The following is a 59,561-nucleotide window of genomic DNA, read 5'->3' on the forward strand; positions in this document are numbered from 1 at the left end:
TCCCTATGGATGAAGCCTGGGAGAGACAGAAAGGCTTGGATGGCCACATCCCCGCCCCCCCAGGCCTGAGGTTCCCCACGCTTGGCCTAGTCTTTTGACAGTGCTCTATTCCTCAGTCAGCTCAGATAGTGTCTGGACCGGCTCAGGTTCCACCTCCAATCTAATTGCCTCCCAAACCAATTCATTTGACTGTGTTCTTTCCCAAACCAGTGGGCTCAGGATCTTATTTCTGATATAAAAACATTTAGCAAATGTACTTAATTCATTGAAGCTAGAAGAAAAGATAAGGAAGGGTCCCTGCCAGGCTTCAGGTCAGATGGTGTCAGTGGATTACTGGTGAATTTCACTTCCTTTAATTCATCTCAAAAAAGAAGATTTTTGCCTCTTGGCTTGTGGGTGAGCATTTGTTCCATTCCCAGCCCTGCTTCAGTTTAATATCAAAAACGCATTCTCCATCTTGCAAGGTAGCATAATATCCTGTGGAAGAGATAAAAGGCAAACGCCAGGAAATTGAAGAGAGAGGGAGAGAAAAACAGCAACATCAGATTAGTGGGAGAAACAAAGTAATGAAATGTTCATTGTTAATAGTATTAATTGAAGTTTTGCAACTCTCCTCACCCATCCCTCTTACAAATACAGGCAAAACGCAAGTGTATTATACCCAGATGTATGCTGAATAAAAAGTTTAACTTTGACCAAAAGGATTTTGGCTCTTAACTAATCATGTGTGCTTTGAGGTCTGTGGCTGGGAAAGGGATGGTTAAGAGCACTCTTGGCTTTTAACCATCTTTCCAACTTTTATAGTGCAGGTCTCATTGCAGGTTTGATTACTGATAGGCACAGCGGTGGTTGATGCCTATTGAAACTTTTAGGGCGGAAGGCCGACAGTAGATGGAGCCTTTGCTCAGGTGGAGGTGTCAACTGATTCTAGTTTTGTCCCCCTCCTCCTCCCTGCTGAGTTCGACAAGGGCAACACTGAGAAAAGGAGGAAGCTGGCAGGCAGATCCACGCCCCCAGTAGGCGGGCAGGAAGGTGGAGGCATGGAAAGGAGGGCAGACTAATGTTGGTGGGGCAGTGGCCCATTCTGTGTAATGGATCAGATGCCATATCATACATCCAATGTAAAACAGCAGTTGAAACTCTGTTACAAGGTATATAATATAATATAATATAATATAATATAATATAATAATAATATTTTGAGTCAACATATTTTTGCAATTTCAACTGAACACAGCAGGAAACTGATAACACCTCAGTATCCCTTACTGGGTTTTTTAGCTTTTAAAAAAAGGTCACAAAATGTTCTTCCTTGGCTTTCCTAGTGACTGAGTCGTACAATGATCAGAACTAGGGCAATTACTGCTGTCATACGCTGCTTGAATTAAAACATTCTGTGTGACTAGCAAAACAAAACAATTTTTTAGCTCATCCTGCTAGTGTTTCAATTGGACCTGCCTAGCTGGTTTCATTTCGTCATTATTCTTTCAGTAAAAGAAACATCTGCAGGACTGTCTCAATTTAAATGTGTGTGGCTGGTCCACATATGAAGGATCATCACACAATGCCTGTAACATCGTGATAAATTCCACACATGGACATTCTCACTTAAGCTCCAATTGCTCTACACATTTAAAGCAGTATGGTACCACTCTAAACAGTCATGGCTTCTCCCAAAGAATCCTGGGAACTGTAGTTTGTTAAGGGTGCTGAGAGTTGTTAGGAGACCACAATTCACCCATTCACAGAGCTAAAATTTTCAGAATGCCCAGCAATGAAGGATTGATTGTTAAATCACTCTGGGAATTGTAGCTCTGTGAGGGGAAACAGGGGTATCCTAACAACTCATAGTTGGACCTTAAGCCTTTTCTCTGCCTGTTCTGCTTTGCAATCTGATTTCTTAAGCCTAACCATCAAGTGGGTAGCGAAATAAGGGACATTCTATCATCTCTGGACCCCTTTCCAGATTAGTTTACGCCTCTGCTGTTGGTATCACTATTTTTGGCCAAGGGCAGAAGGGTGGTCATTAAAGAGGGGTTTAAATCTCTCAAACGTTGCACTGTTCTTCTAAAGTCATTACCTAGGGAGACTGTTAATTTGGCTTTGTTGTGGAGGGGGGAAATGCCAGGATGAGTCATTATAGTGTTATTAATCTCTGAACCTCCAAGGCAGGCTCTTTCATTCTCATTTCCTAGCTCAAATGCTACTTTTTCTTTTCTCAAAAGTGGATTGGTGGTTTTATAAGAAGTATTGCATATGGGTACCTTCAGAGCCAGCCCTACCATTAGGGAGAGTGAGACACTGCCTTGGGCGGCAAATGCTGGAAGGCAGCAGCTATTGTCCTTGGATGCAGTATTGAAATAAGATGTAATGGCTAGACTAGTCACCCTCTGCACTGTAAAAAACAGAGAAGTGCAAGGTTTGAAGGATGGCTGTGTTTTACTTCACATATTATTTCAGAAAGGGCCAGTCGGGTAAGTTCATGTTTAAATGCACACTGAACAGAATTTCTCCATCACCTTTAATGGAGAATTACATGAGCAAGTTGGCACTGCACTCCTAATACCCTGGGCTGATCCAGCAAACAAGAATGCACATGCATAGCCTTTTAAAGGAAGCTAGAATCCTGCTGGGATCAGGGTGCTCTTTGATTCTTTTTCTCCCTGAACTATGAATCTAGAAGCAGACATTCTATGAGGCTACAATCAAAGGAGAGAAGGGAATCGGAATTCTTTCTGTCAACACATTTGATTGCAAAGCTCCATTTAGCTGCTTCACATCCTGAACTGCTTTCATTCAAGTGGACAGTAAAACAACTTAGTAACTTTAAGAGTGGGTGCCTGGATTTGCTTGTTTTCTTCTTCGGAACATAGGGAACTAACTGCCTGATACTGAGTCAAACCCTTGGGTTCATCTAGCTCAGAATTGTCTACAATGACTGACAGTGGCCAGTGTGGTGTAGTGGTTAAGAGCGGTAGACTCGTAATCTGGTGAACCAGGTTTGCGTCTCCGCTCCTCCACATGCAGCTGCTGGGTGACCTTGGGCCAGTCACACTTCTTTGAAGTCTCTCAGCCCCACTCACCTCACAGAGTGTTTGTTGTGGGGGAGGAAGGGAAAGGAGAATGTTAGCTGCTTTGAGACTCCTTCGGGTAGTGATAAAGTGGGATATCAAATTCAAACTCTTCTCTTCTTCTCTAGGTCAGGGGGCATTCCCATACCGACATGGAGGTACCAGATATTGAATCTGGAACCCTTCGCATGCAAAGCAAATGCTCTAACACAGGAGTTATGATCATAGAACTGGAAGGGACCCAATGGTCATCTAGTCCAACCCCTGCAATGCAGGAATCTCCTTGCAGTCTCTTCCTCCCTTTTTTATTTTTTTGGCCGTAACATTTAGATTGCATGTCTACAGGCAGGGACCATCTTGTTGGGAGGCTGCTTACGTATGCACCTCTGCAAAAGAGGAAATGCTCCACCAAAAAAGAAGATAGAAGCGTCTCCACCATCGTTCTGCCCAGACACTGATGTCCAGCGCCAAGGGCCTTCTGGAAGTTCCCTCACTGCGAGAAGCCAAGTTACAGGGAACCAGGCAGAGGGCCTTCTCGGTAGTGGCGCCCACCCTGTGGAACGCCCTCCCATCAGATGTCAAAGAGAGAAACAACTACCTGACATTTAGAAGACATCTGAAGGCAGCCCTGTTTAAGGAAGTTTTTAATGTGTAACATTTTAATGTATTTTTAATCTTTGTTGGAAGCCACCCAGAGTGGTTGGGGAGACCCAGCCAGATGGGTGGGGTACAAATAATAAATAATAGTATTATTACTACTACTATAATTTAAACAGAAATACACCCCATCCCACCAAAGACGGAAGACTGTGACCTGGTGTGTCTGTTAGCTAGCTGCTGGTGGGCAACTTCAGGACCCTTCCTGATTTCCCTTCTTTTGGTTCTTTATCTTTAAGACAGATTTGGGGTAGACAGTCCTTCAACTACAGGATGCAGGTCATGCTTGCGGGCATCCCATAGGCAACTGGTTGGCTGCTCTGAGAACAGGATACTGGACTGGGCCTTTGGCCAGATCCAGCTGCAGGCCTCGTCTTATGTTCCTTTGTAAAGTAGGACGACTATGCTGCCTGGTTTGTTCTTGATCTTATCTAAGCCACTCTGGAAGCCTTTTCAGCTGAAAAGAGGGATAAAAATACTTTATAAACAAACAAAAACTTCAGGAAGGCTTGCCTGGAACCTACGTCATCATCCTTTGGGCACCAAAGTCTCCATGTCTGTTAAGGACTTTTAATCCGAAAAAAATGGGTTTTACTGCTGTTTTTACCTGTCACTTTAACGAAGAAAATGCTATTGCTGTTGTCACGGAACTGCCATCAGCTCAGAGGCGAGAAGTGGAAGGGCAGTTGTGTTATAGGGAACCTCCGAAAATCTTGAGAAGCAGTTTCTCCTCTGGCGAGGAGGGAAGCCCCACCTCCAGTGAAGTGGTGGGAGCAGGAGATGCCAGGGAGAGCCTCAACACTGCGCCTAAACAAACCAGAGGGGAGGGAAGTACCCCTTTGCCAGCACCCATGCTGCACAGTAGGTTTAGGCACAGGTAAGGGAGGAGAAGGTTGGGGGTCACGCGACTGTTATGCTGGATGGAGGAGGTATAAGGATCACCCACTTCCAGATTCTGCTAGCGAGTGAGCCAGACATGAACTTGCGACGCTCTTCACTGTAAATAATTTGCACTAATAATAAAGCCTGGAAAAGACAGGTCAGAGTCTTGCCTGTTTGCTCTCGAGCAACCACACCACCACCTGACAGCTGTATTGTTCTTCTGCACAGCCCCCTGTGCAGACCTTTACAAGCCGCAAGGTTGATCTGATTCTCAGGGGTTGCATAGGCTCACCTATTGTCACAGCTATTCGGTAAGAGAAATATAAAGATGGCTCTTTTTAAACTCCCATTGACAATGAATGGTTCTTTGCAGTTAATTTAGCCTGGGTTGTGTCCGTGGAAATTACACAATTTCCATGGATGAGGAGCAGGAATGTACCCTCAGGAATGCAGTTTAAACAGCAGCATCACCAAGATGTCCATTCAGGGTTAAAAGGGGTGGCAGTGCATATAGGCAAGAACCACATCCATTGCTGTGCTTACTTATGTCTTGGTCCCACTATCCACTGGCATGTGGCCCCTGAAAGCTTCATTAAACAGAAGCTCTGGAAATTCCTGCTAATAGGGATAGCTCTGTTGGTAGAACATGAGACTCAGGGTCGTGGGTTTGAGCCCCACGTTGGGCAAAAGATTCCTGAAGTGCAGGGGGTTGGACTAGATGACCCTCATGGTCCCTTCCAGCTCCACAACACTATTATTCTATTCAGTATTGTTTAATTTTACCCAGTTTACACCATCACGATGGGAAATGTTTCTGACACTTAACTAGGAACCATAGTTCTAGAGAGCCGTTGCGGTGCAGTTGTGGGACTAGAACTGGCGAGACCCGGGTTCAAATCCCTACCCAGTCATGAAACTCACTTGGTGACCTTGCTCCAGTGGCTTTTTCTCAGCCCAACCTACCTCACAGGGTTACTGTGAGAATAAAATGGGCCTGAAGAAGAGCACATGTAAACTACCTTGAGTTCCTTGGAAGGAAGATGTGGCATGAATGTAGTAACTGGTTAAATAGATGGAACTTGCATTTGCATTTATAATTTGTGACGATGCGCTTTCTTTTCCCCTCACCCCTTTATAATCAGGAGTCTTGAAGGCAAGAACGGGAAGCCTCATCGTGTGGGGAATATGCTCAACGTCTTCTGGGCTCCCAAGCCTGGCAGAAATCAAATTGGGGAGGAGCGTAGTGTCTCTTTCTCTTTAACGGACTGTAGATAATCAGCGAGGTGCTCGCAAGAGACCACACTCTGGAGAAAATCCAACCTGTCCCCAATTAGAGCATTTCACTGAGACTATTATTTTCTGAAATTATGCACTGGGACTCAATCCTCCAAGGATCCAGAAAAAAAAAATAGTAGCTCTGCAGCAGCCACTGCTTCTCCAGACGAACTATTACTGGTGGTTAGGGATGAGGGACAGATTCAGTGGAGTTCACATATAAAAGCCAATCTAACTACTTCACACTTTCTGAAACAGTACAGGAACTGAAACACAGCCATCCTTTAAATTCAGGTCTCTGAATTTTGCAATGCAGTTCAAGGCATGTTGTTAGGGTAAAATGTACATAGAAGTGCAAATATTAGTGCAATGAACAAAATACATATATTAGGGGTCATTGGTTTGGGGGGGGAGTGTATCAGGCAAAATTGCATGCAAATGTGTATATTAGGAGAAATTAACATCAGAATGCTGATGGATTTCCATGAGGACTTACTTTTTTAAAAAAACTGATGAGGAAATGAGATTGGAAAAATGAGAAACCAAGAGAAACTGCAATTGACAGATTTCCTCATCCCTACCGATGGTGAAAGTGGATCTTATAGTCTAGAGCTGGTGAACACGAAGATAGACTAAGGCTGTATTATCTTGTGGGCAGCCATGTGCTTTTAGGAAAGCCACAAGCATGACAGGGAATCAACAGCCCTCTGCCACGTCAATCACTATCAACCATCCCTAACTTGAATTTTGTCTATGTCACTTTTAAGGTCATCTAAGCGTGTGGCCAACACATTTTATGGCTATGAATTAATTGGACATTGTGTGAAGAAGTGATTTCTTTGATATGTGCAGAAGATGCTGTTAATAATTTTCATTTCAATAATACACCTAGTATTATGGGAGAAAAGGAACAAATTATCTCTATCCACTCTCTCAACACCATGTATGTGGATGTTCCTCCTTTATGACAGCAGACTAGTTTAGATGGCTCTACCATCCTCATCAGTTTTCATGATTCTGTGCTTTTACGAGTTTTCCCATTTTAGAATTGAGCCCTCTGTCTTTTGTTGTCAGACTGTGCAGAAGCTGAGACATTTGTAGGTGCAGGTAGAATTTCAGTCATCCTCCTTAAGGCCACTTCCCACTTTGCATATACTAACCTACCAACAGCATCAGGGGAAGCGATCTTTTCAGGGGGGGAATTAACCCCTGTTAAGTGACAAAGCTAATTGGCAATAGAAACTCTACACTCCTGCCAAATTCATCTGTTGAAATCAGATCATTGCGTTGTCCACAACAATATAGGTTTTGGATTTTGAACAAGGAACAAACATAGAGTGCATACATGTTTTTGAACCTTCTCCTAATGAGGCTTCTGTGCTTATAACAGTCGCATGACAGATATACATTTTACTGGTGAAACTTTTTCTTATTTGAACCCCAACCACAACAATAACATTTTCAGAGCTTGTTACACCATCTGTTTGACCCAGGAATAATGAGGTGATTTCTACACTGTTAACCCAGCAGCAAACGCAAGAGCAAATTTGGAAGGTTAAGGCTCAAGTCAGCTATTCTTATTGCTGATTTTCCAATTTCTATTCTAAAGTGTCTTTGGACCTGCACAGGGAACCCAGGATTTTGTTTTAAACCTTGGATTACAAATTTAAAAGCAAGACCAGAAACTGGAGACAGAAATATATATTTATGATAATTTAATCAATTGTTGTTAGCTGATGGAGAATCTTTGCTGGAAAATGTGGACAACACATTGTGTTACATTGTCAATAATGTGTTACAATGCATTGTCCCCCTGAAGATGCATTGTCATTGACTATATGCTGGTCCATTGCGACATTGTAAATCTGATAGTGGACTTTAGAATTGAGACGCACACTGAAAGTGATAACCAACCACTGGTGATGTCTGTAAATTTAAACTTTGATTTAGAAAAAACTAATTGTAACAACACAAATTGTTGTCAACATGAGCAAATGACCCAATTAAAATGCTCCCAGAAAATGAGTGTAGCAGTCGGGCAAAAACTTACAGTTGATTTTGCAAACCAGGTAATCTTTAATCTAAAGAACATCAATTCTTGTAGTGACATTATGGAAGAATACAGTCATACCTCGGGTTAAATTCGCTTCAGGTTGAACGTTTTCAGGTTGCGTCCCATGGCGACCCGGAAGTAACGGAATGGGTTACTTCCGGGTTTCGCTGCTCGCGCATGCTCAGAAGACACTCAGAATGACATCACGTGCATGCGCAGACACGGCGAATTGAGACCCATGCACACACAGACACAGGTTGCGTTCTGCTCATGATGCGAACGGGGCTCCGGAACGGATCCCGTTCGCATCCAGAGGTACCACTGTATAGTGAAATCTTCAAAACATTTGAAGAGCTTAACACTCCACCAAACGTCAGGTCACTTAAAAACAGAACTAGTCCCTGGTTCGATGATGAATGTCTTCAACTTAAAAGAAAATTGCACCAAATTTTCAAAAATAACCGTACCAAACTAGAACCTTTCTTCTTCAATGAAAAAAGAAAACATCACCTTGTTCTGGCCGAAAAGAAATAAAATATGCCACCCCAAAATGGTCCCAATTACCTGACTCCATCCAAAACAAAAATAACAAATCATTTTGGTTGATAGTATATGGAGGTCTGGAAGCTGGCAACCAATCAGCTGTCCCATTGCGGATGTTTTTTTAATGTGCCGGACACAGTAGAACATATAATTTTCTACTGTCCATTCCACAACCAGCTGCGCAGATGCATGCTATCCCATTTTCTGGGTAGTCTAACATCATGGCACAATGAAAATATCAGATTCTATCTGTCTGACATTAACCCAGAAGTAACTCAGGGTGGCTGAGTTTTTATCAATAGTATTTCTTAGAGTGGTGAATGGCAATACTTAACGGGAAGAAACTCCAATGAAAATCCTTGTTATTACATATTTTTACATGGCTGTTTATTTGCATATATTTTAAAATTTTATATATAGATGTTCTATGATGGTCTATATTTGTAATGCCTAATAAAGGTTTGGCGAAGTACGTACAATGCATTGTAACAGTTGTCACAAAGTTCTTCCTAAGGTTTAGCTGGAATCTCCTTTCTTGTAATTTGAATCCACTGTTTTGGGTCCTACCCTCTGGAGGCGAAAACAAGCTTGCTCCATCTTTCATGTGATAGATATTTGAAGATGGCTATCATATATCCTCTCAGCCTCCTCTTTTCCCAATTCCTTCAACTGTTCCACATAAAGTTTTGTTTCCAGACCCTTTATCATCTTGTCAATATCCTTCTCAAAATGAGATGCCCCAAACCAGTAGTCCAGGAGTGGTCTGACCAAGGCAGAATAAAATTGTATTATTACTATTACTTCCTTTGATCCGAACTCTATACTTTCATTTAACAGAATGTCTCTGTTTTGTCTGGCTCCTAAGCAGGTGAATCTTAAATTCTGAAGGAGTCTATTTCATTCAGTATTTTCTACATACACTTACTGGCAGTGAGTCTCCAGAGTTTCAGATGGGAATCTTCCACAGCTCTACTCAGAGATGGTACTTGGGACCTTTTGCAGGCAAAGTGTTTGCTCTACCACTGAGCCAATGATCCTCGGTCCAATATTTTATGTTTTTCTTCACGAGGAATGCAGTGAATCAAGGGAAAGGGACCAGCTGTTTATATCAATAGGTGCACTTCACCTCATTACTTTACTGGACTGGACAAGGCTACGCACAAGCTGAATCCTACATAAGTAGCTCACATAAAAGGAGTATTATGTAGCATATCTATAAATATCCATTTTATTTTTAATTCATAACTCTGCCAGCTACTGGCTGCTGGCCCAGGAATGACGAACTCAATACCAGGCTCCCTCGCAACAATGTGAAGTGTGCCAACCACTGCTTCTTTGTAAATAAATACAATATGCAAACCAGTCTTGCATGCATCTATGTATGTGTATGTGTGTACACACACACACAGAGAGAGAGAGAGAGAGAGAGAGAGAGAGAGAGAGAGAGAGAGAGACTTAGAATCATAGAACTATAGAGTTGGAAGGATTTGAGGGTCATTTAGTCCAACCCATTGCAAGGCAAGGAGTAGATCATACAGGACAGATGACCATCCAACCTCTACTTAAAATCTTACGAGAAAGGAGAGTCCACCACCTCTCGGAGGAGTCTTTTCCAATGTTGAACAGCTCTTGCTGTCAGAACCAAAGACATTAGTCAGTTTGCTTGCCTGAAAGCCTGTCCATCTGAAAACCTATCCTTATGTGTCACACATACACATCAGCAAGCAAGTTGGTCTCTCCTACCCAATACACAAGCTTTATAAAGGATATGGGCACACTTCAGGCAAGGAACTTTACAAGTTGAAACTGTCAGGTGCAGTTACTATACCACATTAAACTCTTGCACATTTAAAGTATCTTCTAAGGACAACTTTGCCTGTTTGGGGTTTATTTTTTATCTCCACATAATACTCCTTACATTCATCTATTTATAAAAGTATTTATATACCACAATATCAAAAATGATCAGGGCAGTTCACAACAACATTATATAAACAATAAAACACACTTAAAACAGCACAAAATATTCATTAAAAAAAGGTTCCAAGATGTGTAAGGCTTCACTGACAGGGAAACATGACTTTGCAGACAATTGATTGTGCCCTCCAGATGTTGTTGGACTACAAATCCTAACATCCCTGACCTTGGCCATGCTGGCTGGGGGTGATGGGAGTTGTAGTCCATCAAGATCTGGAGGGCATCCCATTAGCTACCCAGATTTATTCCAAAAGAGTTGTCTGTAACTCCACATCACACAAACACATACAGTCCTCACAGTGCCCTATTATAAGACATTTCATTTTATTGCCGTGGATTCCCATTTCAGATACAATCATGAGCTGCAGCATCTCCAAATTATAACCTCACATGATGGCAGTATAGCGCGCCATAAATGCCAATATCTTGATTTAATGTGGTGATCCAGGGAGCATGATATTGCAAGCACCATAACGTAGCACAGCTCATGTATAAAACACCTTTACGATGGGATTTTATTAGCGTTGACATTAGAATTAGAAGCGAGAAACTGACGATGGGAAAAGAGCCTGCGAAAACTTAAGATTGCAAATGGGTTGAGAAAAAGGCAGCAGCCCCAAACCATGAAGTTTAAGGAGAAGAGCTGCAGCTCAGTGGTACAGCATCTGCTTTTCTGGCAGAAGGTCCCAGGTTGAATGCCCAGCACGTCCGGGTCAGGCTGAGAAAGCCTCCTGCCTAAAAACCCTGGAAAGCTGCTGAAAGCCAGTGTGGACAATAGTGAGCTGGCTGGACCAACAGTCCAATTTAGTTTAACGTAGGTTTTCTATGTTGCAAAGTATGAATATGTTCTAAGTGTGAAGAACTCAGAGCTAGATTATAAGAAATCAACAAAAGACAAGAGCTTTCTTTGCAAAAGATTATAGGCTTTTTCATATTATCCAGTTTATAAATATATAGACCAAGCAGGTAGATATAGATATAGATTCATAGAGTTGGAAGGGACCCTGAGGATCATCTAGTCCAAGCCCCTGCAATGCAGGGATATGCAGCTGTCCCTTACGGGAATCAAACCTGCAACCTTGGTATTATCAGCACCACGCTCTAGCCAACTGAGCTGGGTAGCAACCAACCAACCAACCAAGGGCAATAAGTAAGCAAGGTCAAGCAGTTATCAGTCTAGCACTCTAAGGCTGTTTATAAGTCAAAACTGTTTCTTGCAGGCAGATGAAATTACAGTGGAACCCTAACCCCGGGTGGTATTCAACTAAGTTTTAGTCAGAGCAGCCCTTTTGAAATTAATTACAAAGTTAGGTCCGTTAATTCCAGTGGGTCTACTCTGAGCGAAATGGGCCGTGCTGTGTTAATATATGTCCATTCAGCCTTTTCTTTTCTATTTAACTTTTTATCTTGTGGATAAACTAAGCATTATTAAAAAGTGTGTGACTTCAGAGCCCATCAAATACTTTTTTGCTGGTCATCCACCGCCCCCAATCCAGTATCATCAGAGTTAAGTTCTTTTCCCACCAAACACAGGAGCATTAATGCACTCAGCTGTTTGTTTGCACCTCCTGCTGGGGTTGCACACATGACGTTTCAGGGTTGTGTTTTGACAGGTGTGCTGAGCAAATAGGATGGTTCTTTATGCCTCTGACCATCTGACTTGATATTTTTTGAAAGCAACTTGCAGATAACCAGGCATTTATCTAAGAGCTTTTATTTCCAAAAGGAAATGGAGTGAGATCTGAAGCTCCTAACATATCAGTTAAAACCAAGGCCATGTGTATACTCCAGTAAAGAAATGCACTATGATGTAGTGGCTGCAATATTCAACTTCCCTAGTCTCTGCTTTCTTGCTTTCTTTTTCAAAGCAGCCTCCAAAAGTCTCAGGGAAAAGCTCTTCCCAGCCTTGCTCCCAAGAGATCCTTTTAATATGAGATACCAGGGACTGAACCTGGGACCTTCCACAGGCAAATCATGCACTCACCCACTGAGCTATCATTCCTCTCCGCAGAAAAACTCAAGAAGCAATTATACTCCACCAAGGCTATCAATGGCTTCTAGTGAGGATGGCCATATGCTACCCTCAAGGTTCAAAGTAGCATGTCACCTAGTGTTGGGGAGAATGAGTAGGACAGATTTATTGTCTTGGCATCCTATTTGTGGGTTTCCTACAGACATCTGGTTGGCCACTGCAGGACAGAGGATGATGGAATAAATAGCTTGATCTAGCAGGGCTCTTTAAAAAATGTTAAGTCTCAACCAAATAATTAAAGTGCACTGAACAGTTGCCAACATCGCAGCCATTTTTATTGCAAATGTTTTGGATTTAAATAGTTTTCTTTATTTAGGTACCCAGAAGACATGAGACAACACACTCCTTTGGCCATCCATATGTTGCCCAGTCCTCAGTTCTATCTATGGTTCTGAAGTTCTCATTTTTCGTCTTATCTCTTCTGCATGTGCTTGGCTCCTGGCTCTGTTTTCTTGATACTGGCAGGAAAAACAAGGCGATAAATGAATAATAGATAAGTCATGTCACTACATTAAAAATGCAGCATGGGTTTATCACTCGAAAAGGAAATACATGGGTTTTTTGTAGAACACAAATTACATTTGCATTGGTTGGGGCGGGGACCACCACCAAAGCAGCCCACTAAGGTTATTATTTAATTTGCATCTTTAGCTACTCCATTTGTTTTAGGCTGAACAGAGTTTTCAAAAGTGAACAGCAACAACACAGCTCTTTCCACAGCTCCATATGCTTTCTGAGACTTCAAGGGAACACTCTGTGTACATTTTTAAACCATGAGGGCTAACTAACCTTGCCAAAGGATCTGAACAATGATTGCCCAGTATCCATTTTTGGAGGAAGGTGTGTGAGCAGGTTGTGGCAATGCAGGTTCTGTGGGATGGGTGTGGGTGGGTTAAACAAATTGTCTAGATCCTCTCCAGCCTGGATTTTGACACTGAATCATCCCAGGTGGATGATTTCTGATGGGAGACAGCTTAGGGGAATATGAGTTCAAATGCTTTTGTAAAATTCCAGCAGGACCCCTAGACTCAAGAGCAGGGGTTCCCAAACTTTTTCAGGCCATGCTTGGTTTCATAAACTCATCCCCAATGCCCCCTACCTGGCCCTACAAAAAGCATCATTCAGAAGAGCTGTTTGCATGACTTAGTAAATATAACAACACCATAAAATTCAAAACAGTAATAACTAATTGCACATTTATTCAAAACCAAATTAATACTATTTAGTTCAATTAATTCAATGAAACTGTGGAAATTGATCCAGTGATACCAACATTTCAAAGTCTGTTAGTCATTTACACCTCCAGCCATCCCCTTGCCTCTTAGTATCCCCATAGATAATCCCACTGCCCTTCCTGGGATTGGTACAGCCCACCTTGGGAACCACTTAGGAAGGCACAAATAGGAATAGGAAGGCACACAACTGAAAGGGGTATTTGGGAATATTTCAGTGGTCCGGCCTCACTGTCTGTGGCTTACCTCTTTCTTTAAGCATTGCCTCATTTCTTTGTCAAAATCATTGCAACGACCAAAATATCTCATGATGGAGTGCTGAGAAACAGGACCACAGTAATAATAAATTATACAAATAAATACACCAAGTCTTCTCATGTCATTTGTATATCACAAAAAATAGCATAATAGTTTTGAAGTAGTATCTACAAGATATGATTCATTATTAGCGGTCAATGTACAAGTTATTTGTTTGTGAATTGGTTTAAACAAAAGCAAAAGTGAAGGGGAAAGAGGATAGAACAGGATTAACAGATAACATTTAATATTGCACACCTAAACAGGAGTCCTTGTGGTTGTGCTTAGATTATGTATGAGTAAAAGTCATTTTGGGAGTGCGAGTGACGCTGTGGGTAAAACCTCAGCGCCTAGGACTTGCCGATCGCATGGTCGGTGGTTCGAATCCCCGCGGCAGGGTGAGCTCCCGTCGTTCGGTCCCAGCTCCTGCCCACCTAGCAGTTCGAAAGCACCCTTAAGTGCAAGTAGATAAAAGGTACCGCTTTATAGCGGGAAGGTAAACGGCGTTTCCGTGTGCTGCTCTGGTGCTTGTTCGCCAGAGCAGCTCCGTCACGCTAGCCACGTGACCCGGAAGTGTCTCCGGACAGCGCTGGCCCCCAGCCTCTTAAGTGAGATGGGCGCACAACCCTAGAGTCTGTCAAGACTGGCCCGTACGGGCAGGGGTACCTTTACCTTTTTAAAAGTCATTTTCCCTCTTATGTTGCCAATGAAATAATACAAAGTGTTGATGGACGTGGGAAGGGGGTTCAAAGTGAAGATGATAATTTATGTTGAAATTTATGGTAATCCATAATCAGTCATGCGGGATTGCCTTTCCAACTCCCCCTCCCCCCAAAAAATCTGTAAAATGGAGGTTGTGGCACTTCTGACAACATGGGTCAAACCAAGACAAAGGCATTTGTTTCATGACGGTGTATGTTAATTAGCTGACCAAGGCTACGACGCCAGTGTTTTGTTTTTTATTCATTGCATACATACCGGTACCTTTCTGCCAAGATAGTTTACAATTTAAAATATGAAAACAAACCCACAGTACAAAATATTCTCCAGCCGACTTCAGGACCTTCACTCCCTAACCCAGGCTTACTCACTTCTTGCTTCCCTCAGAGCACCCAGGTCTTAATTTGCTGAAAGAAAGGTGGGGCATAAGAGGGTGGGGCTGCCACCTCACTCCTATCAGGTCCTTGCTGGTTCCTTCAGGAGCTGGTGGTTAACCCTGGGCCTGGCTTCCTAACTTCCTGTTGTTGTCATCACCAACAGCTGTATGACACCATGCTTGTGTTTTTATACTTGTAAACCGCTTAGAAGCCTATTTTTGTATTAAGTGGGATATAAGAGAATACTAATAGTAACAGCTACTTATTTTCTTTTCACCTCGTGATTGACACTCCCCCTGCCAACCACCGGAAAGGGAAAGGGCAGGAAGTGGGTGGGGGTGGAGTGTAGGCATTGTTCCTGGACACACATCCCAAGAGAGGCCTTGAGTAGTTGAACCAGCAGTTGATAGATTTTCCCCAACCCAAATCTAAAGACTCTCATCCATAGTTGCTGCACCCGTAGAATACATAGGAAGCTGTCTGGTTCACATGTCAAACCACAGTATAGTGTGGAAGCGCAACATGCAGGCTCAAAGAGAGCATATTGCAGTCACTTTGCTCTTTGTTGGTCATTTGGCTGATGCACTAAGCTTAATGGGCTTGTGGTTTAGCTCTCTCAGACAAACCATGCATAGGACAAACCATGGTTATGCTGCATAAACTATTAAATTTAGTTACCTCATGTCACAGAGCCAGAGCAATGCTTCCTGCCCCCCTCTAAACAGGCTAATGTCATTTTTACGTGTGCACACATACGTATTCACTGGATTGTTTGTTTGTTTGTTTGTTTGTTTGTTTGTTTGTTTGTTTGTTTGTTTGAACCACTTGCCCCTCCAATTTGGCTCAATCCTAACCACAACCAGTTCAATGCTTACTACAGCAGTAAGTCACAAAAGCCTTTTGGAGCCTAGGCACCAGTTCAGTACAGGACTGTATAACTGTTTCAAAATTATTGGCAGCTGCATTGAATTTGTATGCTGGTTTCCACCCCACTTCCTATACTTCCCTTGTATTAATCTCAATAAAAGCATGTTTCCAAAGTCCTAACATGAAACAATCAATGGACCATATAAGTTAACTAAGAAACAGAGGGAAGTTCTTTTGTAAGTAGTATTTAGAAAATAAAGAAATTTATTTTCGGGACCTGGACCACAAATGCAGATATTCTACTTCCTTCTGCAGGAAACTATTTTCAGCTAATTAACTCTTTATTGTTGCTTCTACATGCACAGCTAGTGAACAGCTAGCAATTTTTAACGTGTCAGATGCATCATCTGCATCTTCATACTGAGAGTAAAAGATCCTTCCTTCCTTCCTTGGCTGTGCTTCCATTTCTCTTCTTCCAGCAATCAAATATAGGTTTCAAGTAGGACCGATCATAAACCACATCTTGTTAACCTATAATTATATGTAACATTTCACCTAGCCTTTCTAAAACATGAAAGGATTAGAGCTGTTCATGAATATTAATTCCGAAAAAAGGCTCCCTTGCAGCCATGGCCAGGCAGGAATGTTACCGCAGATGAATTCTACCGAGCAACAAAAGGCAGCTCTTAATTACCCACCATGGCGTAATTAGGTGGTAGCAGCAGCAGCAAAGTTCTCATTGCTTGAAGAGAACAACTGCAGCCAAGGAGTCGGATGGGCGATACAAGGCCCATGGCTACAGGACACCCTTGCAATCTGACTTCTCCATCTTATTTGAGAGTCGTAAGCACCTAGCAACTCCCTCCCACCCAAAACCTAACCCAGCAACTGCCTTACAGGCAAATTCTCTCAGCATTAATTTTGAAAAGGCTTGTGTGGCAAGCCCAGCACTTTGATTGCTCTTAATGCACCAGCTGATAAACCCGTCTGTACGTACCTGCAGTAATATGGATGCTTCTGGATGTTACATTATATTGAGAAAGAAAAGGGTAAACAAAATTGTCTCTTGTGAAAATGGACAAACCTGCACAAGTGCTGAATCAGTTTAACCTGCTGAACTGTGTGTGCCGCTGAGCCAAGGAGAGAGAGACAGAGAAAGAAAGAAGAGTGAGTGAGAGCTGCTCTTTAGGATGTATTTAGCTATTTCATGGTCATACTGCCCAAAGGCCGTCTCCTCTATCTGTAGAGTTCTGGGATAATCCCTTTCTATCAGGATACATTTCAGTGTGCTTTGAGTTTAGGCAGAAGTCCTACCTCTTTGTGGCACTCCTTGAGCAGACGGATAATAAGGTTGCATTCTTCGCTGTGCAGATGAGGAGACAGATCTGGGTGCATCGCAAATTAAGGAGAGCTCATGAGCAAAATCTGAAGTCTTCCACCTGTCAATATTGTGATACATTTTTATACCCAAGGGAATGCCAGATAGGGCATCTTGCCCTATGTATATTTCTTAGCGAAAGATCAGAACCAAAGCATGATTATACAGTAAAGTACTATTTGCATTTGGCTCCTAATCTTTTGTAAAATCAGAGAATCTATAGTGAGCGATTAATTAATCAGTTTAATAACGATAATATTTTTCATTTATTAACTGCTTCCTACAAGACAGTTAGGGAAGCAGGTGGTGCTGTGGTCTAAACCACTGAGCCTAGGGCTTGCTGATCGGAAGGTCGGCAGTTCAAATCCCTGCAACGGAGTGAGCTCCCGTGCTCGGTCCCTGCCCCTGCCAACCTAGCTGTTTGAAAGCACGTCAAAGTGCAAGTAAATAAATAGGTACCGCTCAGGTGGGAAGGTAAACAGCGTTTCTGTGCGCTGCTCTGGTTTCGCCAGAAGTGGCTTAGTCATGCTGGCCACACGACCCAGAAAAACTGCCTTCGGACAACGTTGGCTCCCTCGGCCAGTAGAGCGAGATAAGCGCCACAACCCCAGAGTCGTTCGCGACTGGACTTAACGGTCAGGGGTCCTTTACTTTTACAAGACAGTTTCTTTAAGCAACTTACATTATATAAAATACACAACTGCCTGTGTATAATTTAAACCCAAATACATAGAATAAAACATAATAGAACAGAGATGTATTGAGGAGTTTATCCAACAACAAAAGTAAAACCTGACCCTACTTGTAGATGTACAATACGGATAGGCAATGAATCATACCACAGTACAATGACGATGACAACAACAACACAACAACCAGAACAACATAATTTAGTTCATGTTCTACAATGGGTTGGTGATTTTAGTTCAGCTCATCAACTGAGAGCAATTCCTCTTTTTCCTTTTTGCCCAATTAAAGGTTCTACATAGTGGAAAAACCTTATATACTCGCTTATCAACAGATAAAATAGGCCAGGAGCCAACAAATTAGGAAACTGGTTCTGTGAGCTCAAAGAGCAGCAAATTGGTTTTGAAACCATAGGGAGTTTCATATAGTTTATGATGCATCCCAGACACATAGGGAATGGGGAGAGCATCAGCTGCCCAAGTAAATCAGTCCCATTGGGCTAGTTTAAGCCCCTTGTATGAACCCACAGCTGCAATCCTAATAGGCACATTTGAGCTTAAGTCCCACTGAACTGAGGGTAACTCATTCCCGAATACTTGTGCAAAAGTCTGCGCTGCAGGACTGGCTCTTTGGATTCTAGCCATAAATCACTGCAAATTTAGTTTTAAATAGAACTGGATCCTCTGAGCCCCACATACATAATGATGAAGAGAATCAGTAGATTAGGCAAGGACTCCTTTTGAAGAAAGACTTAAAAAAAAAAATGGCAGAGAACACAGTTGTCTGATAAAGCACAATTTGTTCAAAATATGTTGAAATTCATACGTCGGGTATCAATACATTTATCCCCAGTATCTGTTGGGCTTCTCTGTGTGTCCCTTGCCCGCCCCCAATGTAGCTTCTTTGGGGTGACCTTTTGCTACTAGTTTCTGCTCTGCCACACCTCAGCCTCCATTAATCATTTTTTCAAAGCTGAATCTCTATTTCCACCTCATCCCTGTTAACTATACAAGAATAGAGCAGCAGTAAATGTCTCAGCTTCTGGCTGCCTGGGTATGTGCACCACTAACCGTGCTTTCAACACGTATCTCTAGGCATCAAGGTGCGCAAGTGCTTCAAAAAGTAATCAAGAAGTAAATCTTCCTGCAAGGCTTTCAAGGTTGACCTCAAGGGTCTAGCCATAAGCCCAGGGTATCAGAAATACCAAGCCTGAACAACCAACTTTAATAAACCTGATCTATCGGGTGTTTTTGTGATTGTATAGTATATAGAGAAGGGAGCATGACCTTGGGATAATTTTCCTGTACCCATCTTGAAAGCTATTCAGCTTTGGCAAGTTAGAGGCAACCTTCAAAATGAGATAAGGAAGGGCTGTCACACCCCTCTGAGCTTTTAGGGTGAGCGAGAAATCGGAAGCTAGCCAGCCAAGAAGACATATACCAAAGTGGTAAATGGAACAGATAAGAATGTAAAAACCTGAGAAGGTAAGAACAAAGGCCTGTTTAGGTTTCGCATCTTGCTTCTCACCCATGCCAGCGAGAAGGCCAAAAGCAAGGCACAAGCACAATGTGTGGGCCTCTACTTTGGACAAAGCCCCTTTTGGAGAGATTTTGAACAGACGTGAAGAACGGCTCCTATAAAGTAGCCCAAAGATCATTTGGTAGCTCCCGAAACTACAGAACAAATTCAGAAGGTACAAGAACATAAGAAGAACCCTGCAGGATCAGGCCAGTGGCCTATCTAGTCCAGCATCCTCTTCTCACAGCAGCCAACCAGGGGCCTATGAGAAGCTCCCAAGCAGGACCCGAACACAAGAGCACTCTCCCCTCCTGAGGTTTCCAGCATCTGGTATTCAGAAGCATGCTGTTTCTGAGCAGGGACAGAGCACAGCCATCAGGGTTAGTAGCCTTTGGAGCAGTTAATAGCCAAAGAGTGTCTTATGTTTGAGGATGGGAAAGGAAAAAAATATAGATAAACTGGAAATATAGATAATATAGATAAACTGGAAATATAGATAATATAGATAAAACTATATAGATAATATAGATAAAACCATATAGATAATATAGATAAAAATATAGATAAATCTATCACAGATAGAGTATCTATCACAAAGCATTGCCTTGTACTCATTTCTCTCCAGGGAGGGAGGGGGAAGAACCAAAGAGAACAAGAAAGAAAATAAGAGCCTGGCTAGGTCAGAGCGTAAAAAGAAACCTCCTGGGTCAGACCAAAAGGCCTGATCTAGCCCAGTTTCCTGTGTCCCACAGTGACCAATCAGAAGCAATAGCACTCTTCTCTTGTGAAGCCTAAGAACTGCTATTCAGACAAATGCTTCCTCCTGATACTGGAAGTGCATATAACCAGCGTGACTATGACCATAGCCATGTTTTTTATATTATTATTTAAAAGGAGATTTTAAACAACGCCTTCAAGCTTAACACAGTTTAAGAACTGGTATTAGTAACGTAGTTCCAACGCCTGCAATTTATCAAATACAACCATCAAACTTGTTAAATTTACACGCAGAAAATAAAATGCACTGGACTTGGATGCATAGAATAAAGAAGATAAACATTTGTAGTGGACAATGCAACATAACATAAGGGACTTCCAGGTCAAAACATATAAAGCTACAACAACGGGATTTTGGCTCTGTTCCAATAGCTAGCAAACTTTTTTTAAAAAGTAGTTTGTTTAAGAAAGAAAAACTTCAGTTCATTTTCTTCTTTGGCAGGGAAAAATGGCTGAAGCACTTTTTACGTTGACAAAACAAAATATAAGGTTTGCACGTGATACATAAATACAAACCCCTGCTCACCTGTGAAGCTTATAGCATAGCCTTGGGCAAATCACTGTCTCCCAGGACAACTTACTTCATAGCATTGTTGTGAGGATATGTAAGTAATTTAAACATTGGAGAGCTGCTGCCAGTCAGTGTAGGGAAGAGCTTTCCTAACTGTTTGTTGTGACACACTAGTATGTCGGCTGCAGTGTGTAGGTGTGTTGCGGGAACACTCCCCATGCTTCTCCCAGGGCTAGAAAGGGGTTAGTTTAGCCTCCATTTTGCTAGTAAAATTGAATTACTGAGTTGCAAAATTATGCATGTCTAAAAAGTGTGTCACCAACACAAAAAAGGTCTGGTGTAGGGAATACTGAGCTAAGTGGATCAAATGTCTGCCTCCGTATAAGGCAGCTATTTCTAACCTTTGAAAGCCTGGAACAATATAAAAATTAGTACTTACCTGGGAAATCTGACTTGTGCGCCTGCTGTTATCCGTCAATTCACAACTGTGGGGAGGAACATGAATGGCATTTAAAAAAAATCAAAATCAAAATTCTGTCTGCTCAACTTTTTTTTTTTAAGTTACTGCAGTTTGTGATTGTGTATATATGCTTACTATTGCAAGGACAGGAAGTCAGAATTCAATTAAAAACCTACAAAATCAGAATGTTTACAGAAAACTTGGACCTTGATAAAAACAGGTCCCACTTTATAGAACTTGGACTTTGGTAAAACTATGTAAGTTTAAAATCAGATGGATATTTTCAGGAAACGCACAAGGCTTGAAGCCAGTAAAGGAAGGAAAGAAGGAATGTTTGTTTGTTTGTGTACACATGCAAGCGCGTATGTATGTGTGAGAAAATTATTTGGTACTCCAACAACTGCATAATTTTTTATATATAATAGTTTTTGCAACACAATATTGGATACATCAAGTTAACATTCCAGCATAGGTTTCTACATTCCCTGGGTGTCATCTTTCTGAAACTATTATTACTTGGAAAGATGCAATGGCGATTGGTGAAATTTTTATTGCTATTATTTATTAAATTTGTATACTGCCCTTCATCTGAAGATCACAGGGGAGTGAAAAGCAAGAAAGGTTTACTGTACTGTGTTATACTACTATACTGCACTCACTGACAGGATAAAGGTGCAAAAGGCACACAGAGATGCAGTTATTGACCATAACATTGTTAATTTGTTATAATATAAAGAGAGGCCATAGCTCACTGGTAGAGCACAAGCATTGCATGCAAAAGATCCCACACAACTTTGATATCTGTCCCGGGCCAAGGTCCTAGTAGACAGTGTCAGGTGGTGCTGTGGTCTAAACCACTGAGCCTAGGGCTTGTCGATTGGAAAGTCAGCGGTATGAATCCCCGCAACGGGGTGAGCTCCCATTGCTCAGTCCCTGCTTCTGCCAACCTAGCAGTTCGAAAGTGCAAGTAAATGAATAGGTACCACTCCGGCAGGAAGGTAAACGGCGTTTCTGTGCGCTGCTCTGGTTTCGCCAGAAGCGGCTTAGTCATGCTGGCCACATGACCCGGAAAAACTGCCTGCGGACAAACGTTAGCTCCCTTGGCCAGTTAAGCAAGATGAGCGCCACAACCCCAGAGTCGTTTGCGACTGGACTTAACTGTCAGGGGTCCTTTACCTTTTTAAGACTCGGGAGACCCAGTTTCAAATCCTCTCTTGGCCATAGAGTTAATTGGGTGACCCTGGGCCAGTTCTCTCTCGCAGCCAAACATACTTCTCAGGATTGCTGTGAGGATAAAATTAAGCTGGAGACTCTGCGTATTGTCCTGAGCTGCTCAAGAGAAAGGCAAAATAAAACAGAAATGAAATAAATTTGGAAAGGGGCCATAGCTCAGTGGTAGCATGTCTGCTTTGGATGAAAAACGTCTCAGGTTCAATCCCTGGCATCTTCAGGTAGGGCTGGGAGAAACTCCACATGGAACCCTAGACAGCCACTGCCAGTCAGTGTAGACAATACAGGTCTAGATGAATGAACAAGTTGATATGATATAAGGCAGCTTTCTGTCTGAGACCCCTGAGATCAACTTCTGGGGCAGAACAGACAATACTGAGCTAGCAGATTTTTAGCCTTTGACAAGTGAAGGGTTGTAATTCAGTGGTAGGGCATCTGCTTTGCATGCAGACGTTTGCAGGTTCAGTCCCTGGCATCTCCTGGTAAAACTGGGAATGTGTCGTGTTTGAAACCCTCGAGAGCCACTGCCCAGTACTCTGAGCCACATGGGCCATTCACCTGACTCAGTATAAGGCAGCTTCCTATATTCAGATAATTAGTGGTGTATCAGAGCAAGTATTATTCGCATTGCATCTACACATGTGCAGTGGCTGCATCGCCCTCTCCTCATCATACAAAGCAAAGGGGGAGGGACAACAACTGCATATACACACATACACACACAGCTTCATCCCCAGATGTCTGTTTGCACTCTGCTACTGAGTTATTATGCCAGTGCCTTGCTCCAACCATTCTCTCTTTCCACAGTCAAATCATTCTGCACCACTGAGTTCGCAGAAGAAAATGAGGAAGACTGTTCTGTCAAACTTCAAGAGATGATTTATTTATATTGATCACAAAGCAGCATTATCTCGGCTCAATACACTTAACCTCAGGATATTAAGGAGCCCCCACAGAAATGGCATTTCTCTTCTTCCTCAGGAGGGAGCGCTGTTCAATAAATAGTAGGCTGCCAGGATTTTTTTTACTCTCTTACAGAATGAATGGAACAGCTTCATGTCCCCTAAGGAGACCTAACCGTCTACTCTCAGTATATAGGTTTGACAAAATGGGCTAATAGTGAACTCCTTCTCCGAATCAGATTCTTTAAGTGGCTTAAGTGACACCACAAAGACACACACACATACAAAGGAAGTATCAGGCACCTTGGAGGAACCTCGGAGTTTGCAGAAATACAGAAACCCCTCAGACTTATACAACTCAAAAATTATTTTTAAAAACTGCATGCCTCAGACGGTGATATAGGTATTACAGAAAATTTTATTGATAATTTTTCAGTCTGTATCAGAACATTTTCTGTTGTCCTACAGGGTGATCTAATTTAGCATGCTTATTTTATTTGTATTTGGCAAACGAAGCTAAACACTTTGAACTGCCAAGATTGCCTTGTATATATTCACAGTTGCCATGCATTAATCATTATTAACGAAATTATGAAATGGAAAAACTTCCACAGGAAAAGGAAGTACTGAAAGAATTTGTACTCCATGTCACTGGTGTCAGACTTACATAGTACTGTATTGTGATATTTCACTGTGCAGCACAATAGTTACTTAGCCAGCAGTGTTACAGCTGCAGCCAGGCTTTGCTCCTTTCACCACAGAAACAAGAAAGGCAGATTAAAAATGAATAGTTAGACGTGAAAAATCTACACTTTAAAGATGGGAAGTGTGAAAAAAGCCTCTGAGGGATTGCAGAAAGCCTGACATGGCTGTGGGTGAACAGGTTTACATAGCAACTGTTTGCTAACTAGCAAGAGTTTTCATCATCTTTTTAAGGAAGATGGGATCATTTCTCACTGAAAATGGCATAAATGTAGGAAAGCTTCCGCCAAGCCTGATTTAACTTCCAGTCCTGGTGTGATTAATATGCACCATTATATTTCTCTCTCTAAAAGCAGGCTGTGAGTTGGTTTCTATTTAAATGCACATAGAAGCTATATACAACCCACAGGACAACAACAAAGTGTATATAAGAATGACCACAAGGTGGTGCCATGGCCAAGAAAAGCAAGCATAACTATTAAGATGCTTTTCTAGTAACCACCACTATAAAATTCATTCATTCAAACAGTGCTTCTATTCCATTTGTAGAATTCTGCTGCCGGAAAGCTCGGAGTGACCCAAATTTATACATAGGCTAGTTTTTGTTCAATATACAAGGTTTAGCCACACCATAAGCTACTTTAAGATCCCAACCTTTTCCACCAAAATTACAGTTTCAGAAGCCAGTCATACTGCAGAATGTGGTGCACAAAGTGTTGTTGTTGTTGATTTGATTTCTTAGCCATCCTTCACAATAAGGTCCCAGGGTGGATTATAGCAATATTACAAACAAATTACAGTCAAGAGAACTGGGTGGGTCCTAAAAATACATAGCTCAGGTGCTAAAGGCGAGGGTAAAGTGATGTATCTTCAACATACAATCGAAACTATATAGTATAAGTGCCAGACACACCTCTGTGGTGAGCTAATTCCACAACTAAGGGGCTGGCACAGAGAATGCCCTCTCCCACCAAAGCCTGCTTATAGTATATAAAATCATAGTCAATAAAAGAATAATAGAAGGTAAAAGTACAAATCCAGCATAGCTACTCATTTCCCAACACAATATGGCAAGGGAGGGGAGAGCTTTATTAGGACAACAGGTGGCGCTGTGGGTTAAAGCCTCAGCGCCTAGGACTTGCCGATCGAAAGGTCGGCGGTTCGAATCCCTGTGGCGGGGTGCGCTCCCGCTGCTCGGTCCCAGCGCCTGCCAACCTAGCAGTTCCAAAGCACCTCCGGGTGCAAGTAGATAAATAGGGACCGCTTACCAGCGGGAAGGTAAACGGCGTTTCCGTGTGCGGCTCTGGCTCGCCAGAGCAGCGATGTCACGCTGGCCACGTGACCCGGAAGTGTCTCCGGACAGCGCTGGCCCCTGGCCTCTTGAGTGAGATGGGCGCACAACCCCAGAGTCTGTCAAGACTGGCCCGTACGGGCAGGGGTACCTTTACCTTTACCTTTACAATGCAGTGAGGGACACGGGTGGCACTGTGGGTAAAACCTCAGCGCCTAGGACTTGCCGATCGCATGGTCAGCGGTTCAAATCCCCGCGGTGGGGTGTGCTCCTGTCGTTCGGTCCCAGCGCCTGCCAACCTAGCAGTTTGAAAGCACCCCCGGGTGCAAGTAGATAAATAGGGACCGCTTACCAGCGGGAAGGTAAACGGCGTTCCGTGTGCTGCGCTGGCTCGCCAGATGCAGCTTGTCACACTGGCCACGTGACCCGGAAGTGTCTGCGGACAGCGCTGGCTCCTGGCCTCTAGAGTGAGATGAGCGCACAACCCTAGAGTCTGGCAAGACTGGCCCGTACGGGCAGGGGTACCTTTACCTTTACCATGCAGTGAGCAAGCCTAGTTTGAGATTTTTTGCTGTTCCTAATATTGTTTTTAATCACAGTTTTCGTGAGAACATACTAGCATACGGACACATCATAAATCTAATCCATTTTCAAAGTGTACAGAAAAATACATAAATGTAAGAACAAAAGGACTGAAAGTACATCTTCGCACAGCATACAGTACTGTATTGTTTTTTAAGACTGGGTTTTATAAAAGCACAGCACACAGTTAAAACTATGGAACTATAAAACTATACCATCAACATGGGTAGCAAATTCATGTTGAATTACGCTACCTACGGCTGGGTTCCATCTCCACTGTCAAAGGATCTCCATTCAGATCCTGCTTTCAGGCTTCCCACAGGTTTGCCACTGAGAGAAAATGATGTTATGCTATATACAGGCCATTGGTCTGATCCAGCAGGCTCTTCTTATTCTCTTAAACAGCAATCAATCAAACAATCAATCAATAAAATCCTGATTTGCTATAACAACTAAAGAACTGAAATTCCAGAAATATTAGTACTCCCCATTCCTCTTGGCTGGAGGAGATATGAATGGCATAAATGTGTCCCTCCACTCCATTAATTTCAATGGATCTGCGCTGAATATGATTTGGTCAGATACAAATCAACTTATATTACATATATACATTACATAATTTCCCCATGATATAATACAATAGATATAACCGAGCAGTCAACAGAATTCAACATCCTTGCCATTCTTATTCTTCCTCCTCTCTCACATTTTCGCTCAAAGTCACACAAACACCCGCTTACTGAAGACCCCGCTTCACACCTACCTACCTAAGTTCTGCAAAACTCCCTGCACGCCTGGAACAGACGGAAATTCAAAGAAAGGGCAAAACCCGGATGTAAGCTTCGTTCAGACCCGGAAGTTATTGTTTCTTGACCACTTCCGTCACACGGAAACCCCGCCTCTTCTCCTGCTGCAGCTGATAGCACACTATACTAACGCTGGCACAATCGGAACAAGAGACGAGGAACGCTAGGGGGCTTCTGTTGACTATCGCGATTCGAGCTCTGCGCAGCCGCCAACGCGGCGCGTGGCACCGCTAGGGCGATGATTGGCTTTGGCGGACGAGAAGGCGGCAGCTGATTGGCTGGTTCAAAGCTGAGGGGACGGTTTGGCGGCCGCGGCAGTCGTGAGGGGCTGGGAAGCCGAAAAAGAAGATGGCAAAGAGGCGGCGGCTGAACGCCAGTGATGGGAAGGACGGGGCCGAGTAAGTTCGACTTGAGGGTGGGGGAGCGCCGCTGAGGTAACAGGGGCTGCCCTTTTCCCTCAGAAGAAAGCGAGCCGGGGAAACGGTACGTTGTAAATCAGTCAGTTTATTTTTATCCGGCTCTTCCTCCGAGGAGCTCAGGGCGGCCGTTAACATAGTGGGATCCCCATTTCGTCCTGGCGACAACCCTGTGAGGTAGGATAGGGCCGGGAGAGGAAGTCGCAGCCAGGGAGAGCTTCGTGGCCCGAGAGGGTTTGAACCCGAGTCATGGCCTGGGGTGCCGGATGTCGAGCCCTCCTGGTGTTTGAGACTGCAACTCCCATCAGCCCCAGCCAGCAGGAATAAAGGGCATAGGAGCTCCGCAAAGTAATATCAGTAAATGGGTTGGAGTGGGGAGAATGCTGCTGCTCATTGATGAGGATATTTTCCAAATTGTTATAGATCTGGGGGGTCCCCCCCCCAAACTCTAGGAATAAATATTAGGAGTTTGATTAAATGGGATGTAGATTAAGACACCAACTTCACAGCTGTGCCAGGCAGGGAATTCCTGGGCTGGCTTATGCAAACCAACCTGGCGGAGCTATGGCTGTCAAGGGTACAATAGAGGCAGTTAACAAGACAACAAAACTTCTCTCTTGCCCCCAGGTGTGAACTGAGACTGGGATTTGGGAGGTTGCCCGGGTAACAGCTCTGGGGGAGGGCTGGGCGAAGAAGGATAAAAGAGCTGAGATCCATCATTTGGAGTGTGCTGGCTGCAGGCTACTTATTCTGCTACCTTTTGGAATGACTATGGTGTAAAATCTGGACTTCCTCCATTCAGATTGAAGGTGTAAATAGGTGAATAAACCATATTTCTTAAAGCATGACATTCTCCGCCATGTCTTCTATTCCCCAAAGGGACACAGACCCCATGTGTGTGCCTAGGACCCCATGGGCTCTTGCTACCAAGATGCTCGGAGATGCTCTGTTATTTTGCATACTTCAAGCATTTTTATATTCAATAACATTTATAGACCACTCGATTGTAAAAACAAAATACGCTCTTAAGTGGCTTACAAAAATATATCTTCCAACAACTCTCAGAAGAAAATAGGGTCCAGTGTACACTTATGTTGCACTGTTCTCACAAGAGTAAAAGCCAGTATAAAGCGGCACTTACAGTGTTGGACTAAAAGCAGGTATCTGATAGTCCCAGATTCACATCCTCATTCATCCACAGAGCTCACGGAGAGTAACCATGCACCAGTCACTTCCTTTCTCAGCCTGGTCTACCTCACAGAGGTTGTGAGGATAAAATGAGGGGAACATGTATTTGGAGGAATGGCAAGATAAAAATAGAATGTACATGTAATTGAACTACAGCTTGCATCATTCCTGACTATTGGCGGTGCTGACTAGGGTTGATGAGAGATGGAGTCCAATAGGATCTGGAAGGTACCACACTGATTACCCCTGTTGTAATAGTGTGTCTTGAACTGGCTTCTGAAGCAGGCTGATGTAGCCAAAACCCAGGAGAAAATAAGTATTTAATATCTACTTGTTGTGGATAGGATGATTGATTCACAGTAGGTTCTACTTTATAGTACTCTTTGACTAGACCTTAAAATCTCAAGTGATGAAGATCTAAATTTGTTGTGATTATCCTGAATTTTGGGAATATGTAGCTATACCACTGAGAGGTTTCTCACCTATACTTTTGCCAACATAATTTTGTAAATATTACTATCCTACCCTCTTAATTATATTTTCAAAACTCCTAAGCTTCTAAAACTTTAACTCATCTCTTGTTTGGAAGGTGTTTCAAACCTGTAATTATTTTAGGGTTGTGGCTGGGGTTTTTGAAGCTTCGTGATACCATTTTAAGATGAAGACAGACTTGTAACAGGATTCCAGATGTGGCTGCAGCAAATACTTATAGTAGCATTTCAATTCTTGGCATTTATTTTCAATCCCTTTCCTACTAATTCTTAATACTGTATTGGATTTACCTTTTTCACAGCTGCTGCATGCTTTCTATCTTCAGTGTGTAATGCAGGCATCCCCAACCTTTGGCCCTCCAGATGTTTTGGCCTACAACTCCCATGATCCCTGGCTAACAGGACCAGTGGTCAGGGATGATGGGAATTGTAGTCCAAAACATCTGGAGGGCCAAAGGTTGGGGATGCCTGGTGTAATGTATCTGAATATTTAATCTCTATTTTATTTTGAAGGGTCTTCATTATGGATGAGAGAGTAGCTGAATACATTAGAAGAACTGTGCTGCGAATCCCACGTTCTGAAATGGGGAAAATGCTGGCCACATGGGGGTTTCTGTCTGAAACTCAGCTTCAGTCTTTAAACATCCATCAGCTAAAGGAAAATGTGTCCCAAGAAGTAGTTCGGCTATGCGAGGTGAGAACAGTATTGGAAGGATCATTGTGAAATTTGTACAGATGTCAGTGTTTTTTCTGCATAAAATAAAACACATGCTTACTGGGAAACATAGTACCGTACTATTTAAGTACTATGACTGTACTATTGGTGGTCTGTGTTTTAAAATTACTTTTAATAGGAGTTGGTCTCTTAATACTGAAATCTTTCTCAAGTGCCTTTAATAGAGGACCCACCAGACCTTTGGTGATGTCTTCACCCAAATAAGAGGATGAGGCAGTGATGTGAGCACATGGGAGCATGTGTGAAAAGTAGTGGTCTTTGCAGTGAGAGAATTTTGAATGCACATTTGGGGGGGGCACATTATTCTCACATTTATACCCCATCTTTTTTCTGTCACTATTATTCCTTGCATGGGCAATGATGTAGAACAGGCTTCCTCAAACTCAGCCCTACAGTTTTTTTTTTGGCCTATAACTCCCATGATCCCTAGCTAGCAGAACCGGTGGACAGGGATGATGGGAATTGTAGTCTCAAAACATCTGAGGCACCGAGTTTAAGGAAGACTGATGTAGAAAATAGCACTGGCTTTGGCCTTTGGGGTGCATATCTTCTTGTTCCAGTTCTGAGAACTGGAGCATACTGTATCTTCTTGCTCCAGTGCTGGAGTATACCAGGACAATGTGATGGAGCTCCTTTTAGCACCTAATCCAGAAATCTGAGCACTGTGTAACTGGAACCCTGGAGACAGGGTCACAAACCCCTCCCACTGACAGTCTGTTACAAATTGTACATGTTGTATGGGAAATGTGAGCTTGAAGCAATTGCAGTGAGGCTCAGGGATACTTTGGCTGTAGATACATTTTTATTTGTATAATGATTCTGCAGAATTTTAACAAAATCTATGATTGTTGTAGCCCTTGTTCATCTGTGATGGAGTGCCCCCAGTTTCTTGTCAATGAAGCAACTAATGAATAACTAATAGATTTTACAGGTTCAGAGCTTAATAATGAAACAATATTATTTTAATACAAATGCAGTTTTTAACCAGATCTGGACATAAGAGTAAGCCATGAACCATGTTTTACTGTGAATGAGTAGCATGCTGGTGCACACAGCTCTTTCACATCCACCCCCTCCTCCATGCTTGGAGAAAACAAATCAGGGCATAGACTTGGTTTTATGTGGGAACGAATGCTCACACATTTGCTTACCTGTTTAGAGAAAACAAACCACTAATGCTGGTTCGCAAGTAATACAAGGTCACTGTTCTACTTTGTTTTCTCCTAACATAACATGGAGGGGAGGGGGCTGGTGTGAAGCATGCACCAGTACATTTGGAAAAAACTGTGGCTTGCCATTGTATGCAATTTGGGCCTATATAATATCGTCTAACTTTTTTGATTAGTTGTTCTTATTGTCTTGAAGGAAAACCATGCAACTATCCAGCATGCAGCAGATCTAGACATAATTTGTAAGTGAAGTGTTTTCTTATATTTTGTTGTTGTTGTGATTAGTTTCTGTTTTGGTATAAACCAGTTAGATTTTGGTTAAGCACTCAGCACTTCCTTTTGATTAGATTAATATTTGTCTTGTCGAAAAAATAAATCAAGCTTGAATTACATTTAGAGCCTGATAAGGAAATAGGATGCTCTTTTCAACTTAATCCTCTGTTTATTTACAAGTGTCACTGTTTAATTTGGCTTACTGCCACAAGTGTTTATAGGATTACAGTACTATTAAATGGTATTTGCATAACTCAGTAAATACAAGCTTGAATATTTGTCAGAATCTGAAGGGTTGAATTCCATTGTGATCTGAAATCAGTAGTATTTGGTAAACATTTACACTGCAGCTATTTATAGTTTACATTGTGAAATATTAAAATGTAACTACAGTACCCCAGATCATGCATTGATTTCTAGTTTGCTTCGATTTTTGAAAAGTAAATGGAGGTTGAAAGAATCTATATCCAATATCAAGTTAAGGAACCATAATTTCTCCTCCTCTCATAATTTGGAATAAATGTTTGGGTAAATATTTGATCTTTATTGTATTCACATTTCTTGTAAGCTGCTTTATGGTAGAAATAACAATAAGAAGAAATAACTCAACTAGTCACTTGCAGGTTGGATTTGGCTCCTGAAGAAATTTTGGGCACAAATGGCCCTATGCAAATATAATCAGAATGATATTAAAATTTGCTGACAATTATACTTGTTAGGGAAGTACATTTTGGCTGCATGAAGGGATGAGGAAAGTGGGAGTATCTGTGTACAGTATTGTTTAGTAAGCCAAAATGTATGACTTCGAGTTATCTGCAAATGTGGCCAATGAGAATAGTATGTATCTGCACTATTTGGAAATCTGTTTATATCTTACCATTTGAAAACACATGTCCTATTTCTGTGAATACCTTAATTGTTGGGTGGAACCAGTTTTATTATATGGAAACTGATCATCCATGAAAAGGGTTGGGTTGGATTGTTCTAATCTCCAGAATGTGTAATAGATATCGGTTCCCAAGCATACAGAACTTAGCCATCCTTTCTGTAACAAAGAGCAAAACTGTTGACTAATCAGCAAAATGAAATATGAAATTCCTGTATTGTGTAGGGAGGAGTTGCTAGCTTATAACAATTATGGATTCTTGTGTTAATAAGCAATGCTGTTTATTGTCAAATATTTTTCCTCAGACAACTACACATACAGGGACAAAAAGCTTTGGACTGTTTATCAAATGACAAAAGAAGGTGGTAAGTGTTTATAATTATCAAAAGCATTATATAAATAAGTGAAGTGCCCAGTTACCTGTTATAGTCTTGTTTTGCTTATCCTCACTTTAAAGTGGATTATGTCAGCTATCTTATAAAACTTGCTGGAAACCTCTAAAATTTTGCTGTTTTTCTTGCAGACCTTTGACTGTTTAGCAGAGCTCAAAGGGTTGGGTTTTTCTTAATGCTACTTAAAGGCCAAGATATACTTCTTCCTTCCATAATAAAATATTTCCCCCAGGAAATGAACAGAGCAATCAAACTGGGATGTGTGTATGTATGGATCCACCACCATATCCTAAGCCTCACCAACTCATGCCAGCCAGGGTGGCAGATTAGTTTTCATTACACCAGCTCTAGACTTGCTTTGAGGAAAGAGCAACTTTATTGTGCCCTTTCCAGAACTATTGTCTACAGCAGCCATTCCATCCTATAGGAGAAGGTACTGCAGGATCTTTCCATAAACTCTGCTGGAAGATCAGAAACTTTGGCCCCTTCTCTCCTTGAATTCCTGTAATTCCAGGTGATCGTTATAAGAACTAAGAAACAGTGACTAAATTTTATTTCTCTCCCAGCCCTTTTTCGTTTTGTATTTCATATTTTTGATTGCATTCCTGAGGGCAGGGATATGAGACCGTCTCAGAAAAGTTTTTTAACTAAAGAGCAGGATTTTAAAATTATTAATAATAAATAAATAATTTGGTATTTTGCATGATTGAACTAAAATAATGCAAGTTATGTTTGGAATGAAGCTTATTTTAAAATGTTTTATTTTATTGGCAGGTGATGAATATGACATTTTTGACTTGGCAGATTTTAAAAAGAAATTTAAAAGAAGTCTTCAGTCAGCTTTGAAAAATGTGAGCATAAACAATGCTAATATTTTGGGTTCTCTTAAATGTTTTGTTATCCTGTTGTATAAAAATAATGTAAATTTATAGTAATTTGAAACTAAATGGAGAAATGTCTACCATCTATCCAATTTAGCAGTGATCCTTGGGTTTGTTTGTTTTTTAAAAAAAAATGCAGTATTTAGTATCATATTGGAAGGTTATTAGGTGTGCTTCATATCTCATAACTTCTTTGTATACATTGTAGAAACCATTGTGTTAAAGTAGTTCATGATGTGTTTGCTGCCTCTTGTAACACACATATAAGAAACAAGGATGTCTATACTTCCTGGCCTTTAAATATGGGGTTCTCAGTACTTTGAGTGCCCACTTCTGCCAGCTAGACTGCAATATATATTTTTCCTTTATCTTTACTTCAGGTAACTATCAGCTTTAAAGAGTTTGAAGACAATGCAATTTGGATTCGCATTGCATGGGGAACACAGTATACAAAGCCCAACCAATACAAGCCATCCTATGTAGCTTACATTTCACAGACTCCTTATGTGTTCATATCCAGCTCTAGAAATAAGAACTGCAAACCGTTACTTTTGCAGGTAAATACATTATGTCTGGTAAAGATTTGTTTTTCTGTCATCTTCAAGGTAATTTCTAAACTTAGATTTAGTAAGAGTGAATGAACAAGCAACTGGAAATTACTGCTCAGCTGCATGATATCCTACAGAGGTATATACTCTGAAATTCAATATCAAATTCCAATTCTAAAACAGAAATAATGGAACAACTCTTTCAACTTCAACTAAACTAGCACCTTCATTTTTAATTAAAGGCCCTGCTGATAGCTGCCAGTTACAATGACATCCATGAAATGGACCTCCGAAGCCGTTATTTAGACTCGCTTAAAGATATTTTACTTAAGCGATGTAGCCAGGTGAGTTATTTAAGTATACTATTCTAAGTCAAATCTTGGGTTGTTTTTTTAAATCTTAGGCCTGGTTCTAAAATTCCCAGGAGGTAAGGAAATTTTCTCCTTCAAAGAGATTGCTTATAGTACTACAGAGCTGTACAGTCTTACAATCAGGAAGAGATAATAAGGGCCAGAATTAGTTTCCCTCCTGCTTTTAGAGCCATTATTGAGGTTTTTATCATTTCTGTCTGTTATCACTTAATCTCCAAATATGCCATTGAACTGCTTTGCATTACATGCTAAGCTGAACCTTGCTAAGTCACTTTGCTCCTCTCCTGTCCTTTTTGCTATTGTGCTGAGCCAAGGTTTGGCTTGATGTGCTGTCTGAACTGCGGCTTGTGGTTAAGATCTCTGTTCACTAACCATGAGCTGTAGCCAAGGTTTGTTCTTGGCTACATTTCATAGTTATTGAAGAGAGAATTGAGCCAAGGGTCCTTCACTGAGCACTGGCAAGAAGGAAAAATACTTGGTTTAGTCTAATGTTCAAAGCAGAGGTTGTGGTTTGCTTTCCTCTAAACAAACCACAACAAGAAGTCAGCATTTTTAATATAAATCAGATTGCAGTTTTGTGATGCTAAGCCAGTGATTTGGTTTGTTTCTTCATAAACTAGAAGGAGGAGCAAAACAGCCCTGATGGAGTCATTAGGCATAATATATAGTTAACAGTTTCTCATGGCAAGCAAACTGGGTCTTAAGTCAATGAACTTGGAATATTGGTTGTATACAAAGTCCTACTTGGAGTAGACCCATTGAAATTGATGGACCTAATTTAGTCATGCCCATTCACTTCAGTGGGTCTTCTCTAAGTAGGACAAGCATTGAATGCTATGCAGTTTCATACAATCACTCATTAGAGGCAAAAATACACTAACAATGTTCTATCACTATTCTATCTCTCCATGGACCCCCTCCTCCAGAAATTTCAAACACATCACCCACAACCTCTACAAGAACGAAATTGCATTCTGCAAAGAGGTACCCATAATATCTTGGTTTAAAACTCTATATAGCAAAACAGTTTATTTAAATATTAAGAAGTCTGGCCATTGTAAGGAGGCCCATGTTTACCACATGACTATCGGTTTTGGGGTGCCCATATCCCCTGTGTGTGCACAGGAAGTGGTTCAGCAAGTTGTGCACTAGTTGGAGAGGTTTATCAATCTTCTAGAATGTTTAAATAAATATTCAGAAACTTCAAATAGTGGCTAATATTTATCTTGCATGCATTAAACTCACAGCTGGAAGTTCATAGCTTTCTCTGGTGTTGATCTGTTCACTTTTAGTATGTTTGTTATAGAGTAAATGAATGGGGGGGGGGGCGCTGCAGCACAATTCATAGAGTACTTCAAGCACCCAACAGTGAACTGCATGTGTATGTCTTACTCTGTTGCATCATGACCTTACCACTTTGGAATTCTGTTCAGTTCTGAATGCTACTTTGAAAAGGATGACATTTTACATGAGATTTTATATGGTTCTGTACTTTCAGTGGATCCAAATATAGTAAAGGAAGATAAACTTAAAAAGGAAAGAATTGAAAGAGTTAATGAGGAAGCCTTTGGTGATGGTCCTCAGCCAAAACTGGAGTTTGCACAATACAAGGTAAAATTATATTTAATGCATATTATATAAATTTAATGCACAAATATACATTTATTATGTATATGTATTCTATAGAATTTATTTTTGCACAAAACAATACTTAGGGCTCAAGTGTCAGTTATCTACTTAGATTAATTGAATAAGACTATTTGATCAACTGAAAAAGTGCTATTAATCAGATTTAAAAGAAATACATGAAACTATATGGTAGGCACCATCTCAGGGGAGGTACTCCCCTGTGTAAGATGCACAAACAAGTTCAGTTTTTATTCTTTTTATTACTACTTTAATCCCATTTGTTTACTCAGAAGTAAGTTCCTATGTTCAGTTAGAGTTGTTTGTGGCCTAAAATTCATATAATTGACTAACTTTTCTATTTCTGCAGCAGCCCTGCAATTTTTTTAAGATAGGCCAACTGTTAGCGTGCAGATTTCATTGTACTAACTGAAAGAGTATTGATTTGTTCCTCCGTGTTGCATGAGTCCAATATAATACTGTATAGACTGATTGAAATACAGTCTAAAACCCTGGGCTTAAATGGCTTACTTTTCTTAAATGAACTATTTTACATGCACACAGGATTTCCAGCCGTGCATACAGATCATTACCCTGTATACAGAATGGTGATATTCCTTTGATGTTGTAATTGATACATCATGGTCTTGAAATGTTAAAGTACTTTTCTCACTTCACAACAGCCCCAGAGGGTAGTGTACTGAGACTGAAGTAATTCTTATGCTTTTTAATTGAGCCAATACTGTAGCAATACTGAGACAGTAAATTAGAATATGTAGCTTAGTGCAGTGATAAAAATGCAATCAAAATTGCTGCATGTGTTTTGGGTTCTTTAAAACTATGAATGAGGCTGTTTTAGGCATTGTTGCCTATTTGCCACAGGGGGGCACTCTTTGGGTTTTTTAAAATGCACATCTATTGAACCTGTTTTATTTAATGTCTTTGTGACAGAAGGCCCAAGTAACGCTTGTTTCGTGGTACAAGACAGGTAGAATTCCACCAGAGTGATATAGTTCTCCATATGTTGAGCTCAATCTTCACTGATTGGCTCTGTGTATGTGCATACACACAAATACTTAAGAAAACATAAGTACTTTGAAAAATCAGATTGTGAAATCTGAAAAAGTTGCTGTTCCTGTTTGTCGATTTCTTAAAGAAAATGCATAAAGCTCTTTTAAAATGAGGTGCAGGAAAGGATAACTGTTGAATTCTGAGTGGATCCTGAGTGTAATAATCTGTTGGCTGAAAACAAAGTGTAGTTTTAGCACTTTGAACTGTAATTATTGGCTTATTATAAGCTACAAAGAGCGCTTTTTAATAAACCCATTTATTGATTTGACTTACAGCTTGAGACTACGTTCAGAAATGAACAAGAAAATGGTATCTTGAACAATAAAGACCCGTTTAGATGTATGGTCAAGTTTTCTAGTCCTCATCTTTTAGAGTCACTCAAATCCCTAGCACCTGCCGGTAAGTGTTCCAGTGTCTGAGAATGCACACTCATAGTATTATGTTTTGTATGCTTATCTGGTGCATAAGGATTCCATAGAAACAGTAATTCCTGAGTTTCAGTACCACCACTGCCAAACTTATTTTTAATCTTTCAATGTTTTAAAACTGGTTTAGGCTTTAAATGACAGCTGTTAATCAGACAACTGGCAAAATGTACTCTGTTTCACTTGTCAGTACAGTGGAACCTCTACTTAGGACGTAATCAATTCCTGAGGTCTGGCCATAAGTCAATCCGGGTCGCTGGTAGAAGCGCTGTTGTGTGTGGCAGCCACTTTTGTGCATGCACGAATCGCAGCAAACCCGGTATTTACTTCCGGGTTTGTCATGGTCGCAACTTGGATCGGGCCCAAGTAGAGGCAGTCGTAAGTATAGGTTCTACTGTATTTAAGTGCCAAAAAATTGAGTTGAGGAATATTGGCTGTGCTAACATTCCAACATAAGCTAAGATGCAGGCAAATGATTCCATAACATCTTCAGAGCCCTTAAGCACTGCAGCTGAATGTTCGTACTCCAGTTCCTATTGCTTGACTTGCACAGGGGAGTAAGAAACTGAAATGTATCAAACTATGCTAGCAGGAGACATTAGGGGCTGAACATGACTAAAGGTCCCCTAGTGTGGTGTAGGGAACTATTGGATCAATCCCCATGACATCTAGTAAGTAAGGCAAATTATGAGAGTTGTAGTAAGCATGGCTAATTAAGGGTCATCAGTTCTCCAGTCCTGGTCTAGTGTAACATACAGAGGATTATAGACTATTATAGTGATCTAGAATAAAAGGCAAGTGCATAAACCAAGTGAAGAGCTGTGTTTAAAAGAAAAGGCTTATGTGACCCTTAAAAGACAGGTCCCACCAAACTGTTTTGTTCTTTGGACAGCTGTACTTTCAAGGCAATATGGAACCATATGCAAAACTTAGAACTGATTCTAATTTTGTTTTCTTCTATTGTAGGGCTGGCAGATGTTCCCCCCTCACCATTACTTACTTGCATCACCCAAAAAGCCAGGAACTATTTTAGAATTAATGAGAGAAAAAGTGCACTATCACAAACCCTTGCAAGCTAATGGCATTTTTAGACAAAGGAGTGGATTACTTATTTCTCTTCAGCAAAATAAAACAACATGGAATGTATTCCTATAAACCTCTTACAATTCAGTTGGTCAGATTACAATATGACATCTTAGCAGGCTGTAGCCTGCTAGCTGGTGTGACCTGTTGACCAGAGTCTGTATGTACTTCCTGGACAATGAGTAGGTGAACTTCTTTAGCAAATAACTGAAGTTAGATGTAATATCAAAGTGCTTGGTTGTTTAAGAAAATGAAAGTTTTACTTATCTTTAACTTTTCAGGCAACTTTTCAAAATTCTTATTGATATGGTATTAAAATTATAATAAACACGGTGCTTGTAATATTAGTTTTTAAAGTAGCTGTGTGATTAAATAAATGAAAGCTTGTCACTGATTGTGTCCAAGTTTTTTCACAAGAGTAAATAAAGCTATTACATTTTACTGCCACTTCCCATTTAATACAGTAGTGTGCTTATCGAAGAACTGGAATTAGTAATGCATTTCCTTGTTCTCTAGTCCAGTGGCTTACACATTCTTGCTGTTTTACCCCCAAATGTAGTCATCAGTAGTGATAGTGATATGATGTATACAAAACTCAAGCTGTGTACAGTATAATGAGAAACTCTGAAGCAGCCACCCCCTCTGAATAACAAAATACCCTGATTCAAAGCACTGCAAAGTCTGAGCATGTAACTGGCCCCATTATACTGGTAGTATCTCTTTTATATCAAGTATGTGTGCCTCTGTTGAATTACAATCAGATTTCCAAAGAAGGTTGAGAGACAGCATATTTTAGAGAATCAAAGATTTATTTACTATAGATGTAAAATCATTATTTTGAATTCTTTAAAGGTTAAACACTGACATTAATGAATATTTAATCCAACTGCTAACGGTATTCCTTCTTTAATATAAGCCTTTTTTAGATTTTCTTCCTATTCTTATTTAATGTCCAAACCTGTTTTGAAGTTAATTCACATGTGGGGTACTCATTTTGACTTGGAAGAAAAACACAATTTTATAGTTCAAATTGGGAAAAATAAATACAGTTAAATGGACAAAAGTACAAAGATTCATAAAACGTTTAGGGGTATGTGTACCCCTGTCCCCCCCACACACAAAAAACACTGTGTGTACATATCAATTTGAGTTCATTTAACAGGTAGATTTGGAATATAGAGATCTGTATTCCAGTGTTAATGACATCCATAGCTTCATACATTTGGAAAAATTCATACTTTTTTTGCGCTTTGTCCCTGTGTAAAATGGGATTGAGTTCATCTGAGGATGTACACATGGGCGTCGGCAGGGGTTAATAAACTGAGGATTTGCCCCCTAACATGAAGCCTGCCCCCCCCCAACATAAATCCTGGCTACGCCCATGGATGTACACAAGTTGCAAACAAACTTTTGCAAATAACAAAAGAATTTCTACCTATCGGTTCTCAGTTGCGGTCAGGCCTCAGAACCCAAGATCTTTCATATGCAACTGCTGAATGGGGGGGGGGGGGACGACCCTGTTTTATCCACATTCTTATCAATAAGCCATATTCCATTTTACAAATGGAGAGATAGAAAATGCTGGTCTACTTTTATTTCCAGCCGCGGATAAGATCTGGAAGGCACTAGGAGCAAACTGGGTGTGGGACTTGTTTCGTAGAACGCGGGGCCCTCATGAATATGGAAAACGCCAGGTATAAATATGTATGAGCTGCCTGTCAGTCTCTCCGCCGAGTTCCCTTCCACGCTCTTTCTCCCTCTCCTCCCGCCACCGGAAGTGCCCCGCCGGTCGGCGGATCGGGAACGGCCGAGAGCAACATGGCGGCTACTGCAGCAGCAGCGGCGGCGGCGGCAGGAGGAGCCGCAGCAGCCGTGTCACGGGCGCCGCCCGCTCGGCGGCCCGGCCTGGGCCTGGGGCTCGGCCGCCCTCCGCGCTCGGCGCCGCGCGGCCCCCGCGAGAGGCCGTCGAGCCCGTGGGAGCTGGTGAGGCCCTCGGTGACGGAGCTCTCGCGGGCCGTCAGGAGCAACATCCTGTGCACGGTGCCCGGCTGCGGCAAAGTGCTGCCCAACCCGCCGGCGCTGAGCATGCACCTCAGCAAGGCCCACGGCGTGCAGCAGCAGGTAAGCGGCGGCGCCGCCCTCCCCTCTCCCGCTCCTCCGGGGACCGAGCGCCTTCCCTCTCCCTCCAGAGGCGCGCCAGAGAGAGGTTTCACTTCAGCCCCACTTTTTAGCATTCGGTTTCTTTATAAGCTTCCTAGGTAACAATGTACTACTGATGGGTAGCTATCAGAATTCAATTATTTTCATTGATGGCAGCTATCTGAATTCAAATGTTAATCTTAATAATCACTCCCTTCCAGCATCGGTTTGTTCACAACGTTCCCAAGTCGTAGTTATTGATGGGTAGCTGACAAAATTCAATTATTAATTATAATAATCAGCACCTCCTCGCACCCCAAGCAATAATTATTAACTGGTAGCTATAGACATTCATTTATTAATAATAATAACAGCAACAAAAGCCCTTTTCCTATTCTCTGCACCCCACCCCCTTTTGGTTGATTTACCTCAGATACCCCTTTCCCCTCCCTCCCTCCAGTGGCATTCTTAATATCTTTTTAATGCTCTGTTGTTGTTGTGAGCCACTTTGAGCTCATTTTCTTTGCTTGAAAAGTGGTATGCCAGTACAATGTTAAATCAAACCTCAGAGACTCCCTTTCCCACTTCTTAGCTTTATTTAAAGGTTTCAGGCATATTTAGCAAAGCTGCCAGGATGCCATACAATCATGGTAATAAAATACCTTTTTTTAAAAAGCAAATGTTAGGGAGGGCCCATAGCTAAAGTGATGCACATCCTTTGTATGCATAAAGCTCCAGGTTTAGTCTTGGGACAAGATTCAATTTCTGCTAGTTGTGGCAGATGATACTGGGCTGGATGAACCATTTGATCAGATTTGGTGTGAGGTAGCTTCCTAGTTGCTCGTGTAGAAGATTCCTTGTTCAATACTCGCACCTTCAGTTAAAAGTATCTTATTGGGAAATAATTTTCCTTGAGATCCGAGAGACCTGTGGCCAGTCAAGATAGAAAATACTGAATTAGATAACCATTGGTGTAAGACTGGGAATAGCCAACATGGTGCCCTCTAGACATTTTAGACTACAGCTGCCACCATCAGCCCCAGCCATCATGACCAGTGATCAGATATTATGGGGGGATCATAGTCCATAACAACTGGTGGCCACCACATTGCCATTCCTGATCTAAATCATATGAATATGGTATATGAAAGTGCCATACTGTGTCCTTTGAGTCAGTATAATGGGCTGTATCCAAGGTTAGTTCTACTCAGAGAAGACCATGGAAACCCAACCCACTGTAACCTCATTTCATATGCTTTGAATGTAGAAGGTTTCAAGTTCAATCATCAGTATCTCCAAATGTTGGGAGTATAGTCAGACTATACTCAGCCTGAAATAAGGTAGTGAGGGTCTTATAGGGGGGAGGCAAAACACTGGGTTATTGAAATCAAAGTTAGAGAGGTCTCATACACTCACAAACACTCTGTGATGGAGTGGGGTTTGTGGTGGAAGCTTTACACTGCAGAGATCTTGCCCTTCCCCAAATGGTTCTGTCCCTCTAATACCTTTTATCCCTCAATAACTTGATCATCTGAGCCTCTTTGTCTGTTCACTTAGTACCTCCCAAAATTCTCTAGTTCGTAACTTGGTTGATTGGCGTCATAATTGCAAGTAACTTTGGCATTATCAGGATGTTTTCTGTTCTTCCTGGGGAAGACTGGGTACCAGCTATCCCTGGAATGTTATTTTCCTCTCATGCTTCTGGAATTTCTGTTAATCATAGGTTAGCCTGTGACTTCCAAGGACTGTGGCTCTTATTGTGGATTCTTAACTCTGTAGCTTCATGATGATTCTGTAGAGGCAGAATTCTAATGCTTTGTTCATTTGTGATACTCAGCAGTTCAGCTCAGCTGCCATCCTACTTCCTTTCCTTTAGTAATTTTTCAGCAGAAAGTATCCATTCTAACCATTCATTCACAGAGTTGCAATACATACCGTGATTGGTAACCATCCACCACACAGTCTGCTTGACCTAGAACAATGTGTAACATAAGTGCAGTGGTACCTCGGGCTAAGTACTTAATTCATTCCGGAGGTCCGTTCTTAACCTGAAACTGTTCTTAACCTGAAGCACCACTTTAGCTAATGGGGCCTCCCGTGCCGCCGGAGCACGATTTCTGTTCTCATCCTGAAGCAAAATTCTTAACCCGAGGTACTATTTCTGGGTTAGCAGAGTCTGTAACCTGAAGCGTATGTAACCCGAGGTACCACTGTAAAGGGTTGTTTGAGTAACAGGGCTGGGGAAGGCTTGCCTGTAATATTGGAGAACCACTGATCTTGCTCCCTCATAGTAAGCAAGTTTAGAACCAAAGCCCGAACTAGAAGTCTCAAGTGACTACATAATTTGAACTGAACCTTCCAGACACTTGCTGCTGCCACCTATTTAGCCCCATATGATGATATGTCTTTGTGCAAAAAGGAGACAAGTAGTGGTACCACTAATCTGTGACCCTCACCATAAGCATCTGACAAATCCCCTCACTATGATCCTCCTGTACACTCTCTCACACACTAAAAAGCTTTTTCTGTAAGCAAATATGAGGAGGCGCCTCTTGAAGGGCCAAATAATAAACTTACCCTAAAATCTGTTTCTTATCAGAGTCCTCAGTAGGCTCTTATATAAATGTACTAGGTGCAGGTCAGGGTTTCTTCAGACTCTCAGAATCCTTCAACTACGTACTATGGCCCACTGATACATGTTGCAGCTTCATTTGGCCTTGTTGCAGCCCTTCCTGATTCCTCACTCCAGCCAAACATCCTGCCTGCCAAGCTGTGCTGTTGTTAAAATCAGGCAAGAGCATTCCCATTTAAAATATTTAGAAATCCCTTCCTAAGCTCTGAAACTGTACTTCATCTAAGCTTTCTAGGTTCAATGAACAGTATCCCCTCACTATCTACATTGCTTTATCGCAACCTATGTGCTCTTTCATTCCACAAATTCACTCTGTACAGTGGTACCTTGGTTCTCAAACTTAATCCATTCCGGAAGTCCGTTCCAAAACCAAAGCGTTCCAAAACCAAAGCGCGCTTTCCCGTAGAAAGTAATGCAAAATGGATTAATCCATTCCAGACTTTTAAAAACAACCCCTAAAACAGCAATTTAACATGAATTTTACTATCGAATGATATCATTGATCCATAAAATGAAAGCAATAATCAATGTACTGCAGTCACACAACCAATCAATCAGTAGCTGAACGGGGTTCCACACTGTCACAAAATCAAAACAAAAAAGAGCTACAAAAATGCAAAATAAATAGCAAAAACAGACAGACCTCAGCATAACACTCAAAACGGAAGTGTGGCACTCAAAACGGAGCATGTTCAGCTTCCGAAAAAAATTTGCAAACCAGAACACTTACTGCTGGGTTTGCAGTGTTTGGGTTCCAAGTTGTTTGAGTACCAAGATGTTGAGAACCAAGGTACCACTGTACTTTTCTTAAAATCTCTGAGTATGCCCCAGGTAAGGACAACTTCATAACCTTCCCAGACCTAGCCTGAAACCCTAGTAACCTAATCACTGTAGCTATGAAAGGCTCACTGTACTTACGGTAATTACAGATTCCTTCAGCTGCTCTGTGTATTTCAGGCTAAGCAAGGAAACCTCCTTTCACCAAAGCCAGAATCCCTACCACTAATCTTTCTTTTCTCCCGTAACTTTCTCTTCTCTTGTGTTTAACTTGAAAATGAGCTTTGTGCCCAAGCCCATGGTGCTGTTTTCAAAATCCTGGTATTTAAATGAAGTACTCACATCTTTGCTACTGCCTTTATGGTTGGGTTTCTGCTTCTGATTGTACTTTGTTGATAATATTATTTAAGTTTTAATCTCTTTCCAAATTTGAAATGTGACCTTTAATGGGAAGTGGCTAGAGGCTTCCTCCAAATCCCTTCCAGAAGTGCTTGATAAAACCTCTGGTGGGAAGCTGTAGCTATTTAGAGCAAAACGAGTGTTTCTAAAACAATGTCCTCCATCTCGCAGCCAGATACTTTGTTTGGAAAGTACTGACTTAATTAAGATTTTGAAGTAATGTGACAATAATATTGCAACAGGTCCTACTTGGACTTCTTGTAATGTCTCCTCATCCCTTTACATATCCCAGGGTGACATAATGGGCATGTTGGGCTTTTACCTCAGAGATATCTTTTCAGACTTATTTTTGCTCCAACCAACAAAGAGTTTTCTCAAAATGGTATTCTATATTTTAGTGCCAATATTACAGTAGACAGTAAGATACCTGATACTGCTTTAAAACTATGAGTACAGTGGTACCTCAGGTTACATACGCTTCAGGTTACAGACTCTGCTAACCCAGAAATAGTACTCATCCATGGATCTCACTAGGTGACCTTGAGGCAGTCATTATTCTTCAGCCTAACATACTTCATGTAGTAGTTGTGAAGATAAAATGGATGGGTGGAAGACTGAGATGAAAAATGTAATAAATAAATGCTGGCAGCTTTTTGTTGTTTTTAAAGATTCTTTTGCTCCAACCAACAAAGAGTTTTCTCAAAATGGTATTCTATATTTTAGTGCCAATATTACAGTAGACAGTAAGATACCTGATACTGCTTTAAAACTATGAGTACAGTGGTACCTCAGGTTACATACGCTTCAGGTTACAGACTCTGCTAACCCAGAAATAGTACCTTGGGTTAAGAACTTTGCTTCAGGATGAGAACAGAAATCATGCTCCGGCGGCGCGACAGCAGCAGGAGGCCCCGTTAGCTAAAGGGGTGCTTCAGGTTAAAAACAGTTTCAGGTTAAGAATGGACCTTCGGAACCAATTAAGTACTTAACCTGAGGTACCACTGTATATGGAAATCTGTATACCCTTGTGAGTGAATTTTGAAGTGAGACTTGCATTGTATATGGGGAAACTGAGCTCTGTAAAATTAACAGGAAGACTCCAGTCACTGGGTCTGTGAGCCAGTTTTAAGTCACCACTCATCCATGGATCTCACTAGGTGACCTTGAGGCAGTCATTATTCTTCAGCCTAACATACTTCATGTAGTAGTTGTGAAGATAAAATGGATGGGTGGAAGACTGAGATGAAAAATGTAATAAATAAATGCTGGCAGCTTTTTGTTGTTTTTAAAGATTCTTTTGCTTAAAGATGGAAAATATTTTTCATTCCTAGGGATTTATATATGCTACCACTACTGTTTATTAACAGAAGGGTAGGAAGGGCCTGAAGAGTAGAGAGAGTCTTCCTGCATTCTTCAGGACTGAATCGTTGCATTTCAGGTTTTAGCATCTCTAGGCTGTTCTCTCACACTTTCCCCACTCCTTTTTGAAAGGGAAGATAAAAAGAAGTTAGAGAAGAGGTTGGGCACCGATGATGAAACTTACACTCCAGCCAGTCTGAGCATGTATCTAATTCAGCTGGTTTGGAAAGCCTTGGATTACAAATGCTTGGGGACCTTAATGTATAAAGAGAATGCCACACTTTAAAAAGCCTTTAAAAGTTCTGCAGTCCAAATTTTACACCAAGGAAAGCTGTCTCTTTGTATTAATTGAACCACACCCATATACTTCTGCAATCAAACTATTTTGTAATGTTGGGCACTGAATCCCTGTCTCCAAACTACTGGAATTAAGCCCTATCTCAAAGCTACTGGAAATCCTACTGATTTCCTTCTGGCTTGTGAGATTTTAGGAGCCATATCCACGCATATTTCAAGCAAATCTTTCCAACCAGAAGTGCCAGAAACTTTGCGTTTTTTAATATAATATTATAGGAAATAATACGCTCATTATTCTGTGTTTTTGTCCATGCTTGCTCTGAATCACAGTATGCTCAAAAACCTGCTCGAGTTCAGCTATGGAGAGACTGGAGCAATCAGTGGTTCCTTGATCTGGTTCATGGCTCTGACATCACAAGTTATTGGTATAGCACTAGTCTCCTTAGCTTCAGTTTGTTTTGAATTTAATATTACACTCTCTTGCTTTTAGATGTTTGGTTCTAAATTGGTTGGTCTAAAAGTTCAGCATAATGTTTTCTGCAAAATGTTTCTGTTTCCTAAGTGACAGTGTTCACTCAATCATATCTTCATGGTTTAACAAGCCCAGATGTGAATAAGCCTTGAGTCCACACACACCCTTCCCCCCTTCTTGGTGCCTCAAAATTAACCCCAGAATTCTTCATCTATTCTTATTACACTAGCACTAGGAAACTGGTTGTCTCAGGTTTGGAACATTTTCAAACCATGGTTTAAAATCCTGGGTGGTTGGGAACATTGTAACTGTGTTACTGGGACCTATCGTTAACTGAAAATTGCCTTGCTTCTCACAGCGTACCAAGGAAAAAAGTGGCAGCATGTGGATAGCATACCCTCCAACATTTCTCCGATGAAAATAGGGACATCCCATTCCATAATGATAATTTTACTATTTATACCCCACACATCTTACTGGGTTGCCTCAGCCACTCTGGGCAGCTTCCAACATATATGAAAACATAATGAAACATTTAAAAAACCTTCCCTATACAGTATTTGCCTTCAGACAGCTCAGGGGGTAGATAACTCCATACCATACCCTCCAACATTTCTCCAGTGAAAACAGGGACATCCTAAGGAAAAGCAGGACATTCTGGGATCAAATCAGAAACCAGGACGGCTTCTCTAAATCAGAGCACATGAGATAGAGCACATGAGCAAAAGCCTTGTACATACCTCTGCTTATTTAGCCAGGATTGACCCAAACTGGGTTAGTGAATAATCAACTACCTGTCATATAATCTAGGCAATTAGAGTGAGCTGGGATGTAAACTACCTAAAGTTTTTATTCCATATAGGGAATAACTGAAACATGTACAGAAGTTTCAAGTGGAGAGTCTCTTCAGTATGCAGGCAGGCAAAATGCTGTATAAAGACAAGCTTTATTTGTATTCCAGATACTTCTAAACCCCAAACATTAGATACAATTTAATAATATTCTTCTCCTCCTACAGGATGGAAAAATAAATCCTGCAATAAGGAAAGACTTGAAAACGCCACAGAAATACTACTGTTGTCCTATTGAAGGTTGCCCTAGAGGACCAGAAAGGCCTTTTTCACAATTTTCTCTTGTAAGACAGGTATGTATTCTAACTACATTATTCAATAAATAGAACAATATAATTTATATGGACCATCTTATTCAAGAGCTATGCATCTTTCTGAATTGCAAGATTTCTGTGTAAATGTATACCATTATAATCATATGAGAAGCTTCATATTAATGTCATTTCATATTGTCAGTTGTCTATTGTTTATGGGATCAGTGTATTGGGAAAGAGCTCTCATGGAACTAGGGAGCCTGCAGCATCATTGCACAGGTTTTATACATGCTACTCTTTCGTTAGAAAATTAAACTTATTAAATGTGTTGAGATATGCCTTCAGTAGCTGAAAATGAAAGGAGCAAATTGGAGGGTAATTTTGCTGTAGATCTCTGACTAGTTAATTCAGTTACTCCTTTGACTCTCTGTAATATGCCCTCTTTTCACCAGAAGTACATAACTGTGTAAAACTTATAATGGGCCTGTGTAGATTATTGAGAACCTTAACTGCAAACTTCATGCAGGCTGCATGTCAGAGATCTGGATCTTCTAAGAAATGCATTCTCTGATTCTTAATAACTTTTGAAAGAGTGGAATTGTTAAAATCAGTTGCAGTATTTATTGAGTTGAGGTGCAGCAAGATGTGGACTTTCGTTCCCATGTTTTAACCATTTTCAGGAATTCCAGAAAAATCTTGAAACCCCTTTATCAGCTCCAGTCAGTCATATGAAAATGCATCAAAAATTATCTTGACAGCATGCTTAAAAGTGCCTTGTCTTGCATAGACAAGGCTGGAACTTGAACAGCTTTGTGTCTCAAACATAGTACCACTTTCTTTTGTTTGTGAAGGACCATCACTCAGCGACAGAGCACTGGCATTTCCAGGTAGGGCTCAGAAAAAGCCCAGTCTGAAATCCTGAAGCCGCTGCCAGTCAGTGTAGACAATACTGACCTAGATGAACCAGTGCTGTCCAAGGCAGTTTCCTATAACTTACCTAACTTTTGTTTTTATATTTCAGCATTTTATGAAAATGCATGCTGAAAAGAAGCATAAATGTGATAAATGCAGCAATTCCTATGGCACCATATGGGATCTGAAGCGACATAGTGAGGACTGTGGCAAGTCTTTCCAGTGTACTTGTGGATGCCCCTATGCTAGCAGGACAGCATTATTGTCTCATATTTATAGGACACAGCATGAGATCCCTGTTGAACATAGGTAAGGGCAACATTTTTCCTTTGTTAACTGTTTCATATATGTGCACATATATTTGCCTTAAAACATTGGAAGGTGGAGGAGTTCTAACACCATTCTGTGAAGATCACTGCCACTGACAGCTTCCCTTATCTTACCAACAATTTTTTTTAAGGATAACTAAAGAGGCATGGATTTTTCCAGGCTTTTATACAATCAATTATTATCCAACATGCTGCCACCAGTAAAAGTGATTGTGTTTGAACTATCTAAGAATTCAGAATGCATTTCCATCCAATGTGGGGAGGCGGGGTGACTACTGCTTTTGAAGTCCTTTATCAAAACGCGGGTGGCGCTGTGGGTAAAAGCCTCAGCGCCTAGGGCTTGCCGATCGAAAGGTCGGCGGTTCGAATCCCCGTGGCGGGGTGCGCTCCCGTTGCTCGGTCCCAGCGCCTGCCAACCTAGCAGTTCGAAAGCACCCTCGGGTGCAAGTAGATAAATAGGGACCGCTTACTAGCGGGAAGGTAAACGGCGTTTCCGTGTGCAGCTCTGGCTCGCCAGAGCAGCGAAGTCACGCTGGCCACGTGACCCGGAAGTGTCTCCGGACAGCGCTGGCCCCTGGCCTCTTGAGTGAGATGGGCGCACAACCCCAGAGTCTGTCAAGACTGGCCCGTACGGGCAGGGGTACCTTTACCTTTACCTTTTATCAAAATGCTTAATGCACAGTACTATAGACTGTGTGGAATTACAGTGCAAGTTTTACTTTTAGGTCAGCATTTTTGGCTGCTAAACTGCTGTAAGATTATGCTTTGGTTGAATAACCTAGGCACAGAGTTTAACTGTAACTCTGATTTATTTACCCAGCAATGCAGTTTTCTGCTTAACCTTACCTTACTTCAGTGTGTTACTATTTTTATTTCTCTAAGTATGCTTTCAAGGCAAACAATTCAAATTATTCTAAAGTCTGTTATAGAAATGGTAAAAGTGGTGGGGTGGGAAAGATTTGGAGGGAATGAAAGAATATGTGCTACAGCTGTACCTAGTCAAAGATTTTGTAATATTTACAGGGATCCACCAAGTAAGAAAAGGAAAATTGAAACCTCTGTATCCAATCAGTTGGTGGGAGAAAAAGTTAAAGGAGCTTCTGCCAGTGTCCAGACCAGATGTACTAGCACTAAAGACTTGGAAACCTCTGAGATGAAGCCAGCAGCTTCCTTTGAAGATTCTAGCTGTTCCTATACTACTAAGCAAACACAAACGCAGCCAAAAAATTCACCAAAGTTGCTTCTGCCAAAGCCAAAAGTGGCTTTGGTTAAACTCCCTGTAATGCAGCTTACTCAATTGCCTATCTTTGTATCAGCACCAGACTCTTCTGTCAAACCCGTTGTAGTTGCCGTTGATGACAAAGGCTCTGTTATGAGTACTGTTCACCTAATGCCTCTGCCGGTAGGATTTATGATACCAGGACTGGAGGCTGAAACACTTGCATTTAAAAGCACCTTGCCCCTTTCAAAAACCAAAAATGCTGGCAGTGTTGAGCCAGTCAGCACAGGTATCCAGGTCAATTTGGGTAAAGGGGCATCAGATAATACAATCCAAGATCTGGAAGCCATATGCTACAAGAACGGGATTTGTTCAACAAATGTGCAGACGGACTTATCTTATATTTCGCAGAACTTTGTGACATCTGCAGCCTGGACTCCTGATTCATCAGTGTCCTCTTGTTCTCAAACAGACCTGACGTTCAGCTCTCAGGTTTTGTTGCCAATTAATGTGCAGACACAGACACTGTTACCCAGTTCAAAGTTGACTTCTTCCATAGCTGCTCAGACAGATGCACTTGCACAGGCTTGCTTTCAGTCATGTGGAATTTCTCGGGAGACTCAGACCAATAGGTCGCAGAAAGATATGGATGGGAGAGTACAAATGGACCAGGCTGTAATGTGCAATGACATTTTTGACAGTGTTAGTTCATCATTCAGTGATTCAGCCACAGTGGGACTTCCAGGCAGCAACTTGATGGCTGCAGGCCTGGGTCAAAGTCTGCTGCAAAGAGGAAGCTGCAAATCTTTGAGTCCAGACACTAAGTGTGAGCCAGTTATCAGCTTCAGTGCACAAAATAATATTCTCCCACAGCAGGTTATGACAGACAATCAGACCCAGACAATGGAGTTACTGAACGATCTTGAAACTATTTTTTCTAATAACACAGCGGGTCAGTCATTGGATAACCGTAGTCTTTTGACTGACACTAGCTCGCATGCTGGCACACCCTTGCCTTCTGGCCCTACGCAGAACACAGGAATTGATTTTGACATTGAGGATTTCTTCACAGCCTCCAATATCCAGACACAAACAGAAGAGACCCAGCTGAACTCTGAGCCAGTCTTGGAGTTACTAGATATTGAAACCCAGACAGATTTATTTTCAGATAATGCCACCCAGTCCTATAGCTGCAGGGGTAATCCCAATTTCTTAGGTTTGGAGATGTTTGACACACAGACCCAGACAGACTTAAATTTCTTTTTAGACAGCCCCTATTTGCCTTTGGGGAGCATCTTGAAACAGTCTACCTTCTCTATGAGCACAGACTCATCTGATACAGAAACACAGACAGAAGTGCATTTTCCTGCAAAAAATTCCTCTAACCAAATGGCAGAAAGCAAAGTCCAGCTGAATAGTGCTGAAACACAGACCATGGATAGCTGCTTTGAAACCCTTGGCAGTTTATTTCTTACTAGCAATGAGACTCAGACTGCTATGGATGACTTTTTGTTGGCTGACTTGGCCTGGAATACAATGGAGTCACAGTTCAGTTCAGTCGAAACACAGACTTGTGCAGAATTGTGTTCTCTGTTTCAGGGTCCTGATAAATCAAACCATTGAGTGCTGTTCTCAAACTCTTTTCTTTGAGGATTAAGTTATGTGTGGGTAGGAGAAACTGACATTCAAGTCACCTCCACTGAATGTAATTGACCACATATGGTTGGTTTACAAACTGTATAAGGTACTTTAACTGTTTTGTGTTTACTAATATGAATCCTGTGTGCATATGTTTACTGCTGTGTGTTTGTGTATGTTTGAACACTTCATAACTGGTAGTAATCTTGTGTCTGCCCTCTGCTATGCTGAGTTACATTTTTTTAAAAAACTCTTTTAAGTTCCAAACTCATAGCTGTTAGTAATACCTGTCCTCTGATCTTGACTATTAACGCAGCAGTCCTGTACTTGGGAAGAAGTCCACTAAACAGAGTGGAGTTCTTGAGTAATCAAACATGGAATTGTGCTGTAGGTGTTTGTTTGTTTTTTAATGGACCAAAACCTAGTTTTCTTTAAATTCTGGCTCATTCCCCAAATCCTGAAAATGGAGCTCTTCTCTTTTTTCTTCTTGTTTTTGGAGTTCATCGTTGCAATTCAGCTCTACAGGGGTTACATCATGGTTGTGCCCAAGAATTCCTACAGATTCACGCTTCCGCATGTTGCTGTGACATAGGCTAACAATTTGGCAGGAATGTGCCCTACATAATTGCAGCAGCTTGTTGCTTGCTAGAAAACCAACCAAAGTACAGAACAAGTTTTCTTTCTCTCTCTCTCTCTCTCTCTCTCTCTCTCTCTGTGTGTGTGTGTGTGTGTGTGTGTGTGTGTGTCTCATCTGGCTTCTAATCCATATAAATTTAGTAAGACTTCATACTTGCGACTGTGGGTAGGTGGACAACTGAATATTGACATCACCATGCTAAGAAAAATGTGCAGCAGTACACTTTGGATTCTGTACAGCTAAGCTATACCCAAACTAGGATTACTGAAATTAATCTAATTTAGCCATGTCCATTAATTTTGGTTGGTCTGCTCAGTGTATGACTAATGTTGAATACAACCCAACATGTTTAACATGGGTAAATCCTTGTTGATCATGGATTCAATTTTCTTGAAACAATGTTAGTAGCCTGTAAGACGTTTAGTTTCTGAACAGTCTTGCCAAGTTCTAGCAGACAGTTTGGAATTAAGCTCAATGGCTTGCAAAAATCTATATTAAGTAAAGAAAAGAAAGGAAGGCACCAGTGCAGAAATGAGAGAGGATACTTCAAATATACACTTGGATATATGTTATTTAATTCAGTGTATTTTGTGTCAGCAAATCTTCAGAGCTGCTGGTTTTCATTGCCTCTGAAAAGGGATTATTGACTAAAATTTCCAATGTACCTTTTTTCTTTTTAATCTGTCCTAAGAGCTTATGTCAAACAATACTTTGGAAACATAGCTGCAAGGCAAACTATGAGAACGCTGTGAGTTCCTATCTGCTCAGGACAAGATTACTAGGAAGCTCTTCTACCAAGTGATAAAGGAAATTGTTCATCAAAATAGCAGATGGCATGTGTTCAGCTACAGCTTTTACCTGCTGTTGAACATAAAGTTCTGTTTGTGCTTGAATTCTTTAAATTCATGTTGAGCCCTCAGCTCCTCCAAGAACAACTTATCTTTCAAAGAGCAAAAAAACTTAAGGCTAGGATGGAGGATCTGTGGTCCTCCAGATGTTCCTGGGCTACAACTGTTATCATCCCTAACAATTGTCCTTACTGGCTGAGGCTGATGGGAGTTGGGAGTTCAGCAACATCTGGAGAGCACCATGTTCAGTGGTAGGGCCTGTTGTTGTCTTTGTATAGTGCTGCTAATGGTCTGTCAGCATAGTCCCATCACTTCCACACTGATTTTGGGTCTTACCTTCTAACTCTTACCCAAAATACTCTGTGCAAAGTCTAAAGTGTTAGCAACTGCTCAGTGTTATCTGTTGATGTTCTTCTATTTCCGTTTTTTGTTTATTGAAGAGAATATCCTACACTGGATATTTGCAATCTTCATTAATTGTATGCAGGGTTTATTTTTTCTCTCTCCAAGCATTTATTCCGCAGAATTGAGCATCTATTTCCGAATGAGCCTTGGATAAGCATTTGGAAGAATAACTCTCAACTGGGTCCTGTACGTACATAACACTTTGGTATGCACCAGCTGATTGCTTCAGCCAAAGAGTGGCAAACAGCTTCCAGGTTGATGCAGGTTACACACTGTTCTTCAATCAATCTCTAGATTGATGCTGTTTAACAAGCGATGAAGCTGAAATGATGCAGTTTGGTCAGAGTCCCAGCCAGCAGTGAAATAATGACATCACTAGGGTGCACTCTTTATGTATCATGCAAGTTGTTTTGATCTAAGGTCAATTGTCAGTCAGGAGTGGTACTGTTATTCCTCCATGGTCACACGAATTATTTATTATTATTTATTATTTGATTTATTACTTGCCCTTCCACCATAAGATCCCAGGTTGGTTCACAACAATTTAAAATACATTAAAAAGATGGCACTCCAGAAATTTAACTATACTCTTGTTGGGATGTAACTAAAAAGTCCCTTATCCCACTGAAGCTTAGTGCTTCCAGTGCAAAGCTAGTGTCATCCGGCTTGCTGTGGTATACAGCTTGGTACTTGCAGTTCAGAATGTAGTAGCCTAGGTGCACTTTTGATTAAAGTGTCCATGGGCACCTTGAAGTGGGTTTGAATTGTTGTTGCGTATCTGTGGTCAGGGTGTTCAGGCACTAATATGAGTATGTATATTAAGCTTTTCCACAAACAAAACAGGCAGCTGTTCTGGGTCCCCCACACCTTAAACAAAGTACCACTAATGCAGTGGAGATCATGTTGGTATATAATCGCCTTCTTAAGTTGATGTGATTGTCTTTAAGCAGCTACTTATAGATGGGTACTGCCAGTGCCAATACTATAGTGCAGATTGACCTTTGGGCTCTATTCTGTTACTGGTATCTTATCCTACATAGGGTGCTTATGCAATAGCTCGCCTTGAACTGCTGCTGTGACTAAATCAATCCATGGATTTCTGCTTGTGGGAGAAGAAATGTTCCACACTCCTTGGACTCATAGAAGACGACTTAAAAGCCATCCACAGCTCAGTGTACAAAACTACAGTAGCTTATTTTCTCCTCCAGGAATGGCAGATCTCCTGCATGCCCCACTTTTGGCTATCTTCTTTCCTTAGTAGGAGATTCCAAGAATATATTTGCTATAGAGAGAAAATATTGACTCAGCCTAGTCATATTTGCAGAAAAGACCTGGTTTCTGAACACCTTTCACGTTCCTGGCATCCTTTTCAAGGAGATTTTGAGCCTGTCTTCGAAATGCATCTTGTAACATTTTGTTCTTTGTTTCTATTGATTGTTTCCCCCCACCATTTCATCAGAGTGATTGAACCAGAATGTTGCTCAGTTTGCAACTGTCTGCACACAATCCTTGTATTTGATTAATATGAGTTAATTAAAGGGAGTTTGGTGCATAAGCTATATCTTCTGCCTTTGGTTTTCCAATTCCATAGTATTTTCTAGCAATCAGGGTAACCTACCTGCTAATGAGGGAGCAGTAAACAGATTTGAATTTTTAAAGAATTGGTTTATATACAAGTGTTTAGCATGATTGTCATGACCTAGACACAGAGGGCCCACTTGCTTGACACAATAGCTACAGGAAGGTAAGTTTCTGTCAGCATGAACCACCTGACCTGAATAGAGGTTGATACCACATATCCTCCTTCTGAGCTGGAGATTATCCCTTGTTAGATCTAAACCACCCAGCCCTCCGTAACCTATCAAACTTAGCATGTTGTTGTCAAAAGCAAACTAAGAATGTCCTGCTCAGCTTCTCCATATTAATCTTCTACTTCATAGAAGGTGAAAGATGCTAATATACATACTGATATCTTAGTGCTTGTGTGACTAGCCCTGATTGCTATAGTACTAAGAAACAAGAAATGCCTTTCAATCTGCTGGACGCTGATATATACAGACATGATCTTCCTTACAATCCCAAGTATAATACAGCATGCATGGTGCATATAGTCAGCTGACATTTACATCAGCTCTAACTTGAGTCCTGTCTTCTATAGGGAAACACTCATCCTTGAAATTCTTCACTTTTTCTTCAGTTAAGGGTTAAAATTAACTTGAACTAAAAACCAACCATATTTGTTTTTCGGCAACGATAATAAGGCAAGTACTACAAGTTACTACCCATCTCAGGCAAACGACAAGAAACTTTGGCAAGCTGTTCCTTCCAGGGTTTGGTTGCTTCCTTTCTCACACCTGCTTCTAGAGGGCTTAGTTGTCTTTTTTGAGCATCTGAAAACAGGGCCTAACACTCACTGTGCTGGGTGAGTTGCTTAGTATCATTTTAAAGTAAAATAACTCGTTCACAATCACTGTACAGTAGCCTTTGCCAACCTGGTGCCTTCCAGATGTTCCCATAAGCCCAAGCCAACACAGCCAGGTTGGCAAAGGCAGCGTTAGAGGTTACCTGTGGCAGTAGATGCACCCAGGATATTTGCCTGTCATTGTAGCTGGTTCGAGATGGATGAAAGAGTAAAAGAGGATGAGCAGGCAGGAAATAGACAACCACCTCTTAATTGTTTGCAAAGCTTATATTAACTTTTAAAGGGACATTCTTGAATATCATTTTGCACCACGAAATAGCACTAGTCTGCTTAATGGATATTTCTAAACTTGAAAACAAAAAACCTGAGTTGCAGAGCTTAGTGTGATGTCTTACTCTTGCTGGATCAAAGTATGGTATTTCATTTCATTATGCTTGCTAATTTTCAAGAAAAATTCTAGGTGTGCATACATACACACACATGCTTCACATGTGACTGCAGATTGAGATGGCGTACACAGACACTGGAAATGAAACTCTGTGAGCCTCTGCATGCTTTATGGGGATTTGGGTTTTTGGAGGTTGGGGACTTGTTTCTGACTAAATGTAGGATTGCACTGTGAATAAACATGTGTCTAGGCTGTGTATGGGCTGCAGATGGGAACACGTATGCTTGATTACACCTCAACCCCCCTGCATTTTTTTTTTAATTCCCTAATACCTAGTTTCCATATAGAAAATAAGAGGGAATCCTTTTGTATGGAGGAGCATTCAATAATGTGAGCCTCACCTGCAGCCTAAGCATGGGTATACCATGTCAGAAGCAATACTGTGTCATTGAACAATACCAGTGAACTAAGGGGTTTTGTCCACTGCAAGTTGCCTGAAATGTGAAAATGAGTAAATACACAGAGTTTATCTATTAAAGGGACAAGGGTTGTATCAGAACCTTGGCATGTAGATGAAACATCTGAATTACACCGTATTACATTCCAGCATCGATCATGTATATCATTGAACATTTTCTGTATCCAATTCTTGCACTTTATGGAGTTTTTGCAAGGAAACAATACAGTGCTGTTGTTTCCTAGCCTCAAGAGAATGACTTCCATTTCATCACTGAGGGGGTAAGGAGCAGATGGGCTGGAGGAATCCTGAATAAAAATGAAACTGAGGCCTGTTACCTTTAAGAGGAGGTTGTCATATGATTACGGTTTTAATATCTGGCTGGAAAATCTCATTCTCGTTTGCAGCTGCAATTTTCACTACACCCTCCTTTCTGCCATGTTTAGGGACAGAGTAGTCCTCTTTTTCTAGGGGTTTCCCCCCTCTCATTTGTGCCCACTTTGTTAAAGATCAAATTTATCTACTACAGTTAAATCTGTTATTCTTTATGGAGCCACAGGCCTCCTTTTTCTCCTCCAATGCATACGTATTCTCTTCAGGCAGCTAATCAAGATGAAATGCCAAAGAGCACATTAATCTTACACGTGCACGCAATGACAATTTAGACCAACATGCAAGTGCACAGTTTCCTCTGCTTTCAGACAGTAAAATGGTAGAACTGACTCTTCTCTGTCCATTAGGTGTTTGCACACACTACTGCATGCATAGAACTGCAAATACTGTGAGCTTTAAATAAATGAACTCTCTGTCTTGAATAAAAATGTTCAGGTTAAGGGCCTACCTGTATATATAATGAAACACATTTATGTCACAAAGATGAACAAATAAATGTATTTCTGCCTTAACTCACCAGTTTTTCCCCCCTGCCTCTTGTTTTACACTAAATGGTTACTTGAACACTTTGCCATTTCATTCCTCTATTGAAAAGAAATAGTTGGGTCTAGAAAGCGGATTATACTGTGAAATAGAAACGCAATGTCACACTTTTCACTAGCCCCTGTCAAATCGCTGTAGTGCAATAGCCTTTGGCTGTGTGGATGGAGATAGCATTTCTTGCCTGAAAACCAAAGTAGTGATAAAGGGTATGGTCTTGCCCTGATGCAAGGGGTTTGCAAATGATGGGTCGTGACTGCAGGAGATGTAGCCATGCTGGCATTCTTTTCCCAGGGCTATGCAAGCGTGGCTATGGTTTAATATGGGGTGGCCAACAGTTCTGAATGCAGGGGCTGCATTCCGTGGGGGAAAGGTGGTCAGAGGCCGCATAACGGCAGTAGGCAAGGCTGGAGCCAATGGATAGCCCACCCCTTTTCCCTCACAGCTTTTCCCCATTTCATCAACCATTCCTCCTCACATAAGCCAACCCCTTCCATCCTTATAACAGACATGCTTCCATCCTCCATCCAGTCTCAAACACACACATACACAAACCCCCTCATACCAGCTATTCTTCCTCTCTTCCATTCTGTTTTTCTGTTCGTTTCTCTGTTGTTCATCATATTATTTTATCACTGTATTTTCCGCCCTATAGGACGCACTTTTTCCCCTCCAAAAATGAAGGCGAAATGTGTGTGTGTCCTATGGGGCGAACGCAGGCTTTCACTGAAGCCTGGAGAGCCCCACCGCCAGCCCCGCAAACTCGGGGGACAGTGGGAGAGGTGCAGCGCACCTTTCCCGCTGTCCTCCGACTTGGTTAGAAGGCTGGCAGAGGGCTTCCCTCTCCTCTAGCCCCGCAAGCTCCCAGAGCGATGCCAAAGCTGCACGCAGCTTCGGCATCGCTCTGGGTCCCGTTCTGGGGGCTGGGGGAGGGGGAAGCTCGGGCTTCCCCCGCCCCAGCCCCGCGCCTGGGGGGGGAAATAATTTTTTTCCCTTTATTTCCCCCCCCCAAAAAAAATCTAGGTGCGTCCTATAGGGCGAAACATATGGTAGTTGCTATTTTTGCCTCCCTCTCCATCTACTCTTCTTTCCCCTCACCTGTGCTATGCCCCTCTGAGGCATCTGATCAAGGCCTGTATTTTAAAATGAGCTTAAAGATTTGCAAATGTTTCATGCCAGGCAGAAAAGCAGCTGGCTAAGTACTTTGGCAGTTGTTTATCCTCCTGGACAAGCCCCCCCCCCCCCCGATTTATAGCAGAAGCAGGAGACAAGTTTCTCAAAGTTGTAAAAAGGGAAATACAGGCTGGGAGCAAAGGTTACACTGACCCTACATATTACAGAATACAATCAAGCTGCAAAAACACTAATTAAGAGTTGGTAAATAGTAAGATCTCTGTTTAGATAGAACTTAATACCACGAGCCATTTGTTTTGGAATGCAGGAGCAACAGGGACAACAAGGGCAAAAGGTGATCTGGTAATTAAGGTGCCTTGTCGAGGTAAATGTAAGATATATGGCTACTTGTCTGCCATTTATGGATATAAGGAAATATAGCTCTTTGTCTGCCATAAAAGGTAATAGGAAATGAGTGTATCTTTTATGATTGGTTCTAGCAAACAGCCAATAGGAATTTCAACCAAGCTGATTGGACAGAGGCAGCCAAAGGAGGAGCAAGGGGGCTGGGCTGAGGAAATATAAGTGCTGGCCATCAGGGCTGGAGAGCAGGCAGAGCTTTGGTAACCATATACCATCATTTATTTGTCTGACAAATAAATTATTATTTTAATTTCTCTATTGCTGCGTTGAATAT

At 41.5% G+C, this 59,561-nt stretch overlaps 3 protein-coding genes and 1 long non-coding RNA gene across 6 annotated transcripts; 2 read left to right on the forward strand and 2 right to left on the reverse strand.

Moving 5' to 3' along the window:
• Positions 1 to 337: 337 nt before the first annotated feature.
• LOC310850561 lies at positions 338 to 10,155 on the reverse strand. The gene is made up of 2 exons (XR_014567366.1): positions 10,076 to 10,155; positions 338 to 477 (listed from the first exon to the last, which is right to left on the reverse strand). It is a non-coding gene; the product is annotated as an uncharacterized lncRNA (long non-coding RNA).
• A 2,588-nt stretch (positions 10,156 to 12,743) lies between these two features.
• CMC2 (C-X9-C motif containing 2) lies at positions 12,744 to 26,893 on the reverse strand. The gene is made up of 5 exons (XM_083752080.1): positions 26,789 to 26,893; positions 21,294 to 21,339; positions 17,298 to 17,422; positions 13,969 to 14,040; positions 12,744 to 12,948 (listed from the first exon to the last, which is right to left on the reverse strand). The coding sequence occupies exons 3-5, from the start codon at positions 17,376 to 17,378 to the stop codon at positions 12,874 to 12,876; spliced, it is 228 nt and encodes a 75-aa protein (XP_083608206.1). The 5' UTR covers positions 17,379 to 17,422; positions 21,294 to 21,339; positions 26,789 to 26,893; the 3' UTR covers positions 12,744 to 12,873.
• A 45-nt stretch (positions 26,894 to 26,938) lies between these two features.
• On the forward strand, positions 26,939 to 38,769 carry CENPN (centromere protein N). Of its 2 annotated transcripts, none has more exons than XM_083752078.1 (11): positions 26,939 to 27,310; positions 29,436 to 29,616; positions 31,024 to 31,069; positions 32,292 to 32,351; positions 33,153 to 33,229; positions 33,640 to 33,816; positions 34,050 to 34,151; positions 35,105 to 35,162; positions 35,677 to 35,789; positions 37,151 to 37,274; positions 38,267 to 38,769. In XM_083752078.1, the coding sequence occupies exons 2-11, from the start codon at positions 29,446 to 29,448 to the stop codon at positions 38,377 to 38,379; spliced, it is 1,041 nt and encodes a 346-aa protein (XP_083608204.1). In that variant the 5' UTR covers positions 26,939 to 27,310; positions 29,436 to 29,445; the 3' UTR covers positions 38,380 to 38,769. The 2 variants fall into 2 exon arrangements, with proteins under 2 accessions (XP_083608204.1, XP_083608203.1); XM_083752077.1 differs by having other exon boundaries at positions 27,069 to 27,225.
• Positions 38,770 to 39,319: 550 nt separating this feature from the next.
• On the forward strand, positions 39,320 to 57,727 carry ATMIN (ATM interactor). Of its 2 annotated transcripts, none has more exons than XM_083752071.1 (4): positions 39,320 to 40,504; positions 47,477 to 47,602; positions 48,585 to 48,784; positions 49,828 to 57,727. In XM_083752071.1, exons 1-4 carry the CDS (start codon positions 40,202 to 40,204, stop codon positions 51,644 to 51,646), a joined length of 2,448 nt encoding a protein of 815 aa, XP_083608197.1. In that variant the 5' UTR covers positions 39,320 to 40,201; the 3' UTR covers positions 51,647 to 57,727. The 2 variants fall into 2 exon arrangements, with proteins under 2 accessions (XP_083608197.1, XP_083608196.1); XM_083752070.1 differs by having other exon boundaries at positions 40,331 to 40,504; positions 47,474 to 47,602.
• The last annotated feature ends 1,834 nt before the right edge of the window (positions 57,728 to 59,561 follow it).

The sequence above is a fragment of the Podarcis gaigeae genome (assembly GCF_964106915.1).
Source record: "Podarcis gaigeae genome assembly, chromosome: 8".
NCBI classification, from domain to species: Eukaryota; Metazoa; Chordata; class Lepidosauria; order Squamata; family Lacertidae; genus Podarcis; species Podarcis gaigeae.

Bases quoted from the DNA above. Each gene is read 5' to 3' on its own strand.
- ATMIN (XM_083752071.1), top strand. From the start codon at position 40,202: ATGGCGGCTACTGCAGCAGCAGCGGCGGCGGCGGCAGGAGGAGCCGCA. The intron at 40,505-47,476 runs GTAAGCGGCGGC...CTCCTCCTACAG, and splicing joins CCCACGGCGTGCAGCAGCAG to GATGGAAAAATAAATCCTGC. The intron at 47,603-48,584 runs GTATGTATTCTA...TTTATATTTCAG, and splicing joins AATTTTCTCTTGTAAGACAG to CATTTTATGAAAATGCATGC.
- CENPN (XM_083752077.1), top strand. From the start codon at position 27,176: ATGGCAAAGAGGCGGCGGCTGAACGCCAGTGATGGGAAGGACGGGGCC. The intron at 27,226-29,435 runs GTAAGTTCGACT...TTTATTTTGAAG, and splicing joins GATGGGAAGGACGGGGCCGA to GGTCTTCATTATGGATGAGA. The intron at 31,070-32,291 runs GTAAGTGAAGTG...ATTTTTCCTCAG, and splicing joins AGCAGATCTAGACATAATTT to ACAACTACACATACAGGGAC.
- CMC2 (XM_083752080.1), bottom strand. From the start codon at position 17,378: ATGCACCCAGATCTGTCTCCTCATCTGCACAGCGAAGAATGCAACCTT. The intron at 14,041-17,297 runs GTAGGACTTCTG...CCTGTTTCTCAG, and splicing joins TCAAGGAGTGCCACAAAGAG to CACTCCATCATGAGATATTT. The intron at 12,949-13,968 runs GTAAGCCACAGA...TTTTCCTGCCAG, and splicing joins GGCAATGCTTAAAGAAAGAG to TATCAAGAAAACAGAGCCAG.